Source organism: Heterodontus francisci, chromosome 16 (genome assembly GCF_036365525.1).
Source record: "Heterodontus francisci isolate sHetFra1 chromosome 16, sHetFra1.hap1, whole genome shotgun sequence".
NCBI classification, from domain to species: domain Eukaryota; kingdom Metazoa; phylum Chordata; class Chondrichthyes; order Heterodontiformes; family Heterodontidae; genus Heterodontus; species Heterodontus francisci.
This window is the reverse complement of record NC_090386.1, coordinates 79677770-79740797: the sequence shown is the minus strand read 5'-3', so window position 1 is coordinate 79740797 and position 63028 is coordinate 79677770. Positions and strand designations below refer to the sequence as shown.

General features: G+C 40.3%; 1 protein-coding gene across 3 annotated transcripts; it reads right to left on the bottom strand.

Moving 5' to 3' along the window:
* Nucleotides 1-2436: 2436 nt before the first annotated feature.
* Nucleotides 2437-45285, bottom strand: gata5 (GATA binding protein 5). 3 transcript variants are annotated; one of them, XM_068048835.1, is made up of 8 exons: nt 45168-45285; nt 43676-43795; nt 19025-19744; nt 14228-14394; nt 12943-13068; nt 6526-6613; nt 4638-4762; nt 2437-4257 (listed from the first exon to the last, which is right to left on the bottom strand). In XM_068048835.1, the coding sequence occupies exons 3-8, from the start codon at nt 19551-19553 to the stop codon at nt 4093-4095; spliced, it is 1200 nt and encodes a 399-aa protein (XP_067904936.1). In that variant the 5' UTR covers nt 19554-19744; nt 43676-43795; nt 45168-45285; the 3' UTR covers nt 2437-4092. The 3 variants fall into 3 exon arrangements, with proteins under 3 accessions (XP_067904936.1, XP_067904935.1, XP_067904937.1); XM_068048834.1 differs by lacking the exons at nt 43676-43795; nt 45168-45285 and adding an exon at nt 20611-20788; XM_068048836.1 differs by lacking the exons at nt 43676-43795; nt 45168-45285 and adding an exon at nt 20611-20788 and having other exon boundaries at nt 4638-4756.
* Between the last annotated feature and the right edge of the window lie 17743 nt (nt 45286-63028).

Here is a 63028-nt window from a genome sequence, read left to right as displayed (position 1 = left end):
CCCATCATGATTTTGAATCAACTCGATCAAATCACCTCTCAGCCTTCTCTTCTCCAAGGAAAATAGTCTTTACTTCTCCAATCTATCTTCATAACTGAAGTTCCTCATCCCTGGAACCATTCTCGTGAATCTTTTCTGCACTCTCTCCAGTGCCCTCACGTCTTTCCTAAAGTGCGGCACCCAGAACTGGACCCAATAATTCAGCTGAGGGCGATCTAGTGTTTTATACAAGTTCAACATAACTTCCTTCTCTTGTACTCTTTGCCACTATTAATAAAGCCCAGGATCCTTTATGCTTTATTAACCACTCTGTCAACCTGTCCTGCCACCTTCAATGACACTCTACTTTTATAATATAATTTTCCTATCTCTATAAATCAATGCATCCTCTCCCTTAGAAAAATGGGCCATTTTCTAGTTTTTCATTTTATGCTGAACCTGCGGGTGTCAAAGCTCAAATGTCACACTTCTAAGTGTCAGTATGTTACAAAAGTGAAACAATCTTTTAAAAAGATGCTGGATGACTGCATGGTTGTCTTGTTCGTGGGGTAGGGTAGGTGCTGTGCCAAATGTGCATCTTTGCTTATAATGTGTCTATGCCCCTTTCGAAAAGGGGAAATTAAAAATTTGCAACAGCCAATTTCAAACTCTTGTAGGCCATGATCCTGGCCTTCAGATTCCAGTTAGCCAGATTTCTACCCCTCCAATAGTCCAGATGTCTGTTTCTTCTCTGCATCCAAAATAAAAGATGGTGGAAGCAGTGAAAATTTTGGCACTGGCTCCTGATGCTCTTCTGAGTGGAGAACTGACATTTCCAGATCCAGACAGACTTCTGTCTCCCACTGTTGCACTCCCAGTTGATTTACATGCCAAGTGCATTCCAGGCCCCAAGGAAATTTAGGACCTTAATCTTGAGCACATCTCACAAAGTTATTTTCAAATCCATTCAGCAGCTATCCCTCTTTACCACACCCTTGCACCAAATTATCACCCCACCATACCCCTCACCATGTTTAATACGTGAGACATAGAGCGGAATTTTCTGGACTTAGACCTGACCAGAATGGTGGGACTATTTGCTGGTCGGGGACTTGATTTCTTAATTGCTGAACTTTGCCATGACTCTGGGAAAGAGCCACTTCATTATCATCCCACCTCCAGGTTCCCCAACCAATTAGGGAACAAGGGCGGGATGACAAGCTTAAACAAGCAATGAAGGATTTCTATTTAAAGGGACCTTGGTAGGGCTCACAATGGCAGCACTGAGTGAGGCATTGAAGACACAAGTGGGAAGGAGGAAAATGCTGACTATGAGGAATGGATGCCAGAGGGCAATACAATGTGGGTACGTTTGAGTGTTGGTTGTTGCGATGGAGATTTGAGGCTGGAAGAAGGGAACTCAGTGGTTGCAGCCTCACAGCAGGTTGTAAGAGAAGAGACCAGCGGTTGTGGCCTCAAGACAGAGAGAGAGAGAGAGAAGAGACACTTGAGTTTGTAACACCAATTAATAAAAACCAAGCCATACAAAAGCTCCAATACTGGGTACTGCCTGTGTGGAGTTTGCAAGTTCTCCCTGTGTCTGCGTGGGTTTCTTCCGGGTGCTCCGGTTTCCTCCCACAGCCAAAAGACTTGCAGGTTGATAGGTAAATTGGCCATTATAAATTGCCCCGAGTATAGGTATGTGGTAGGAGAATATAGGGACAGGTGAGGATGTGGTAGGAATATGGGATTAACGTAGGATTAGTATAAATGGGTGGTTAATGGTCGGCACCGACTCGGTGGGCCGAAGGGCCTGTTTCAGTGCTGTATCTCTAAAAAAAAGAAAGGAACCTTAATAAATGAAATCACACTATTATTTCCAGTGCTGACTTCAGCCCCTGCAGTGCCCACCGGTCACGGAAGGCCTCAAGCGTACCAGTGGACACCGCATGCTCCTTCTCCATGGACATCTGGGTGTGGTCAAGACCCTGGAAGAGGGACAGTCAGTCAGAGCAATTACCCCCATGGACTGTGTCCAACCTAGACCTATGGATAGCCACCTTGGCCAGGCCCAGGAGTAGACCAACAAGGACCTGGGCAGGAATGATTCAGATATTTTTATTTTGTCATGTATTTCATTGATAATTATATTCTAACTTTAAAAAAAAAACATTGTTCATATGAATAAGAGTAGGTCTAGGAAAACTGTAGCATTCTCTACGTTTGAATGAGATTTTGGGTAAAATCCTGAATTTAAAAAATTGTTTAAAAATTAATTTAGGTTTTGTTAACTTAAGTACTGTTGCAGAGATATTTGGTAATGAAGAAAATTAGTCGGCCTTTAATTTTAAGATGTATTTATGTCCAGACTATGGAAAAGGTATGCAAAACATGTCAATGTAAAATTAATTGTTCAATATATAACACCCAGTAGATTTCAGTAAATTACCTGTATTTATTGTCAGCCTTACAAGGATGAAATATTAGACAGCAAAAGTACTGAAAGTAATCATTTCCTTGCCATATCAATCATAAACTAATTAGACTTCTGAAATGTGCACAAAACTCTACTTAGATAAAATGTATAAAAATGTGTGATACAGTCAGTAAATTGAAGATCAATAACAGGAGTCAATATTGTGATATTCAAATCACTTCATCAGTTAATGTATATTCTAAAACTAGTCATCTCTTTTTAGTTCTTTGCAGTTACAGTTTATTATACGGTTGAAATTTGTTATGGTAGCAATTAGGCACCATATTTTGCATAATTAAAAAAATACATTTGCCATATCATTCATCACCTGTAACCCAAGAGAACACATATTTAAACTCAATATTTTGCCCTCATGTCATTTTAGATTGATAGAGAGTTCTTCCCACAGTTCAATATTTCTAGCAAATTGCTGGGAAAGCAATTCCTCTGATTTCTACAGCATTTTCTTTTATTAGCACCAGTTACACAAACTGATTATGTAATATTTGACATTGATTTAATGGCAACTTTGGTTTGTACAATTTTCAATTGGCTAATAAGTATTCAGAATAAACCATTAGACATGATGTAAGAATCACGTAATTAAGTGACTTTTTTATACAAATGTTCAATAATGGAGAATAATTATATTAATTTCTCATGAGGTATCTTGTGTACTTATCAAGATATTGGCTACGGTTTCCAGAGCGAGTTCACCATTGCACCTCAAGTGAGCTCAACTTACAGGTTCATGAATCAATAGTAAACACCTGGTGATCTAGTTTGCTTTGTAGTTTAGCTCTTACATAATAATTGCTAAAAACTGTGTCATGGTTGCATTTCTATTCACAACATATTTTAACAGTGTCTCAAAGGTAATTACAGCTCATGTGTATTTTTTTACATATGCAAAACATTAGCACTGTTAAATTAACCTTTCTACAATGTAATATACATGCCAAATGCTGCTCAATCCTTTTTCTCCATTAACAATCTATGTATATTCCTGTGTAGAGATTGGAAGCCTTGATTTTTTTATATATATTTCTAGATTATAGATGAATTGATTCATCTGTTTTTAAAAATGCAAAATATTTTAAAAGTTCTATAACAAAAAAGGAATTGACTGCTTTCTTAGTATAACATTAAAATATTCAAAGCAGAAGTGAAATATTTGTCCATCAAAAGAACCCATATTTCAACATAACATACAATAATTTCTGTTCACACTTTCCCTTTAAATTATTAAGTTATTCAGCCTAACAGGATCAGTCATTATTGCTGATCTACTGAAATTAATTGCACTCACAAATAGTTTACAATAAGTCACTTTGAAAGAATGGTTTTGATTTCATTCACGTTTGAGATGAACAACATAAGTTTCACTTGATTGTTTGTTGTCAGGGATGTCGAAATTTACTGATTCACAAACAAAGCTTGCACCCAGATCCAAAATCAAGAGTTTGCAGAAAATGCTAGGATGGTCAGCTATCTGAGTTTTTATGGCATTTCACCAATTAGAAATATGGAATACAAATATGTGGGTTCAAGTTATTTCTTTCATCTCCTTTGGGTATCTGGGCTGTCCACTCGATGATAAAGTAGAAAAGTTGGACCAAAAGTTGTAAGACCATACTTTATGCCAGTGCCAAGGCACACCAAGAGTCTTGTCTCAGTGGAACGTTAACTCCAGTCTGTGGGATCGCAGTGGCTGAGGTATAAGAATAGTCTTCAGGTAAGTATTTCAACTGTGAAGGACCACGGTTCAAGTCTTCTCGACTTATCATTGCTGTGGGTGGAGCCTACAGAAATAAGAATCATTAAACTTATTCCAATAGTGATGTTATTATTACAATATGTACACTTATCCCTTTCCAACTAATGTGTGTCCTTTGCATTTTGAAATATAAGTGCTGTTTATTATATAACTGTAAAAATGTTATTCTGTAATCATATTTTCATATTTGCTTTTACATATGGATTAAATCCATAAATGAAACACAATTCAGTAATTACATTAAGAATTGTTCAATTATCATGTATAAAGAATCCATAATTGCTTATTTTACTCCAACTTCTAAATAATCAATGTCAACAATCAGAGGCAACTTTATGCCTCTGTATTCTCAGGTTACACACTTGATTACGTTTAATACTAAAGGATGTTACACTTCCTCATTACCTGAGAAACAGACACTACTGTTTGACCTGCATATGGGGATGAAGCCAGATCAGATTCAGTTTTGATAGTTGATGCATTTTCAGAGTTCGACATAGAAGAAGGGGAGTTGGTTCCTGAAGCTGTACCTTGAAGAAAACAGAATATGGTAACTGATTCAGCTTATTAGTAGTATGACCTATTTCAATGATAATTAAGTCTCATTTGATTATTGAAATATTACTTTAATTAATGTAGAATAAACTGGCATTTCTGTAGCAAATTATTGGGTGATCAAATTGGTCAATGCCTGTATAGTGCAAAATGGCCTGATAGCAAATTGGCAGTCCATTTTATGACACGTCTGATTTTCTTATCCATTGTGGAGAAGTTCTTCCCATCCAGTGAGTTATTTTTGAAGTGTACACAGGCAGCCAATTTTGCATATAGCAAGGTGTGACGAACAGCAAGTGAGATAAATGATTAACTTGTTGGTAGCTTCACTTGAAGCAGGAATCTTGGGCAGGACAATCAGCAAAGTCCCCAGTTCTTATTCAAATAGTGCCATAGAAGAGAGTAATTCTAACAACTCAGCACTCCTTTCAGTAATTGCACTGAAGTCTTAGCATAGGTTATGTGCTCAGACTGGGGCTTAAATCCACAACTTTCTGATTGAAGAGGCAAAGGTGCGTGCAATTAAGTCAATCTGGCAATGTAAAAGTTAATGAGTAGGGATGTCTAACTTTGTTTTACCCAGCCAAAAGAGTTAACTGTAAAATGTTCCCTGAAGCAGTCACATGACAGTCTTGGCTCTATCATAAAGTTAGTGAGATTTCTAAACTAATTTTATATAGCGACTATAGTATTAAACAATCCTGTCACCTCAAGCAAGAAAAAATGTTTTACTCATGTCCATCGACAAGGACCAGGGATTCACCTGCCCTCAAATTCATGCTCTCAAAATTTACCCCAGGAACGTTGCAACAATATGTCTATAGCTGGAGGCATGGTAGTAATACTGTTTAGACGACAGGACCTATCAAAAACAAATTTAATTGCAAGTGGCATGCACCGGGTTTTAGAAAAAAACTGTTTCCTCTAAGTTGTTTGGGAGCATCTTTCTTGTAACATCAAAAAAATGAAAATATCCATCCTTGATTTGCTAAGATATAAGATTGGATTTTCTTGAGGCATGTTTGTACCTAGTCCCTTTCTGCATTTCATCTTTCACCTTATAAAGATATTCTATACTGTGCACTTCAACATCTTCTTAAATGCTTGACATAAAAATACAAGTACTTTCTTTCTTTGGTCATCAAAAGTTCTCATTCTCAACTCTCTTTTAAACACATTAACAAATGTCTGACTACATATTATTTCCACTATATCTCAGACTCTTTGTATGATCTAGGCAGGTGATGGGAGGCTTAGGGGAAGCATGGCTACTTTGCATTAAGGTTAGAGGCAGCACTAATGTGGAAGCATGAGACTCTTTTACTACATGTCTATTATTACTTACTTAACAAAATAGAAAGCAGACTGATAACACAAAAGGAATGGTAAATTTGAAACCATTAAGAACAATTATTTTTGGAGAGGGGTAAGTAGGCAGAACACTTGGGGAGATGCAATTCTGAAAAAATGTTGTGGCACAATTTTATTCTATCAGGAGAGAACCATTCACCAGTTTGGTGACACAGCGCATGCTTCCTTAACACTGTTACTAGGCATTGGGAAGACCCAGCTTGTCTGGCTACAATCCCTTATATGTCTACAGGAAGCATGGCAATTCCTCATTACACAATTCCTACTGGCCAGCACCATTGGCCTTCTGACATTACTCTTGGTGATAGACTTGATGCGGTAGCGCTGGGAAAATCAATATAAATAGGAGCATGAGTAATCCTTGTACCTGAGGAACCTTTGGATTTCGGAACATTCTTAGGTTTTCTTTTTCTTGTCTGGATACTTTCCTTCTTCATGGCCAGTGGGCGTGGTACCTGAAAGATACAAACACAATACAACTGTGACTCCAATCCTATATATTACATATTATAGGATATTACTTTGCATGATGCACCAAGTACAACGTTGAAACAAGATTAAAATCAAATAAGTTGTGGTTTTGTTTTAGGTTCAGTGGAATCCGTTCAAAATGGTCGTTCCTTGTTTGCTCCCTTTTGTGCCCAGAAGATGCGAGAATTTTCATGGCTATTAATGCCACTATCAACACAGATGAGCAACAAATATCTCAGTATAGAACTGGTAAATGTAAATGCCATTAAAATTGAAAAGAGTTAAATTTACAATATATGTTTACTCACATTCTGAGGCATATTAGAGTGTTGAAAATATTATATACTGAATATGAACATCTATGGTTAACAGATACAGTAAGGCTCATTTCATCCAGCTATAACTATGCCCAACAGCCCTTCAGATGCATCAAAGCTGATGAGTCAGTACTCCACCATGTTGAACAGCACGGAGGAAGCACTGAGGGTGGCAAGGGCACAAAATGTACTCTGGGTGGGTGACTTCAATGTCCATCACCAAGAGTGGTTCGGTAGCACCACCACTGACCGAGCTGGCTGAGTTCTAAAGGACATATCTGCTAGACTGGGTAGTCGGCGGGTGGTGAGGGAACCAACAAGAAGGGAAAACATACTTGACCTCATCCTCACCAATCTGCCTGCCGCAGATGCATCTGTCCATGACAGTATTGGTCAGAGTGACCACCGCCCAGTCCTTGTGGAGATGAAGTCCCGCCTTCACATTGAGAATACCCTCCTTCATGTTGTGTGGCACTACCACCGTGCTAAATGGGATAGATTTCGAATAGATCTAGCAATGCAAAACTGGGCAACCATGAGGCGCTGTGGGCCATCAGCAACAGCAGAATTGTACTCAACCACAATCTGTAACCTCATGGCCCAGCATATCCCCCACTCTACCATTACCATCAAGCCAGGAGTCCAACCCTGGTTCAATGACGAGTGCAGCAGGGACATGCCAGGAGCAGCACCAGGCATACCTCAAAATGAGGTGTCAACCTGGTGAAGCTACAACACAGGACTATCTGTGTGCCAAACTACATAAGCAGCAAGCGATAGACAGAGCTAAGCGATCCCATAACCAACGGATCAGATCTAAGCCTGCCACATCCAGCCATGAATGGTGGTGGACAATTAAACAACTAACTGGAGGAGGTGGCTCCACAAATATCTCCATCCTCAATGATGGGGGAGCACAGCACATCAGTGCAAAAGATAAGGCTGAAGCATTTGCAACAATCTTCAGCCACAAGAGCCGAGTTGATGATCCATCTCGGCGTCCTCCTGAAGTCCCCAGCATCACAGATGCCAGACTGCAGCCAACTCGATTCACTCCACATGATATCAAGAAACGACTGAAGGCACTGGATACTGCAAAGGCTATGGGCCCTGACAATATTCCGGCAACAGTACTGAAGACCTGTGCTCCAGAACTTGCCGTGCCCCTAGCCAAGCTGTTCCAGTTCAGCGACAACACTGGCATCTACCCTGCAATGTGGAAAATTGCCCAGGTAGGGCCTGTACACAAAAAGCAGGACAAGTCCAACCCAGCCAAATACCGCCCCATCAGCCTACTCTCAATCATCAGCAAACTACTGGAAGGTGTCATCAACAGTGCCATCAAGCGGCACTTGCTTAGCAATAACCTGCTCAGTGACGCTCAGTTTGGGTTCCACCAGGGCCACTCAGCACCTGACCTCATTAAAGCCTTGGTTCAAACATGGACAAAAGAGCTGAACTCAAGAGGTGAGGTGAGAGTGACTGCCCTTGACATCAAGGCACAATTTGACCGAGTATGGCATCAAGGAGCCCGAGCAAAACTGAGGTCAATGCAAATCAGGGGAAAAACCCTCCGATGGTTGGAGTCATACCTAGCGCAAAGGAAGATGGTTGTGGTTGTTGGAGATCAGTCATCTCAGCTCCAGGACATCACTGTAGGAGTTCTTCAGGCTAGTGTCCTAGGCCCAACTATCTTCAGCTGCTTTATCAATGACCTTCCTTCAATAATAAGGTCAGAAGTGGGGATGTTCGCTGATGATTGCACAATGTTCAGCACCATTCGTGACTCCTCAGATACTGAAGCAGTCCGTGTAGAAATGCAGCAAGATTTGAACAATATCCAGGCTTGGGCTGATAAGTGGCAAGTAACATTCGTGCCACTCAAGTGCCAGGCAATGACCATCTCCAACAAGAGAGAATCTAACCATCTCCCCTTGACATTCAATGGCATTACCATCGCTGAATCCCACACGATCAACATCCTAGGGGCTACCATTGACCAGAAATTGAACTGGAGTAGCCATATAAATACCGTGGCTACAAGAGCAGGTCAGAGGCTAGGAATCCTGCGGTGAGTAACTCACCTCCTGACTCCCCAAAGCCTGTCCACCATCTACAAGGCACAAGTCAGGAGTGTGATGGAATACTCTCCACTTACCTGGATGGGTGCAGCTCCAACAACACTCAAGAAGCTCGACACCATCCAGGACAAAGCAGCCTGCTTAATTGGCACCCCATCGACAAACATTCACTCCCTCCACCACTGATGCACAGTGGCAGCAGTGTGTACCATTTACAAGATGCACTGCAGCAATGCACCAAGGCTCCCTGGACAGCACCTTCCAAACCCACGACCTCTACCAACTAGAAGGACAAGGGCAGCAAATGCATGGGAACGCCACCACCTGCAAGTTCCCCTCCAAGTCACACACCATCCTGACTTGGAACTATATGGCCGTTTCTTCACTGTCCCGGAGTCAAAATCCTGGAACTCCCTTCCTAACAGCACTGTGGGTGTACCAACCCCACATGGACTGCAACGGTTCAAGAAGGCAGCTCATCACCACCTTCTCAAGGGCAATTAGGGATGGGCAATAAATGCTGTCCTGGCTAGCCATGCCCACATCCCGTGAATGAATTTTTAAAAATGCACCAACTTTCATAGCGCTCCTTGCACCATGTCAATCTGTGATATTTATAGACAGTTACTCCCACAGTTACTGGACTACTGGAACAAATTCTACTGAATGTGACCATTTAGGGAGCAGAGGTATAGTTGGGTTCAGTGTAGCACTCTCATCTCTGAGTCAGGTGTTTATAGGTTCAAGTCCTGCTTCAAGATGTGAGGGCATTGCTTCTATATGGCATTGTGAATGAGATGTTGAGCCAAGGCCTTGCTCACCTGTTCTGATGGCAATAAAAGATCCCATGGCAATTTTTGAAGAAGAGCAGGCAGTTCTCCTCATGTCCTAGCTAACATTCACCCCTTTGCCATAAATGCTAGCAATTTACTCCATTTGCTTTTTGTGGAAATATTGGGCTACTGTGTTTAACAACCTAACAGGAATGGCTATACTTCAAAGTAATTAATTACATGTAAAGCAATTTGATGCATCATAAGGATATATTAATGCAAGTTTGTTCTTTCTTTCTCTACTGCTGTTGAAGTATTGACACATGTCTGTTATCTTCCTGACACTTTCACAGCATTTTCTGCTTGCTGTAAAATATCAGATCACATTAGACTGTTCCTACCAGCCTGATACCAATATCAAGGTGTGTATCCGATGCCAAATCTACAAGAGGTAAATGTTTTCCTTAGATCTATCACCTGTACTCTTTGAAGTAATACAGTATTACTTTGAGCAGGAGAAGTCCTTCTTTCTAAACCTTCCGATTCCTTACCGTGATTCTGAAACTAATAAGTTTTCTTTCCTTTTTCCTAATAGCAATTCATTTAATCCTTTTTTAAAACCTGCCATGGATTTTTGTTCGACTACTGTCACTGATGATTTGTTCAAACACCCTCTTACAAAAAAAGGCTGCCTAAAATATTCTTTTCTTAGCTAGCCTTAACTTAAAACTGTGCCCCATAATCATTAAATCCTGTGCTTGACAAAGGAGCTCACCTCAATCTAAATTTGTGACAGTAATTAAAATCTGAAAGACATCTACCATTCTTCCTCTTATCCTCCTCCTCTCTGGAGAGTAAAGAAGCTCTATAGACAAAACTTTCCTCATAACTCAGCCATCTGAGTTCAGGAATCAACCTTGTAACTTACATCTCTCTAATATATCTCACTTTTTCTTTTAATATGGAGATCAAAGCTTGACACAGTCCTTTTAGATGTGTCCTCACCAAAGTCAGATTAAGATGACTTCACTGACATTTCCTAAGTCATATAAGCGACATCGCTAAGAATATATTTTGTTTCTAACCTTTGCCAGTTCTGATGAAAGGTCACTGACCTGAAATGCTAACTTGTCTTCTCTCTCCACAGATGCTGCCAGACCTGCTGAGTATTTTCCAGCACTTTTTGTATTTATTTCAGATTTCCAACATCTGCAATATTTTGTTTTCTCCACCTCCTTCAAACACTGAACCAACAGTTTTAATAACCAATCCCCCAGATCTTTTTCCTGCCCTTTTACCAGAAGCACATTTGTTATGTAATCCACATTCTTGCTTCTTCCACCTAACATCCTGACTTCTCGCATATCCATGTTGAACCCCATGTACCACCTCTCTACCTATTAATCTAACTGTCTAGATCCCTTTGGATTATCACACATTGGTTAGTAATTGTATTCAGTTTGGTGTCTTCCACAAATTCAAGACACTTTAGACAAAACTCTGTATTATAAGTCACTTATTGTAATTCCATGAAATTCGTGAAAATTATAAACCACACTGATTCCTATGGGACTTCATGGCAACTAGTTTCCATTCTGACATCTACCATCCTTTGTTGTCTACCTTTCAGCCTCCTGTCACCCCAACCAAATAATTTTGAATCTATGCCATGCCTTATGGATCAATCTGTAATGTGGGACTGTGGATAATGCCTTCTTGAAATTTATATGTAAATCTTTGCAGTGATTTAAATCTAAATTTATAAAAATAATGGTAATCTAAACTCCAGTGAAACTGAATTTATGAAAACCTGCCAAGTAGGATTGAAAATCACTCATTCAAAAATACGGCCAATTTTTAAATATGTTGCCCCTACGAGTAAACCTAGTTCCACACATTGAAATTATTTTGCAATCTGTTTGACACTTGCTAGCTGTAAATGTCACTCCTAACATTTCCCTGAGATCTACAGCTTTGTATATGACGATTGATGAACAACTTCCACATAACCCAACTACTGAAAGATGGGTGAATCCATTGAAAGCTATAGAATAACATTCATGTATCAAGTAGCCACATAACCTAACAAAAGTAATAAACTCAGAGGCAGGTGTGTTATGTTTCATATAATATATCTAGTAATTAGCACGAGGGTTTATTTCTAGATGGATAGAATTGAAAAGTTGGGAAGTTATGCTGAACATTTATGGAGCCTTGGTTAGACCATGCTTGGAGTACCGTGTACAGTGCCGGTCACCATATTATAAAAAGGATATCAAGGCACTGGAGAGGGGGCAAAAAACATTTACAAGGATATTACCAGAAATGTGATGTTGTACCTATCAGGAAAAGATGAACAGGCTAGATCTCTTTTCTCATGAAAAGAGTAGGCTGAGGTGTGGCCTAATAGAGATTTTTTAAATTATGTAAGGTTTTGATAGAGTAGACACACAGAGAGTGTTTTCACTTGTGGGGAAGAGCAATACTAGAGGGTAACAATATAAGATAGTCACCAAGAAATTAAATTGGGAATTCAGAAGGAACTTTCTAACCCAGAAAATGGTGAAAATTTGGAACCCACTACCACAGGGAGTAGGTGAGGCGAATAGTGGAGAGACATTTAAGGGGAGGCTAGATGAACATATGAGGGAGAAGGAAATAGAGGATTATGCTGACAGAGTTAGATGAGAAAGGATGGGACGAGGCACAAGTGGAGCATAAATGCTGGTGTGGACTGGATGGGTCAAGTGCCCTGTTCTGTGCTGTATGCTCTATATAATACTGTTTTGAGGGATCATTTCAACACTAGAATAAAAACAGCACAGGGTGCGGGTAGCCTATTACTTGTAATTGGAAGTAGCTCAATAAACAGGATCTCTGATTTTTCTCTCAATTGTGATTGAGTGGAGAGTAAAAAATGGTTTGATGGACATTACAGTTTCTATTTAACAAAACTTTTTAACTATTCCAATTTAACATAATAGTTAGTGCATTGAAGAACCTTTAATAGCAGTAGTAGTTATGGAGAACTGATACTAACACTGATGCAATGTTTATATTTGGCCTTTAATCAGTTCACAGTATGTTGTTGCATCAGGTCTATTAAGTAATAAATACAATTACAAAGCTAAAATACTATTACCCCATGAAGTTTCATGTAGAGTCCACATGCATTACACACTGGCTCCCCTTCAGCATTCCTTCTCCAAAGGGTCGTTGTAGAGGTGTGGCAGTTAGTGCAGCACAAACCAGCACGTCTGGATGATGACTGTCAAACAAGATATTTGAAGACGCCATCAATAAGGTTACACATAGTCATCGATATTTATTATGATCTATGCATTTGTTATATTTCTTAACAGTACATCATTGCTGCAATGTACTGAACAAACAGCAAAATTATTTTTATGGCTGGTACAAAGACTGCAACTTAACATCTCATATTTTTGATCCCTCCCCTGCTGTCAATTCCATTTAGTGTAACTGTGTGTATGGCTATATATCCACACCGAAATATACATATCGAATGACTATCATAAATTAATAAAATATTTCACACTTTTTTTTCTCATTGTGTCATTGCCTTTTATTCGATTTTGAGAAAGAAACCTCCCAATTTGTAGGAGTGCTAAATTCGAACTTGCATAGTGTAAACTATTGGAATACAACACAAGCTAAAATAGGTTATGCAAAAGGAATGACCCTAGTCACAACTGTGCATATTGTTTTCAAACTGAGATAAAGGATCAAGGTTCCCCTCTTGCTTATTGAAAGGCACAAGGCTAAAATAATTTATATCGTCAAGGCCTAAGTAGTTTATTCAGAATGGGGAATGGGCCTCTGAAGGGCGCCTCTTCACAACTCTGACCTTGTCAAGGAAGTTGTTGACCCCCAACATTGTGATGTAGTGTTATTTAAGACATAAAAATATGAGTGTGTTTTGCAGACCATCCTACACTGAATGGTGCTTGAGGACAGAAAGTTAAATACATTTTTAAAGCATTGCAGTAGACAAGACAAATTGTATTTAATCAAGAAGAGAAATAAATAAAACGGTGTTGAATTTGGTTACTTGGTGATGGAACATTCAGACCCATTCCTACCCTAGCCATCAGTTGGCAAATTCTTGTCAGATCGGACATCCAAAATCAATGAAGCCCTGATTTACAACCCAGACCACCAGTAAATAAATTACTGAAGTAAAATGGAGGGAAAAGTCACACGTTTTTAAATGGAAAGATGATCCGTTGAAATAATCACGGGAATTCAAACGGGAACACAGTACTTTAATTTTTGCTCAAATTCTCCTTCTATTGATGGAGAAGCGGTGATGTGGGAAAAGGCGCCCCGCCTTGTTCAACGTCACAAAACAGTGGGTTTTATGAGAGATGAAGCTTTTAATGGCCAAGAACCACTAGGCCGCTTACCAATCTCCTTTGCGGTTTAATGAGTGGTCGGTTCATCCCGTTCATTTTGTGATACAATCCGCAGGCGTTGCAGAGATAATGGCCCGTCCCATCCCGTCTCCAGAGCGGAGTAGACATGGACCCACAATTCACACACTCCCGGCCCTCGGGGAAATCTTCCAACATCTCTATTTTAAAAAGGGAGGCGAAAGGGAAGATCAGTGACATCTGGTTTGCATAATACAGAGATTTGTGACTGTCAGAAAAATGCATCCTGTTAAATGTGTTCTAAAAAAAAAGTTCTAGGTCTAATAAATTATATAATTTATTACTTTGCTCGGTCCTGGAGTATGTTATCTTACATTCACTTCATAATTGAAAAACAAACTGAGAACAATTGTCGAGCATTAAAAGGAAAACGATTTTATTTTGGCGTAAACCCTAACTTCAATTCTCGGTTACTATTGAATATTCTACCAACAACTTCATCGGTTTCACTGGTTTCAGTTTAACACCACTACAAATACTCAGTGTTAATGAAATACGATTCTCTCTCGCATTTGACGCCATTCTGCTACTATTAGAACGCTGCAAAAATTCCTGCAATTAGACCTTTATTTCTGATTAATATTTTTTATATTTATTTACCCGCTGGACGTCTTTAAATATGTTCATTCACCAAAGTTGCCTTGCGTCGTTTGAAAAAATAGATGATAAAATATTTTGTTTTATCTAAATAATGGGATATTCGTTGCATTCCAGATAGTTTGCAGAGGATTTTCTCGTTCAGCATTTCAATCATAAACCCTCAATAAGGAGGAGTCACTATTTCGGGGAGTGTGGGGAACGGAGGGTGGAGCGAACGGTCGTTGACAAATTTGAGCATACAATCTTATTTCTTAATTCGAAAAAGGAATCGAGTACGTGTTCCTCTATCAGGCTATCTTCCACAGATTGCATGGTCGGACAAGTTGTTTGTGCAAGAGGATGCACATTACAGGATTCTAGAATAAAATCAGGTCACAAGCGATCTGAACATTATTAGAAAATATTAATATGACAGAGAAGGAATAAGTCTTTGCTTTTACTGCCTGTCTGGGAAAAAAAAGACGAACGTTTGGCACAGAGAATCCCATAAACGTCTTGACTTTCCCTTCTAATAAGCAGCAATAACGATAATCATCTCTGAAATATACTTTTCAGTTTTTCCCCCCAAATAAATGATGAAACGACCCTGCAAATATTTTTAAATGACATGCGGGATAATAATAACCATGTAATTCACTGTGACTAGGATAGATATCTGATGTCAACACTATAAATATCTGGGTATATTGTGTGGTTGAAACACGTCGGACAAACCAAGGTAGTGGTTCCTTTGGTTGCGGGGGAACAATTCTGAAAACGATAAAAGTTCTTATGATCAAAATGAAATAGCATCCAAACGTGCCTATTATCTATACACTGTGAAATGACTATTTATAGAAGGCACAAATGATTTCTAAGGAGGAGAGAAAGGATTTAATTGTAGGCATTTTTTTGGACGAGGGTTGGTTATAGAAATGCGAATGCCTTGCCAAACTTTCCAGTTTTTCATCAAAGTGTTTTTGGATGTTGACTGGTGGCGACAAGGAGACTGGCTCACAAGACTGATGGAATGCTCATTTGTGTTACAGAACACTCTGTGATCCAGTACTCGATTTATCAATCACACCTATTGCGCCTGGGTGACAAATGACAGCCTGTGGACGGAAAACAGGTCAACATTCTGGATTTATTCCCGCAGATGTCAAAACGTGCAGTAAACAAGCTGCTTCTTACATATATATATATATATATACGAGATAAAAACGTGTTCTACTGCCCCCTTAACAGTTGCTGTACTTTTTTAAAGAGAGAGAAACGGTTTATAGATCAAATCATACGAAGCAGTTCCAATAATCTCCCATCTTCTTATATTCCTGAAGAACCCCTGCTGCGGAAAGCGAAGTTGGCATCTTCATGGGAATGTGTATATGAATAACATCGTGATCCAAATAATACCAGCATACTTTTATTTTAGAAAAGTGAGGAACACCTCCCGCAGGCTGCAAATTTAAATCTTGATAAGATGGGTGCTGGCGGCAAGTGTTGAGATCCCAATTAGTGTTTAAACTAATCGCTCGGGGTCTGCGTCGGGAATAAGAGCATTTGCAATAAGGGGAATCTTTAAAAGTCTGCAGGCAGATCGAGAAGAATGTGGCAATATATTTGGAAATGTAAATTATGTTTTGAAGCAGCTGATGGCGTAGAACACAATATTCAGGTTATTACATTTAGAACAAACAAATCAAGCCTGTTCTTCAGACTGAAGAGCTGAGCCACTGCACTTAATATAAAATCTAGATAGAGAAATCTTATCACCGTGCCCATTTATCATTTAACTAAGTTAAAATCGAATCACCTAAAGATACTAATTTTAGATATATTGTGATGCATTTTCCCATGGACTGTTAAAATAAAAAAAACTCTCTGGGAAAATACTTCCTTTAATTCTGATCTATGACGCTTTAAAGTTGACGTTAAGTATTAGCAAGTAATGAAGTGCGTTCGATATTTGTAATGGTTGATCAAATTTCACTGTCTCTTTCTATCTTCATCTGTAGTAAATAAGAGGTTTTTTCTATAGATTGGTTTGGAGATGGGGCCAGAGCACTTCTAGACTTTTTAAAGCGTCTGCACTGAACTAATGTGATCCAGTAAAGTGCTTAATAGGCTTACAAACCATAAATTTCGAATGTTACTTTAAACATCCTCAAAATTGTTTAGTGTTAGAAAATGACTCAAAGAGTCCAGGTTCAGCAAATCACCATTGTTCAATGCTATTGGACAATGACATAAATTACAGCCTTATATTTTCTAAACTGAATATTTCTTGAGATGGAGGTCGAGTGAAACAGGTATGGAACCAGCCAATCAAATCGATTTTTATTAGTTCAGAACTCCTTTAGGTTCCTAACTGAAACGCCAAATAAAACGGGCCATTATTATTTTTAATATGCCGATGACAGAGACGTCTCCAGATCTAAATTATAACCTTTATTCTTTTCCAGGCACCGGATAAAAAAACAACTTTTAAGTTCTCTTATAAACACAACTCCAGAAAGATAATGGCAATATGTCATCCTTAAATATGAGCTCTATTTCAGAACAGATGCTGTAGGCTTATTTAATTATGCAGCACAGATATTAAAATCTAGCTGAGTGAAAAGGTAAATGAAATGGAATATGCACTTTTCTATTAAGCTAAGATGTTTCCAATGCTGAATCCAGGAATAGATTTCATCATTTCATATTGTCCTTGCAATCTCTTGATCAATTCGTATCCATGTAATGTATTACAAGCTCTAAACGAATGTTTGATTAAGTATAAAACATAAAGGCCGAAAAGGGCTTTTAGTTAACTACTACAAAGTTAAACTGGAGCCCAATTTTCCCGGGGGACTGCTCAAATGCTAGAAACATAAACACACACCTTTCCCTCTGGAAAGAAGCAAAGGCTTGTTAGTCCCTTTCTTGGAACATAACAGAAAACGGTGCGAAGCAACACTGGACTCAAACGAGATAGAAAAAAAAATAGATTAGGTGTGGAAAGAATTAAGAGAACCCATACATTGCAGAAAGATCAAAGTGAAATCTATAGAAACTGAAAGTACCATCGAGACGACAGACGGTCGGAATTATTCCCTGCAGACTCTTAAAATCCAATAGAATTTAAAGGTTTGCAGTTAATGTCTGGTTAAGTGAATCACATTTTGTCACAAATACCTATTCTCTTTCAAGTATTGGCTTGTCAGAGATTCACAGTTATTTGTAAGGGCTGATTATTCTATACATATAACATGAATGTTAATGTGATTTGGCCGATTTTAGATTACATAACATAGACTACATACGCGACGCCTCTATGCAATTCGAGTTGTCAATATGGTGCTATTATATTTGAGCCAACACCCCCCCCCCCCCCGCGTAATAATCCAATCAATACAATGAGGATGAATATATAATAAACTTGATTTTTTTCCCTTTTTTATCTCTTAACAGAATGTACTGAATATTGACATTTGCCGGTTTTAGTGAAGGCATTGTTAACTTCAATGAGAATCTTTTAAGTTTTGCGAACTATATACACGAAACAAATTAGGGAAACAAATAGATGTATAGAATATGGAATATCCTTTGAAAGACATCCTTAACTGATTATCTGAACTGAGTTTATAAGCTGGAAAGTGTTGCGCTATTACCGAACAACATGGCAGTGGGCAACAGTTCCGGATGAATGATGCAGAGTGGAAGCTATTGCTCACCGGCATCAGAAAACTTGGGCTATAGTCTGCCTAAAAAGGGTGAAAAGGTGGCTCATTTTTAAAAGAAATGACAGTGCAAGGGTATGATAAATCAAATGCTGACTGTAATTTCAAGCTATTACGTACACTGTTGCCCCCGAGGTCACAATTACTGCTGCAGCCCTCCATTGCTGTCCATATTTGTCATAATCATCAGACCCTTTGAGTGAAACACTCATTCTGACCACACGTGCATGACACTGTCAGCGGCCATCAGCTGAAGTCGCAAAATCAAGCCATAACCTGGCTGAGGCAGATGAAAACCCGTCGCTTTTGGTACAAGCAGATACATATTGCTCCCAAATGTTAATCATATTTGCGAGTTTAGAAGCTAACCTGCAGCTCTCCTGCTCAATGCTTCCATTTTTTACCTTACTGGGTATTTAGCAGTTTCTCAGTTTGACCCATTTGAAAACAGATTTCAGTTACCTACCCAGACTGGACCTCCTCCCAGACATAGAGACTTGTCTGGCCTGTAGACTGTGAATCATGCTGCTCTCGAAGGGCCCAGGTGGCCAGGCTGAAGTCATCTCTGGGCCGACGTAGGTAGGATATGGGCTGGAGTAGGATCCATTGACCGACCTGACCAGGGCATTGCCGTATTGTTCCCTGCCACTCGCGCTGATGACCAAGGGGTTGGTATACGCCGCATCTCTCCCAGCACCGTGGCTCATGGGGGGACTGTGAGAATAAGAGAAGGTGGATGAAGGATGAGGGCTGCTGGGGTTGAATCCGGAGCTTTCGGTACCTGCTTGCGGCCAGCCCGTGTGATTGCTCAAATGATGACTTTGATGGGCCGATTCACAGTTTTGGAGGTACGGGATGCTGGACAACATGGAGGGGACCCGGGTTGTGGGCACATACACCGGCGAGGCCGTTGAAGAATGAATGAAATTACCGGAAGCCTCGTGGGGATAGGCTGGCTGTCCATGGTTAGCTGCTAGTGCTAGACTCTGGTACATTTTCTCGCCGAAGGAACGCGTTGCGAAACGAATTGCACGCAGCAAGTTTTTGAGTTCGGAATATACTCAAATTTTCTTCAGTTTGCTATCAGTCCATTGCTGATTTCATGAACAAGGCGACTCAATCAGACTGAGAGCAATGGAAGATAACCTTTAATTCCGCGTTCCTTTTTCTTTAGCAAGAAATTCACCTGAAACAAATAATAGATAATAAGAGTTACAACTCAACCAACAGAAAATCTCCCAATGCAATGCTTATATTCAATTTGACGCAATTCAAAAATGAAGTACCTGGTCTAAGTGACAACTTTCATTTAAATTTGTAAACCTTTGTGCGACTATTTCACTTCATTGCAACACTGCACATTTGGAGCAGTAACATGTGAATTTTCGAATAAATGCAATTGCTTTTGAATCCAAAGTCTAGAGCGTAGAAATGGACCTGAAACTGACTTGCGGAACTGCAGATTGGATACCAACCTGCTTAAAATGGTTATTTTTTGCCGTACATCTTGTGCGATTTCATTTCAAAGTTAAATGATTCCGAACATTAAGAAGAATCTTTCCAATCCTGTTTTGATTAAAATGAAGTTCCGGACAGGCGCAGCATGTTACGGTTTGTAATTTCTATTATACAACCAAAGAAACCCAAGATACAAGTCAGTAGTTGATGTTCCGGCCTGCAATATTCCTCGGGGTACTCGAAGGCACTGAATCTCACTGGGATAACTCGTACAGTTCGCTCCGATCTAAATGTTTACACAAGTGTGCCAGAGAATTAAAATATATAGCCAGGCCGAGTCAGGAACGCTGTACTTTTAACTGAAGGCGCCCAATAAGACTTTCGAGCTGGAGTTTCGTTCTGATTATCTATGATCACACAAATCACAAAACATTGTCGATAACTGCGCTGCCCCAAAGTAATAGCGTTTTAGTTAAGGCTTTACATCCATCCTCTATCTGCGAGATAAGGTAACCTGACAGATAAGGACGAGGGGAAAAACTACAGCCGACGGATTCATTGACCTGAGAAGTAGTTTTGGACGAAAATACTTACAATCGAATCCAGGGCGATCCGCCGCAGGGGAAGAGAAAATACAATACTTCGGAAGAACTTTTTTTTTACAGATTTCCAGAAGGCTTGCCCCGAGGAGATTACAATTTGTCGGTGCGATGCGCACGGTGAAGGAACTGTTGCCCGGGTGGTTCTGATACGGACTGACCTGTCTCCTATCTTGATTGGTGACTTGTTTCAGAAAGCTGCCTGTGTTTTTCTCCGTTTTAACTCTGCCAATTCACTGAACTAATTGTAGCTCAGAGATCACGTGACGCGGGCCCTCCTCCCACTCCTCCTCCACTGTATTTACATAGCAGGACATTGTATTCTTAAAGAGACAGGGAGCCCATTTGTTGGCCTTCATAATCCAATTTGAGGAGTGTTAACAATGTGAAAGCAGGTTACCCCGATTAGTCATGCGCTTTTCACCAAAGAAACTTTTTTTTATAATTGAAAACCACCAAGCATCCTAAAAATTTAAAGTAAAACATAAAGTGAATCGAACTATTCCTGAAATTAGATTATCCACCTACCACGAACACCTCTTGTTCGCTCTCAGCTGTGACACACTGCTTTTAGGCTTACGGCCCATAGATATAAGAATAAACTTTCATCCAAACACAAAGGTAAACATCAGGTAGTTTTAAAAGGTCAATGATTGCAAAAAGAGGTGCGCAGGTTTAACAGTAAAAGAAGCAACGAATGTGGATCAAAATGCTAGTTGTTGATTAAAAGTCTGCTTATGGGGGATCGGTTTTAACAACTAATAGCGTGACATTTATGGACTGTTGTTCACGATTGCATTTTCTCAGGAATGCCAATGCAATTCAGTTAAGGATGTCTTTGAGCAAAATCTGACAAACAGGACAGTCCATCTGCAATTTATTGGTGCCTCTGAAGTTACTATAAAACGGACTTATTTAAAACTCCTCAAATTTAAATCCGTCAGCCTATTTAATGTAGCTTTAATTTTTGGCCCCTTTTAATTTAATCTTAGATTAAGTGAACAGCAAAATTGTGTGTTTACAGAGCCAGGGACCTAGTCAAGCATTCCTTGTAAATACTAATTACAGAATAGTCACACTTAATAGTTCATAGAGCTTATATTCAAAACTTCAGTTACCTATTCAGAGTGTTCTGAATTGTTAAGTTCACTTTCTCATTTGAGTGGAGCGCGTTCATTTTTGCATAGTGTGATCACATTAAAAATAGCGTGCAAAATTTTCAAATCTAAGATGCGTGTGTATATGTATGTATCTGAATATACAGAACTCAAATCTGTGTATTACATGTAACAAATGTGACAAAAGTCATATCGAAGGTCTACATATCTATCGTTTGTAATATTTCAGCATTTAGCTTTGAAAGGTACTGTAGGAGTGTGGAATAAAATGTAATCGCGCATTGGGATATTAAACATTTCCAATGGTTTGCATGCTACTAACCTTTGAATGTATAAGTGCGTTCCAAGTTTCTGATCGGAGGAAAAAAAGAGTAATGTATCATTCCTTTACGTGCAATTAACAAGATTGCGTTGGAATGATTAATCCGCATTTATCATAGGAACGGAATATATATCAGAATGAGCATATTACCACTTTAAAATCAGCATAAATTTCTTTACAACCTGGTGTTTCTAGAATACAAAGAACAGTTTGAAAACTTTGCCTTAAATTCTGCCAAAATATAAGGATTGTCGCTTATGTCTGTTCGGTGGAATAATTATCATACATGTATTGCAAATGTAGGCCAGAAAGTAAAGGCTGATACTTTACAACTGCTCAGTATCAAGTACCTTGTACATTTTGTAATGCAATAATTTATCGAATGCGTGGATATTAATATCTTATTCCGGATAAGGAGGATAATCTGTAAACTACTTAACACGCAGTAACCCATCGACATCGACCTAAAAGGACCATTGTGTTATAACAAAAATGTGTAATAGATGCATTATCAAAATATTGATATACACCGATCAAGTGTCATTCCCCCTGCTACCAAACGCTGCCCTGTAAGGATTGCACATTTTGGAGACTGCTATAAACAGCACAGAAACGATACAACGTATTGCACAAATCATGCTTCGCCCTTTGATTCCTAGTGCTACTTTCTTGAGTATACCCCAAAAGGTCCCCCAGCAATTATAAGAAGAATTTAAGACGTCCTTTCTTTACATTTATCGCCTTTCCCATTTAAAATGTTTCCATTGTAGATAAATACACCTCAGTCAGTGCAAGAGGTTATCTTAAAACGTACGTGTGGAGTGATTTTACTTTACTCAGAGGTTGTCTTCTTGGTCAGACCCTGATAGCAGCAGCGAGATTTTGCCACAGTAAGTTTGAGGCACATCTTGAAATGTCTCCTTCCCATCTACGAACTTGCCAATTTCAGGTTAGTTTCAGGAATTGAATGACGTAGTAACCAATCTTTATCTTAATTTGTTTTACAGCCTTAAATGTTAAATAACTTTTGCTTTAAATGAAATGGCCGAGCTCAAACCAGGAAATCACATAGCTTCATTTTATCTAGTCAAAAAGTTAAACTTTGACTAATTTTAATGCTGGTCTTTTTCGTAAGAAATTCTTACTGCTGATGCTCTGAGGGATCAGGATAGTTTGATTAATAGGCTGGGATATCACGTCAAAATTGTTAAGATAATTGTCTCGGAGATGAGGAGAAAATGAACGCATTGTATTGCGATTGGTTGTTGTGTTTGTTCGTCCCTTTGGTTAATAATAACTGGCTCCTGACAGCAAACGTAAATTCAATTATATCGAAGCAGTAAACAGTAAAATCCCCCTTTACTTGATTATTTTAATATAATTTAGATCAGTTTGATGATTGCATTAGCCTTGTCTGCTCTGTTTCAGGGCAACAATGACTTGTGACGTGAGGAGGAGTCTTGCAAGGAGGGGCAATCAGTAAAAAGAAAATGTCAGCCTATACTGTTTGTCCACGACTGATAATGTAAATAGTTTCTTAATTAAAGGAGACAGAGAAACAGTATGAATGTATGTGCGAAAGGGAGAGAGATAGAGGATGTTGCTGTTTTCAGAGTTCCTCGTTTTTATAAGCAACACGCTGCATTTATTTAAACAATTTAAACCCGAAAGTGTATTCAATGCCCATGCAAAACAGCACAAAGTGGACTACAAAGAAATCATATCAGGATTGTTTTCTAGATTCCGAAATAAAAGAAAAGCATAAATGATTCTAAGTTGAATAAATACAATCGTTTCAAAAAGCGTGTATAAGATCAGTAGCAATTGCAGACAAATGACAAGAATAATTGTATTACTTTTAATACACTGATCACATGATGCAAATTTAAAGATGTGATGTCATTTATCTTAACTAGTGGTTTGCGTATGTTGAAAGTTCTGCGTGTATCTTTTGAAATTGATGTATTTTAGATCATATCTACGAACAGGTTTGAACTAATTTAGCTGACTCAAATAAACAATCACATAGAGGAGGGCTTGCTCTTTCCATTGTGAATGGATAATGCTCTGAGCTTTTCCTACTAGCTCTATTTTATATACGAATGCAATAGTCACCTCCCAAAGTTAATGAATATCCTGATAGCATCAGAAATCTAAACAGTCAAAATATAAATTAGCGTTCTGATAAATCACATTTATATTTAATCAGTATATATAATTGTGTTCAGCTCTGTCATCACTGTTGAACTGACTGACGACTTCCTTAATAGTAAATAATTGTGCATGTTAAATTATTATCTATAAATTTCTTGAAATATAAATACCAGTTGATTTGTTGTAGCATGGCCAATGTTACGTTGAAAACTGTGTTTATGCTTTAAATAAAAAGGAAACTTTTTACAGTGTAGTATGCCATTAATATATTTAATTTGTTATACTTTTACAATGTTTCTGTATATTATTATTGAGCTGATCTTAATGTTTCTTTATTATTCTAACAAAACGGTTGCAGATAACTGATCTGTGTGTTGAGTCTGGTCAATGTGGCATGATACCCACTTTAGAAAAAATTACTGTTAGAATCAAAACACGGGAAGTGTAAATACTTGATGAGAATAATATGAACCATATGGCTAGAATATGTTTAATAGTAAATGTTAAAGCTATGTATTTGCAGCTGAAATAAAAGGTTGGCATGAATTTACTGTTAAAACAAGCAGAATGTCTACACTGCTAATCCCGCAGTGCACTGATCTTTGTAAAATTATTCCTCTCTACGATGACTCGCTAATGGAGTAGTACCTTAATCAGTTCTCTCACTCTCTGGCTGAGCTCTCGGTCCGAGGGTGGCTCTATGTTTAGGATGCTAATTTCTACTAGTAAAACTGTTTTGTTTTGCACTGATCTTTCCCACCCTATATAAACAAGTTACAGATTACGACTTCAGGTCATGCTCTCACAATGTGTTTGCATGTTGAGTCAATGTGAGTGGGTAAGCCTGTAGAGAGGGGCTCTGGGTGTTCAGGTTTCTGTAGAGGAACTCACACTCTTGGTAGTTGCATGGCTTTCACTCCAGTTGTAAGGTTTGTGCATCATGCCTCACCCTCAATCCGTCCTCTCAATTTTTCTATTGGTTTCTCTTTGAGCTCACGTTCTTGGACTCGCACATTCAACCTAACGATCTGCATGTGTTCTCATTATTTATCTAGGGTATCTGTATACAGATTCACTCTCTGTTCTTTGAATGGAGTCACTCCATACCGGGTTACTACTTCAGGTGATTTCATTCTCTGTGTAGTCTGTATGGCGTCTCTCTATTGGAGTCTGTATTGGGCCCCATGTTTTGTTTCTGGTGTCAGTAGGGATCCTATTCTCAGTATTGGTCTCTGTAAGTGGTCCCTCTGTGTTGGTTTCTCTGCGCGCCGGATTCTATCCGAAAGAGGGGGCGCCGATAACATAGTGAACCATTCATCTGGGAATTCGAAATTTTTCCCGTATTCCCAGATGGCCAGTCCGCCGCTAATACTAAGCCCTGAGCTTTCTAAACTGCACCTTCATTTCTACTGGGTCTCTGTTTTGGTGACCATATAGGGGTGGGGGGTTGGGGGGTTCATTCTTTGTTCTGGTGTATATATTGAATCTCAGCCTCTGCATTGGTGATGTTATAGGATCCGACCTTATATTGCAGTCTGTGTAAGGTCTCACTCTCAGTTGATGTGTGAACGGGTTCCGACTGTCACTAGTGCCTGTGTGGGATCTTTGTGCATTGGTGTCTGTATGGGTCTTTATGGGGATTCACTGCCATTAGTGGTGACTCTACGGGCTTTCATTTGGTATTGGTACCTGTAAACTCAATCTTTCTATTGGGTGTCTATCAGGGGTCTCTCCATATAGAGTTTTGCGCCGTGTCTGACTGGATTGGTGTCTGCCCTCTCATAGTCCGTATATATGTATGGGATCTCACTATTATCTGTATGGAGTGCACTTCGCTTTACTGGTGTCTTACGGTACTACTGTCTGGATGGAGGTCTCACTGGTTTGGTGTCTGCATGTGTTATCTCTTTCTGAAGTAATGGTTCGGGTTTATTTATATTGGTGCCTGCATGGGGTCACCCAGTACTAGTGTATGTATGAAGTCTTGAAATGGGTTCTGTCTGGGGTCTTCCTATATTTTGGTGTCTTCACTGCGACTGCACCGGTCAAGGGCTTGCCCTATTACTACAAAAGCAAAATACTGCGGTGCTGGAAATCTGAAACAAAAACAAAAAATGCTGGAAATACTCAGCAGGTCAGGCAGCATCTGTGAAGAGCAAGAAAAAAAAACACGAGTTAACGTTTCAGGTCCGCGTGACCGTTCATCAGAACTCACAACTCTGATTTATTGCTAATTTGCGGGTGCATTTGGGAAAACTTAGGAAGCGAATGAGGTTGTGATGCTTCATGCCTACTCGTGAAGAATACTGCTCCAACATTGCACCAAAATTATCCTCCCCCCCCCTCAAAAAAAAAATTACCCATCCTCTGCAAGAACTGTCGGGCCTCCCACCCATTTTTCCTAATTTCACCCCAAACATTTACTGCCGTTATATAAATAGTGATAGGAGCACCGGTAAGGTGTTCCGAAGGCAGATACCACTGGAGGTGGCTATTTTCTTTGCTGATATTGAAAGTTGGTGTTACTCAGCAACATGTGGAACTGTTTGGTGCTTTGGGGGTTTGGTCAGACTTTTGCTGCTATTTAATTATTGCTGTAAAACGTATAGCTTTGTACTGGGACATAGCAACAGGAGTAGGCCATTCAGCCCGTCGAGCCTGCCCCACCATTCAATAGGATCATGGCTGATCATCCACTTCAATGCCTTTTCCCCACACTATCCTCATATCCCCTTATGTCATTTGTATTTTGAAACCTGTCAACCTCTGCTTTAAACATACTCAATGACTGAGCTTCCACAGCCCTCTGGGGTAGAGAATTACGAAGATTCACAACCCTCTGAGTAAAGAAATTTCTACTCATCTCTGTCCTAAGTGGCTTCCCCCTGATTTTGAAATTGTGTCCCCTGGTTCTAGACTCCCCAACCAGGGGAAACATCTTAGCTGCATCTACCCTGTCTATCCCTTTAAGTATTTTGTAGGTTTCAATAAGATCACCTCTCATGGAATGAAGATCAGGACGACGATAAAATGGAAGAGGCCAAGCTAGTGACTCTCAGAATGAGACATCACAGACGATGTTTGTTTCCTACATGCAGACACACTACAGCTCACAAGTTAAAAAGAGCCTTATATAGACTTCCCTGAAAATCAGTACCTCAGAAAGTTGTGCTCCCCCAAATCCTATTGAGGGCATTTTCCAACTGTTGGCTGAAGTTTGATGCCCATTTCCACCAGAAAAACAGCATTTCCTGTACCTGTCTAGATCACCACCATCTTTACTTGCACAACTGGATCCTCCCAGGAGAATCTGGTGATTTGTGTCATAATAGTCAGGTAACAGGTTACTAGATTTATATTGTTATAGACAGGTGGGAACTGATAGGGGTGGTTTCCCTTTTCACCTCTCAACTAACCAAATACAGTGTGCTTTTATTAGAATTGTGTTTTAACCCTTGAGTATTTTAATGGTTAATATAGGGACAAATGACAGATTTTCTTGTCGGTTTAAAGGAAAATACATGTTTATTCAACAATACCTGAAAATATTTGATACTTCATCCACACACACATGCACACACACAAGAAAAGATAGAGATAGCATGCATTTAGGTCTAATGGTTTTAAACAGAGTTTGTTCCGAAACCTTGTTTGTTTCCCCAGGAGGAAGATTTAAAAATGGAGCAGGCATGTTTTCCCTTTCTCCTAGTTCATTGACATTAAACTTTGGAAAGTTTTAGTTGGATGGATGGTTTGATTGCAAACATTTTTTGGTCAAATCTCAGTCACAGTTCACTGGCAAAGATCTTATTACAATTTCTTGGGTAGGGAGTTTCAAAAGTCATCTTTGTGTCTCTGCTTCTAGGTAGTTTAAAGGTGGCATGCTGGCAGGGTCCATCTTCTTGCTGGAATGGGTCTCTCTCTTCCTTCTGGCTTTCTCGCTTTCTGCCTTTCTGCCTTATTAAAATTCCCTATCAGAGACTTGGTTTCTGTCAGGTGACCAAAGTTTCTTTCCCATTGTGTTTTCAGCAATAGTGTTTGCTGTTGTGGCAATTGTTAGACAACAGGCTTAGATGTTGCTCATCTCTATGCCATCTTGATAAAGTGGTGTTTTTCACACCCTTTATCTTGAGTTTGAGTCTGGAGTCTCCATGTCTGAAAAGTCATGCTTGTTGAAGAGGGGTAGCCATTAACATTGAATGGGCCTTTTACATTTCTAATGCTTTCTTCCACCCTTGACAATACATGATGATTGGTTCTGTTCCAGCAGTTACCATGTGTACTTACAGTACAGGAGAGGTCACCTGACCTCTTATTCCATCTTGTTTTGCAGCATAAGGTGTCCGTTTTGAGTTCAATTCATCAGTTCATTTTATAGTTCATAATTTCTCCTTGCATGAGCATGACAATATAGCTTCCAATAGAGCAGAGAAACAGATCCTATAGACTAGCAGGATCCCACAGATGCAAGGAGCAATTGACAATGCATTCAAAGCCCCGTTTGATAACTCTCTTAACTTTATGCACAGAAAATATATGTAATTCTAATAATATGATGCTGGGAGTGTGAAATGTCAATCACCTTATTCGGTGTGAGTGCCCAGTACTCAGGAAGTTATCATTATGAATTCATCATGTGACAATTTACCATACCCATCATTATGACTTAGAGCCATGTATGAGGATAGTTTCTTCAAAATCAGGGCAAATTGTACCAATAAGGCTTGCACAGACAGAATGAGACATCAGATATAATGAAGTCCATGGAAGTATGAGAAATATCATTGAGCAGACTACAGCCATCTACAAGTCTCATTTTAGGTACTTGGATAAATCTGGCTAAGTCATGCAATAAAACAGAACCCGTAACTCGAAAATAATTGCAGCTTTCTGCATTCCACATAATATCACAATGAAGAAATGTGTGCTGCTCCAAAGGCAGAAGGAGATGATCATGTTGATAAGAGGGTGGAGCACCTCCACCATCCCCACAGCATGAGATGTGTGCGCTGAAAAAGAAGGTAGACTAGGACTGCCTGCAACCAGAGAAAGGAGGACATAACTTCTAGTGCACTACTTTCAATGAATAAAGGTTGACACAGAAAATGAAAGTGCTTCATGTCTGCCCATTTTCCTCTAACATTATTTACTCAGAGTTCAGGCAGTTTTCTTCCTAAGATAGAAATTCAAAGGAACCCATGGCTTCATTCTACTCCAAAACATTGCAATGATACACAGAAATGAACTCAGAATGCAATGTGCTCAAGCCATATTTACTTTCCATAGAACCATAGAACCATAGAAAAGTTACAGCACAGAAAGAGGCCATTCAGCCCATCGTGTCTGCACCGGCTGAAAAAACTAGCCACCCAATCTAATTCCACCTTTCAACATCTGGTCCGTAGCCTTGTAGAATACAGCACTTCAGGTGCAGGTCCAGATACCTTTTAAATTAGTTCAGGGTTTCTGCCGCCACCACCGATCCAGACACCCACCATCTTCTGGGTGAAAAAGTTTTTCCTCATGTCCCTCTAATCCTTCTACCAATCACCTTAAATCTGTGCCCCCTGGTAATTGACCTCTCCGCCAGGAGAAACAGGTCCTTCCTGTCTACTCTATCTAGGTCCCTCAAAATTTTGGACACCTCGATTTAGTTACCCCTCAGCCTCCTCTGTTCTAAGGAAAACAACCCTAGCCAATCCAATCTTTCCTCATAGCTGCAATTTTCAAGCCCTGGCAACATTTTTGCAAATTTCCTCTGTACTGTCTCCAGAGCAATTATGTCCTTCCTGTAATGTGGTGACCAGAACTGTACGCAATACTCCAGATGTGGCCTAACCAGCGTTTATGCAGTTCTAGCATTACATCCCTGCTTTTGAATTCTATACCTTGGCCAATAAAGGAAAGCATTCCAAATCCCTTCTTCACCACTTTATTTACCTGTCCTGCCACCTTCAGGGGCCTGTGGACATGCACTTCAAGGTCTCTCACTTCCTCTACCCCTCTCAATATCCTCCCATTTATTGTGTATTCCCTTGCTTTGTTTGCCCTCCCCAAATGCATTACCTCATACTTCTCATGATTGAATTCCATTTGCCACTTTTCAGCCAACTCAACCAAACCATTGATATCATCCTGGAGTTTACAGCTATCCTCTTCACTATCCACTACATGGCCATTTTTTATGTCATCTACAAATTCCCCAATCATGCCACCCACATTTAAGTCCAAAGCATTAATATGTTCCAAAAACAGCAAGGGATCCAACATTGAGCCCTGTGGCACACCATTGGAAACTGCCTTCCATTTGCAAAAACATCCGTCGACCATTACCCTCTGTTTCCCAACATTGAGCCAATTTTGGATCCAACTCGCCACATTCCCCTGTATCCCATGGGCTTTTACTTTTCTGACGAGTCTACCATGTGGGACCTTGTCAAATTCTTTATGAAAATCCATGTAGACAACATCCACTGCACTTCCCTCATCAATCCTCCTTGTTACTTCCTCAAAAAATTCAATTAAGTTAGTAAGACATGACCTTCCCTTATTAAATCCATGCTGACTGTCCCTAATTAATCTGTGCTTTTCTAAGTGACAGTTTATTCTACCTCTCAGAATTGATTCTAATAATTTGCCCACCATCAAGGTCAGACTGAGTGGCCTGTAATTATTTGGTCTATCCCTTGCACCCTTTTTAAACAATGGTACAACGTTTGCAAATCTCCAACTCTCTGGTACCTCTCCTGTATCTAGTGAGGATTTGAAGACGATCCTCAGAGCATCCGTTATTTCCTCCCAGGCTTCCTTTAACAGCCATATAAAATACAATCCATCCGCCCTGGCGATTTATCCGCTTTCAAGGATGTCAGACCCTCTAGTACTTCCTCTCTCATTATGCTTATCGTATCTAATATTTCACACTCCTCTTTAATTACAATGTCTGCATCTTCCCTCCCCTTTATGAAGACAGAGACAAAGTACTCATGAAGAACCCTGCCCATATCTTCTGCATCCATTCATAAATTATCTTGTATATCTCTGATAGGCCCTACTCTTTCCTTAGTTATCCTCTTGCTCTTAATGTACTGATAAAACATCTTCTGGTTTTCCTTGATTTTACCTAATATTTTTCATGTCCTCTCCCTGCTTTCCTAATTTCCTTTTTTACTTCATCCCTGCACTTCCTATACTCCTTTAGGCTTTCTAAAGTATTAAGTTTTTTGTGACTGTCATAAGATTTATTTTTCTTCTTTATCTTACTCTGTATGCTTCCAAAGACAGGGCTAAATTGTGGCGAGTCGAAGAGACTTAGTAGTTGGCAGGAAAAAAGACAGAGGCGCAAGGGGAGAGCCAACTGTGCAACAGCCCCAACAAACAAATTTCTCTGCAGCACCTGTGGAAGAGCCTGTCACTCCAGAATTGGCCTTTATAGCCACTCCAGGCGCTGCTTCACAAACCACTGACCACCTCCAGGCGCGTATCCATTGTCTCTCGAGATAAGGAGGCCCAAAAGAAGAATGCTTCCAGATAACCAGGGGGCTCTAGATTTGGCAGTATCACCCTTTTTCTTTGTGATGACACTGTGCCTGTAGATTCTTGCTTTTGAATGCCTCCCATTGGTTTGCCACTGATTTTCTTTCAAGTAGCAGTAACCAGTTCACTTTCGCCAGATTGCCTCTCAGCTTCGTAAAATTTACCTTCCCCAATTTAGGACTTTTACTCCTGTTCTATCCTTGTCCTTTTCCATAATAATGCTAAATATAACTGTATGATGGTCACTATATCCAAAATGGTCACCCACTGCTACCTCATCCACTTGCCCAGCTTAATTTCCTGAGTCTAAATCTAGAATTGCACCCCTCTCGTTGGGTTTGTTACATGCTGGTTCAAAAAGTTCTCTTGAATGCCATTCAAGAATTTTGTGCTCTCTGTGCCCTTCACACAGTTTGTATCCCAGTTGATATTAGGGTCGTTGAAATCCCCAACTATTTCTTGCCCTATTGTTTTTGCACTCAGAAATTTGTCTACATATTTGTTCTTCTATCTTCCTCTCACTTTCATTTTTCTTTATCACTGTGTTCATCATTTGTGTGATCTAATTTATTAGATTAAGATCCTAATCCACTAACTTTACAAGGTGCTCCCTGAGTGAGATAAGATTTGAATGGTAGCTGGCTGGGCTGGCTTCACTGGAGTCTTAGAGGCCCAAGCACCTTGGGATGTTTTACTATGTTAGAGGTGCTATATGAATGCAAATTATTGTTGTGCAAGGAATCAGGCTGAATGCCACTCTTTGCAGAGACAGCAACATCTGCAACTAATCCTCACAACTCGCTGCAGCTGGGCATAGGCTCAGCTTTGCTACTGACCTACATAGATGTCATTACAGACAAAATTGTCTCCATCAGGTTTTAGAAGCCCTGTGCAAATGTAGCACTTAAGGATGACCCTCAAAGCAGCTATTGAAACAGTGGAAGTTGCACTCTAGAAGCCAATAATGTCATTACTACCTCTTCGTGATGCCTTTTTGCTGAGAAATTTCCTCTATTGTTACACTCTTCAGTTACTACAAGTCATGAGAAATTTCCTGTAATGTATTGCTGATGTGGATGGTGAACTCTTCCCACTTGCCCCTTTTCTATCATATGTGTCCAAACCATCTCTGCTGCCTTCACATGAGATTGATGCTCCCTAATTTCAGCTCTTCTGAAGATTGCACCTTTGAAGTTTGGATCCTCATCTAAGGAAGGTTGTATCTCAACCTTCTATGGAGAAATGACACTATCCCTTTCTTCCAAATCCAGCTCTTCATTCTCATTCATGCTCATTGCTTCATTCAGTGAACACCTTCTGGCTCCCTAGCTACTTTCTCCAAGAGTGGTTGTCTCTGCACTGATGTTAGAGCAAACAAGATACCATGATGGAAGTGGTAATGAAGTGACAGTAGCTGAAGATCTGACCATGGCAACAGATTCTGCTCTGGACATGCCTAGGGTCATTGGAATGATTGGCCTCTTCCTAAAATTCATCCCCAATGAAAGGCTGTTTCTGCTGAATGGAGAGTCAATAACTGGGGGAACAGGCTCAGGATAAGGGGAAAGACATTTTGGATTAAGATGAGGAGCAAATTCTTCACTCAGAGGGTTGTGAATCTTTGGAATTCTCTAAACCAGAGTGCCATGGATGCTCATTGTGTATATTCAAGGCTGAGATCATATGATTCTTGGACTCTCGGGGAATTAAGGGATATGGAGATTGGACAGGAAAGTGGTGTTGAGGTCAAGGATCAACCATGATCTTATTAAATGACAGAGCAGGCACCAGTGATTGTATGGCCTACCCCTGCTTCTATAATGTGAATCACAGAAGAGTGTATTTGGCTACGCTTACACTAGCGTTTCCCCTTGAAGAAATAGTGCTTAAGTGTTAAGGCAATGCAAAACCTTGAGTAAACACAGATACTAACTATGATGAGCATTTCCCAACTTTTACCAACTTTCCGTTATCACCTCATGTCCAACCTCATCATCTTCAACAGTCTCTCCTGACTCCCTGCCTGATTTCCCATAGTCTCTGCTCGTGCAAACCCAAAGCTTTTAGTAATGTGCTCTTCCCCTGCTTTTATTTCTCTGATACTGGCTATGGGCCAGCAATTCCTTTGGATGGAGAGAAGGCAATGCTCAAGGCATGTGAATGGCATAAACAGCTCCCCATATCGGTATGGGCGCCCATGATGATGAGAGGTGGAGGTGCATTGTCCCTTCAAATGAAGTGTTCTTGAAGGCTTGCAGAAGCCCCTGTGGCATGCACAATGTGTTGCCAGGGTGATTTTGGGTAAAGATGGTTCTGCAGTGTTTTCAGAGATTTCCCTTTGTATAAGTGAGTTTCCTTGACACCCAGTTGTTGACAGCATAGAGGTGCCTGAAGGCTGTAAGAGTGGGAGAACATGTGAATTTGCAAGAATGCTTTGACTTTCTTTTGGCTACCCTTGAGAGGTCACCGAACCTCTTCCTCTGCTGTATAGTTCTTGCAGTGGTGGAGAATGCATTGACAGCTTCTGCTACCTCACTCCATACAGCTTGAACAACCCTGGTTTAAAAAATATATATTTTATTCATTCCTAGATGTGAGCACCACTGGCAAGACCAGCCTTTGTTGCCTATCCCTAATTGCCTTTGAGAAGGTGGTGGTGAGCCGCCTTCTTGAACCGCTGCAGTCGATCTGGTGTCAGTACATCCACAGTGCTGTTAGAAAGGGAGATTTTGACCCAGCAACAGTGAAGGAATGGTCATGTAGTTCCGTCAGAAATGGTGTGTGACTTGGAGGGAAACTTGCATTTAGTGGTGTTCCCATGTGTCTGCTGCCCTTGTCCTTCTAGGATTTGGAAGATGCTGTCGAAGGAGGTGTGGTAAGTTGCTGCAGTGCATCTTGTAGATGGTACACACTGCTGCCATTGTGTGCTGGTGGTGGAGGGAATGAATGCTTAACGAATGCTTAAGTTGGTGGATGGGGTGCCAATTAAGTGGGCTGCTTTGTCCTGGATGTTATCAAGCTTCTTGAGTGTTGTTGGAGTTGCACTCATCCAGGCAAGTGAGGAGTATTCCATCACACTCCTGACTTGTGCTTTGTAGATGGTGGACAGATTTTGGAGAAACAGGAAGTGAGTTACTCGCAGCAGAATTTCCAGCCTCTGACCTGCTCTTGTAGTCACAGTATTTATATGGTTGGTCCAGATAAGTTTCTGATCAATGGTAACCCTCAGGATGTTGATGGTAGTGGTGAATTCATCAATGGTAATACCATTGAATGTCAAGGGTAAATGGTTAGATTCTCTCTTGTGAGAGATGGTCATTGCCTGGCACTTGCATGGTGCGAATGCTGCTTGCCACTTATCAGACCAAGACTGAATGGTTTTGCTATATGCAGACAAACTGCTTCAGTATCTGAGGAGTTGCGAACAGTACTGAACACTGTGCAGTTATCAGCAAACATCCCCACTTCTGATCTTATGAAGGGAAGGTCATTGATGAAGCAGATGAAGATGCTTGGGCCCAGGACAATACCCTGAAGAACTCCAGAAATTATGCCCTGGGGCTGATTTGTCTCCAACAAGCACAATCATCTTCCTTGGTGCTTGGGAGAGTTTTCTCCCCGATTCCCATTGACTGCAACTTTTGCTGGGGCTCCTCGATGCCACATGTGGTCAAATGCTGCCTTGATATCAAGGGCAGTCACTTTCACCTCACCTCTTGAATTCAGCTCTTTTGTCCATCTTTGGACCAAGGCTGTAATGAGGTTGGGAGCTGAGTGGTCCTGAAGGATCCCAAGCTAAGCATTGGTGAGCAGGTTATTGCTGTGTCAGTGCTGCTCGCTAACACTGTCAATGAACCTTCCATCACTTTGCTGATGATTGAGAGTAGACTGATGGGGCGGTGATTGGTTGGATTGGATTTGTCCTGCTTTTAGTGGACAGGACATACCTGAGCAACTTTTGACATTGTCAGGTAGATGCCAATGTTGTAGCTGTACTGAAACAGCCTCGCTAGAGGCATGGCTAGTTCTGGAGCACAAGTCGTTGGTACTACAGCCGGAATGTTGTCAGAGCCTGTAGCCTTTTCTGTATCCAGTGCCTTCAGCTGTTTACTGATATCACGTTGAGTGAATTGATTTGGCTGAAGACTGGCATCTGTGATGCTGGGGACCTCAGGAGGAGGCCGAGATGGATCATCCACTTGGCATTCTAGCTGAATGTGGTTGCAAATGCTTCAGCCTTGTCTTTTGCACTCACGTGCTGGGCTCACTCAACATTGATGATGGGGATGTTTGTGGTGCCTCCTCCTCTGGTTAGTTGTTTAATTGTCTATAACCATTCATGACTGGATGTGGCAGGACTGCAGAGCTTTGATCTGATCCATTTATTGAGGGCTCACTTTATTCTATCACATGCTGCTTCCGCTACTTAGCGTGCATGTAGTCCTGTGTTGTAGCTTCCTCAGGTTGGCACATCATTTTTATTTTTGCCTGTGTCGCACCTGGCATACTCTCCTGCAATTCTCATTGAACAAGTGTTGATATCCTGGCTTGATGGTAATGGTAGAGTGAGGGATATGCCGGGCCATGAGATTGCAGATTGTGATCGGATGCAATTCTGCTGCCTTACAAATACCCATTTTGAGCTGCTAGATCTGTTCTGAATCTAACCCATTTAGCACGGTGGTAGTGCCACACAACACTGTTAGGTGTTTTCCTGCCCATCACATCCTAGAGTCCAAATCTTCTAGCCCATCTTTAATTAGCAACACATAGAGTCATAGTCATAGAGTCATTAGGGCACAGAAGGGGCCATTCGTCCAATTAAGTCCATGCCAGCTCTCTGTAGAGCAATATAATCAGTTCCATTCCCCTGCTCAATCCCTGTAACCCTACAAGTTTATTTTCATCAAGTGCCTATCCAATTTCGTTTTGAAATCATTCATCTTCTCTGCTTCCACCACCCTCGCAGACAGCGAGTTCCAGGCCATGACCACTCACTGCATAAAAAAGTTCTTCCTCACATCCACCCCTGCATCTCTTGCCCAAAACTTTAATTCAGTGTCCCCTAGTCCTTGTACTATCAACTAATAGGAATAACTTTTCTTTGTTTACCTTATCCAAACCTATCATAATCCTGTACACCTCTATCAAATCTCCCTCAATGTCCTTTGCTCCAAGGCAAACAATCCCAGCTTCTCCAACCTAACCTTGTAGCTAAAATCCCTCATCCCTGGAACCATTTTGGTAAATCCCCTCTGTATCCTCTCAAGGACCCTCACATCCTTCCTAATGTGCTGTGACCAGAATTGGATGCAATACTTTAGTTATGGCCTAACTAGAGCTTTAAATAGGTTCAGTATAACTTCCCTGCTTATGTACTTAATACCTCGATTTATGAAGCCCAAGATCCCATATGCTTTGCAAATTACTCTCTCAATATGCCCTGTCACCTTCAAAGTTCTATCCACATGAACCCCCAGGTCCCTCTGTCCCTTTACACTCCTTAGATGGGTGCCATTTAGTCTATATTGCCTCTCCCTATCCCTTCTGCCAAAATGCATCACCTCACACTTCTCGGTATTATTCCATTTGCCACTTGTCTGCTTATTCTACTTGCCCATCTATGTCCTGTTGCAGTCAATTGGTTTCATCTTCACTGTCTGCCACACCTCCAAGTTTGGTATCATCAGCAAATTTTACTCTATATTTCAATATCCAAGTCATTTATATATAAGAAAAAAACAGTGGTCCTAGTACTGAACCTTGGGGAACATGGATGTATCTGATAATCTGCTACTCATTCCCAAACCATTCCCTCCTCCAAAGCTGCTGCTTCTTGAAACACCTGGTGCTCTCCACTGCTGGAAAACTGATGATACCTTTAACTGGCTGGTTACCATATTAAGAACAGTATTACCACTCCAAACCCACTCTGCATAGCAAATGACGAGCCTCGGAGGAAAGTACGGTGTGTGAGCGATGCGGACTTAGTTTTGCTCAGCTGCTAAACTGCCAATGGGAGGAGAATCCAGCCACCAGTGTCTAGATGGAGTCTCACTTTCAGCACTCTTGCTGTATAGGCTTTTACAATCTGTTTTGGTAGCTGCATAGAGCATTTCTCTCCTTCTTTCTCTGTCTAATGGTGTTTTATGAAGTCTCACTCTCTCTCCTTGTGTCAAAATGGGGTCTCCATCTCTTTAATGGAGATGTATGAGGTCTTTTTGCATAGGTTGTTACTTTCCATATTGCAGTCATTATGGTGTCAATCTCCTTCTACTGATGTCTGAATCTCAATGTCTGTACTAGTATGTTCGTGGGATCTTTCTATGTATCGCCATTTCTACGAGTTTTCTCCCTATATACTGATGCCATAGGAACATAGGAGCAGGAGTAGGCCATTCAGCCCATCCTGCTCCACCATTAAATATGATCATGGCTGATCTTCCACTTCAATGCCTTTTTCCCACTCTATCCTCATATCTCCTTATGTCATTTGTATTTAGAAATCTGTCAATCTCTGCTTTAAACATACTCAATGACTGAGCTTCCATAGCCCCCTGGGGTAGAGAATTCCAAACATTCACAACCCTCCGAGTAAAGAAATTTCTCCTCATCTCTATCCTAAGTGGCTTCCCCCTTATTTTGAAATTGTGTCCCCTGGTTCTAGATTCCCCTATCAGGGGAAACATCTTAGTTGCTTCTGCCCTGTCTATCCCTTTAAGTATTTTGTAGGTTTCAATGAGATCACCTCTCATTCTTCGAAACTTGGGAGAATACAGGCTCAGTTTCCCCTAGCTCTCTTCATAGGACAGTCCCGCCATCCCGGGAATAAGTCTGGTGAACCTTCGTTGCATTCCCTCTATTAAAGCCTGGCTCGGATATAAAATTAAAACACGACCCGGGCCCGACCCGACCACAGCCAACCGAAACCTGACCTTGGCCTGAGTCCTTCAATTTTTTTTCATGCCCGACCCAACCCGAAAATATCAAACATGTTATTAGTACAGAAAAAATATCACGTCAAAACACAGATTAAAAAGAAAACAATACAAAACAAAACCCGACCACAGCCAACCCAATCACAATCCGACCCGAGCCCGAATGTTGGGTATAGAATATTGACCCGACCCAACCTGAACCCAACTCATGTAGTCAGGTTTGGTCGGGTTCAGGTTGGGTAGCCTGGCTTTACCCTCTATGGCAATAATATCCTTCCTAAGATTAGGGGACCAAAACTGCACACAGTACTCCAACTGCGGTCAAACAAATGTTCTATACAATTGAAGCAAGACTTCACTACTCCTGTACTCAAATCCTCTTGCGATAAAGGCTAACATACCATTAGCCTTCCTAATTGCTTGCTGCACCTGCATGTTAGCTTTCAGTGACTTATTGACAAGGACAACCAGGTCCTTTTGTACATTTACACTTTCTAATCTTTTACCATTTAAGAAATACTCTGCACATCTATTCCTCCTATCAAAGTGGATAACCTCACATTTTTCCACATTATATTCCATCTACCATATTTTTCCCAATCACTAAGTCTTCCCAATCCCCTTGAAGCTGCTTTGCATCTTCCTCACAGCACACATTCCCACCTAGTTTTGTGTCATCCGCGAACTTGGAAATACTACATTTGGTCACCACATCCAAATCTTTGATTTATATTGTGAACAGCTGGGGCCCAAGCACAGATCCCTGCGGTACCCCACTAGTCACAGCCTGCCAATGTGAGAATGACCCATTTATTCCTACTCTCTGCTTTCTGCCTGTTAATCAGTCCTTAATCCATGCCAGTATATTGCCTCCTATCCCATGTGCTTTAATTTTGCTAACCAACCTCCTGTGGGGACATTATCAAAAGTGTCAAAATGGAGTATCCTTGTACTTCTGTCTATATGGAGTCTCATTGCCCATCAGTGTTTGTATGAAGTCACTACTCATCTGCAAACGTGGGGCCAGCTTCTCTATGTGAGTTTGTGACTGCATGATATCTCTTTCTATACTAATGTATGTTTGGCACCTCATTGTATTGATATTTCTATGGAGTGTTACTGCCTGCATTGAATTATATTTGTGATCTATGTGCATTAGAGTCTGTATGGGATTTCTTTCTGCGCTAGTATCCATGGGTCACTCACTCTGTTCTACTGTCTGCAAGGAGCCCTCTCACTCTGTTAGCGTCTTTGTGAAGTTTCACTCATATTAAGATCAAGCCTTTGGCTTAGTGGTCTCATCTTGGAGTTTAGGAAGTGTAGGGTTCACCCCTGCTCAGACAATCTTGCAAAGTGGAGACTGGATCTTCAACTCTGAATTCTGCATTGGCAGCTCAAACAGTATACTCACCATATGAATATACTCTTATTCATGAGGGTTCCCCACCTTCAATGTATGAGTTGTGGGAGTCCATAAAATCCTCCCGCCATATAGGACTAGCTACTACAATGGTTGCAACTATGGAAGGAGCATTTACATTATGGTCTGTCAGACTGTTAAGCAATCTACAAAATCCTTCCTTTATGTCAAGCTATTGTTAATGGAAGAGTGAGAAGATACAACAACGACTCTCGATATTGATGTCTGTCTGGAGTCTCCTTCTCTGTACTGATCTATATATGGAGTTTCTGCATTGCTCTTTATTTGTACCCAGTCTCAGTACTGATATCTGTGTTGTTCCATTCTCTGTGCTACATGTGTAAGATATCCTACTCTCTGTATAACCTGTTTATGAGATCGCCATATGCTGTACAGATTGAATAACATCCCCCCACCTCCCATCTTTGCAGTGATACAAACTAATCAAATAAATAGGGGCAGTTTTTATCAAATGCCATAGAAACAAACGCTTTGGATAAATCAAGCAAATTTCAAAAATGAAAGGCTTCTTTGTTAGTTTCAATCTGTTTGGTTTCAAAGCTGTAAACTAACATCTTTGAAGCAATTTAGATTCCAAAGACTGTTACATGTTTGTTATATCGCTCTGCTGGTATTACGATTTAAAGAAGTCAATTATCTTTGAAAAGGAAGAGATTTTACTATGTTACTATCTGTCTAGTGTTGAGTGGACGATGAAGAGCTGAATGTATCCTTATTGGAGCAACCCTGTTGAATTTTATAGGCCATGTTTGGAAGCTCTTCAACCTCCCTGCATTCACTGCCCGATAACAGATCCCTCCCAATCCCCAGAAGATTTCCATTTGAATTTTGGAGAGTTCCTTTTCCTTGTTCTTACGAAGAGGATTGTCTATGGAAGAATATTATCTCCGTAAAACTCATCACTTTCGCTTTTCAACTCAAACTTTTAACGTGACTTAAAAAAAAAGACTCGCAAATCTTCAGCTGTATATTTAGGTTTGCTGTTCCGACCAAGAACAAATACAATTCTTTGACTGTGTTTTATTTTCGGATAAAGAAGTGACTTATTGACCAATCCCCGATGTTAGCGAATTCAAACTGTTAGCTCTATTGATATATACAGCACTGTCACAGTATTTCTAGAAAGCCACAGGAAAAGTTTGAATATTTAAATAAAGTGACAGCTGTTGAAATAGCCAACTTAACTCAAAGGAACTCTGCAATATAACCTCTGTGGTAACACATTTCGTGCGTTATGCAGAATCCATAGTTAAAGTGCGCGAGCGTTTTTAATTGGAAGTGTTAAATTATAAACTGGTTGGTAGCTAGGCGCCGGTTCGTTTAAACGGACACATTTAGTGATAGTTTTGTTACTGGTAAAGTTTAAGACAAACAGCATTGAGCTAAATATGGTCCAAATACTGGGAAAAGCCACAAAATGAGTGCCTAAAATTGAGCGTTAGACAACAAAATACTCCAAGCACGAATATCTGTGTACAAGCATGTATTTGAGGAAAAAGTTACCTGTGATCCTTTGCAATGGCGTTTCACAGGTGACCGTGTGGGTGAGAGGCAGGAACAAGAAAAGTGTTTGAAACCAGATTAAGAAAGACTAACGATAAATATGCCACTTTAAAAATGATCCGATCGTCTCATTTTAGGGTGTACAAGTGACTGCCAATTTCATTTGAAATTTTATACGTACGTTTTATATAGTCATACATGGGACGTTTCACTACATTAAAAGCGCTATATAAATGCAAGTTGCTGTTGTACACACACAAGCACAAATATCCCGTTCTGCGCAAATATATTTAACCCAGCAGCAACTTTCTGAAACTATCCCTTTTTGTTTTGGTGTGCTTGTAGTTTTCAGATTTTTTTTTGTGTCACACACACACCCTTTGTTGGTTTGCAAAGAAATTGCACCCATTTAATTTGAACTATCTCTAAATATCTAAACATTTCTGAAAACTTCATCGACATCTTATGAAGCCAACGTTGATAAACAAATGAATACGACTTCGTTATTTGTCTAAATCTTTCCCACTATGTTTTGTCAGCAGTTGAAGGCGTAGAAAGGGAGCGTGTAGCTGATTTATGAGTGTTGTCTGTGGATTACTATCAATGTGTTATATTGAAGTGGAAGGAAAAAGCACATTTGAGCATAAACAAGCGTTAATCAGTCGACCCAGCATTCTCGAGGCCTCATAGAAAGAAAACCAGATTCAATAAATAATCCAAGATTCCCTCCTCCACCGATAGCAAGAAAGGTTCGATTTGGTGGGTGTTTGAGGAACAGTGCAGGAAAACAATTGGCAAAATAGTTGAGTCTAATCTAACCGATGGCAACATTTTACAGAAAACAAGGGTTCTGAAGCAATGGCAAACCCAATCTCCCTCCGTTAACAACACAATTTTGGTATAGTATCTGAAAGTAAACTTTCCCCACCAGCCTCTCATTCAGCAAAATTTCTATCGCTTCAAAATATCACCCCCCCACCCCCCCCCCCCGCCCCCAGAAAATTTACGAGGTTCGACTGACTCCATTTTATTCGATTGTAAAAACGCCGCCGGGTTACCATATAAAGAGACATGGGCTGATTATTCTCTTTTTAAAAAAATATACTCCCCAGCGTTTTTTTTTTGCACTGCTTACAGACTTGGTGGCGCCCCCAGGACCTGGTCTTGTATCATTCTCCCCCACCTCCTGTGATTTGTCCAGATATTGACTAATAAAAGCTATAGACGTGTGGGAGCTCAGACATTTGAGGGTTTGATATAGCAACTGGCCACTGAAAGCATAGCTGACAGCTACTTTTAAAAAAGGGATGCGCCAATCACTGACAATTCAATACTCCAGAGAATGCATTTATAATAAAGTCGTTTAAATCCTATTATAATAAATATTACATATAAAAGTAGATGCAGTGCAGCAACGACATTCCGATCACATTGCACTCGAGTATTTCAGAAAATAAAGTGCACAATCTCGGATAAAAAAATACTTTCAAAATTCCTGTTAAAAGAAATCCGCAATCAAATTCGAGCAAAACATGCCACATCTCCCCCGCTCTCGTTTAAACACAGCTTTGAGACGCTCTGGATATAAAATGATTTTTTCATTAAAAAGTTAGGCGTTTCTGGTAAAATGGGAATAAATAATTGGGAATGCGGAATTTGGAAAATTGTCTTGGGCGGAAAAGCCGCAGATTTCCCCGTTTCCCAAGTGATGTAAGAGCAACAGTGACGGTCTGGACTAAAAAGGGTTTACTTTTGGAGGAGGAATTTATTTTTCCACTTGTCTTCTTCACTGGAGGTTGCCTATCACTGTTACCGAAACTTCCGGCGTTAATACGAGAACTTCGTTACAAAAATGAGACGACAAAGCCGAACCGTTTGAACAAAGTATTTTGCTATTAATTTGCAAACGAATACATTGCATAAATGCGAAAGATTCAGTACATTGTTCTCATATAGATCCCGTCTCAACCTGAAAGATAACTCGTTTGAATGATCAACACATCTGTTACATTTCGCAACGAGTGCTCCAATACACTGCTCATACTCACTTCATTACACCGGTATGCACACTTTGGGGGTCAGTTTGATAAGGGTTGCCGTGTGTTGTTCTCCCATTGCTGCAGCAACGTGACTCCCACAGGGATGTCAGTGAAACACCTTTCTAGACCCTTTATTAAGAAGGCAGCATAAATTTACATAAATGTAACGAGATTCCCGCTCAACAATCAATCCTGGGGTTATTAATATCGAAAATTAAGCATAACATATAGCCCAATTCGGGTACAAGGGTCAGTCTTGAATTTCGGGGTTGTGTTCCTTTAATTTAGAATGAGTAACATATATTAATGTTTATATAAGGTACACGTTTTAAACCCCATTCTTATTTTGATTTCGGGGTTTGAGTTTATTTATGAAACTGACATGAAATTGCTGAAATGAATAATACCAAAAAGTACAGACTACATTCTTGATCCAATATATTACGTGGGCATGCCCATTTATGAAATCGTAATACATTTCGTACACAAATTAATATTTTAATGGTAACAAAAACGCACAGTTATTTAAATACTTCTTGACAGTCTAGAGATGGACGCGCGCGTTCGTATTAAAATAGAACGAGGCAACAGCCTCAGTGTCACCTGTAAGCGGGTTATATCGGAATTATCATCAATTTCGAAAAGCTGGTTAAAATTGCATGCACATTTCCTTTATTTCGTCTTTGGGTAATTCCCATCAGCCTGTTTATAGCAAATAACGATGCAACAATGTGATTTAAATCATCTAGCTCGCTGTTGGGGACAGTGCATATGCGTTGCATAGTTGACTTTTTGAAATCAAAAATTGAGGCCCTACAAATGCATCTGTTCCATAGTTACCGCAATCCTAATAATCAGCTAAACGGCAGCAAATCAGCGCAAAGTAAACGATTGCCGAATGATCCCCACTCTCCAGTCTAAAAGCTGAGTCCTTGCAATAAGACCAAAGCGAAGGGAACTTTTACAATTACTGTATTTAACGCCAAGAAACATATTTAACGTTTTACTATCAAATACCAACAGAATTTGCAGTCAGTAATTCAGATGTGCGGTCTTGGAAGAAGAATATTCTGAGAACAGTTTAGTGAATCTACTTGCCACTATCAGGGACATAGTTCGCTGCTGATCAATAGCCTGGATTTGTTTTTACTGTTGAGGAATATGATCAATCACCCGATAACATTTTATTAAAGTTTGACACAAATGCGACCGATATCCCACACAATTCAACTTTCTTCAAAACGGCTGATTTACCACAAATTCGTTTTTTTTAAATTCGAGCTAATTCATTGTTATAATAAATTTAATGATTTTGCCAACAAAATTATAAAGTTTCAAAAAATGGTACATTAATAAATACTGAGGTAGACGATAGTCTTATGGCCTATGGTTCATATTTGATAACTTTTCCCCACAGTCTCTTCACCGAATATCGCATCTAAACAACATGTTCAGTTTCAGACGGAAATATGCCATTTTCAATAGGGGTCAGTAAGTTCACCTGAATACAGCAGGCTTCCGAGGCTGCAGTTAGATTTTGCATCCATGCGAAGTGGTTTTAGGTGCTCCTAAAGGATGAACATAGTCGCATAGCTCGGGAGTTAAATCGCAATCTGACTCCAGAATCCACTTAAAGCATGCATGCACATTTCTTGTTTGCCTTGGAGCTCAGTTTGAGGCAAACCTCCTCCGGTATAACTCAGATCTACCTACTTGAGCATCATGCCACCGGAAGCTGTAGTATCACTTGAACCTAAGGGTGCACTGACATTGCAAACGGTGAACTAAGAGCAATTCGCTCTCAAGTTTGCTGCAGTTTATGGAAAGCTAATTCATATCGGCCTTTCCAAGCCACAATCCCTCATTATGAAGCCAGTGTCAATCCCCAGTTATGTTCTGCTGCCATGATGTTGGAAGCCACACTGCAAAAGGAAACTTATGTTTGAAACCTGAATTGTTCAAGACCAAGTTAAGGGATTTTGCAAGGTTTCATTTATCCCAATGCAACTGATTCGACCCCATGTTTACACATCTCTACTGCAATGCTAAAACTGGCGTGTAAACACCCTCAAAATTCACTCGCAATCCCTTTAGTTAAATAAAACAGAAGGTTCTGTGCCACATCAATAACTTTGACATTTACAACAACAACTTATATTTATATAGCGCCTTTAGGACTTAATTTATCTTATTCTGTTGTCAGACAGAATTATATCAACTGATTTTAGCTGGTTCAAAAACAAATAAAAGAAAGCCTGAGGAGAAATCGAAAATATCTGATTCTGATTAGAGACTGATTTTGAGCTTCTTTATGTAAGGCTGTTTGCTGCTAATACAATACCAGTGAGTAAAGTATTAGGAAGACCCCAATATTCAAGATAACATTGTGTTCACGTGACTTAAATAATACTTTGACTCCAGTCAGTGTTAGGACCATTTTAAGTTTAATTTCTCACAGTTAAAATATTTTTCAATGGGATTCCAAATTGGTAGTGTACCGATACTACCACATTCACATCAATATAAAATTGTTTACGTTAAGCATTTGCACAAAAATGACAGTATAAATTGGTTGGCTAATTAATCCCAAAGATAGTAATTTGCTTGCCAAAAAATTATCTAAATTGGTCCAATTTCTTTTAAATGATACGAAGGTACGTGGTGCTAAACCCATTATAAGAGACTATCTCATACCAGTTGGAGTTTACACCAATTACAGTATGACTCAAGTGTGCTAACAAGACACAAATGAAAAGTGCCATGGGTCCATTGGACTCCCTGTAAACTTATGTAACTTTATATGGATTAAGAAAGTGTCAGCATCATCCATCCTGCCCTAATACAAACATTAAAACCTGACATTGCTTGGAGAGCAATGTCAAAGCATGCATGTGCTGCATCACTGTTACTGCTGGTCAGATAGTATTACGTGGCTCTGATGACTGCATTGCATAGCACACAAGCCTCAGATCATTAGTTGTATTGTTAGAAAATTTGATGATGATGCAAATTTCAGTTTTCTGAACTGTTCTGTATAAGTTTGCTTTATCGTCCCAAATAGGTAGGAGGCTATTTAGGAATGAATCAGGAAGCACTTCTTCACACAAAGGGTAGTAGATATCTGGAACTCTCTTCCCCAAAAGGCTTTGGATGCTGGGTCAATTAAAACTTTCAAAACTGAGATGGATAGATTTGTGTTAGATAATGATATCAAGCGATATGGAGCAAAGGTGAGTAAATGGGTTTGAGGTACATATCAACCATGATCTAACTGGCTTAAGGGGCTGAATAGCCTACTCCTGTTCCTATAAGATATGATTTATAAAATTATGTTCCCAGTTTGCAGAGAGCTGCAAGTGTTATTGGTACTGTGAAAGTTTTAAAAATAGATTTCAGTGCTTGGCTAAATATTTTTAGGCTGAATTATTCTGTACAGTTGGAACTTAAACCGAATTCTAATCAACCTCCTGAAGGGGATCTCAAACCTCAGGACTTTATTGCACTTAGATATTTTCCATCTTGTGCTATCAGTTTTGTGTTGATGCATGGCCAAAACTAGTTTGTATCAATGCAAAAGCTGTTGCATAAATGTAGGCTGAATGTGTTGTGAAAGGATGGTGTTTAATTCTTGCTATGCTTTATGATACTATTTTAATAATTATTAAATATGTGATTCAATAAAATGTGAACATTCCAGCAGACTACATGCCATGGGCTGAGTTTTGTTTTCACACCGCCAGGGGAAAACATGGTAGCCCGCATGCACGGGCTATGTGTCGCCACGCCACCGCAATCTTCAACCCGGCGGCTCATTATAATACTCAATCACATGTCGGGGGTGGCCTCAGCCATGCTGTCAATGATGTCGTCTGCTTCTGCACAGGCGCTGGCGCCATTTTTAAAGGGGTGCCAAGCCTCTGTTCACAAAAAATAAACTTTGACCCACCCCCCCCCCCCCCCACCAACTACAGCAGAAAAGCCCAGATTACCCCTTTTCCATCCCAACAACACTAAGTGCAGAGTTGACCCCTTTCACCCCCCCCCGCCAAACAGACTTAAGTGCAGAGTTCAACCCTTCCCCCAATCCTACACTGACAATGCACAGTTGCCCCCTTCCCACCAGCCCCTCACTTCACTACTAATGCAGAGATCCCCCCCTTCCCTACTTCAGTGGCGCCAGCTTTCCCTGAACGGGAAAGTGAAGGTGCTGGAGTGCCTCACATCACCTGGAAGATCTGGAACTGCTGGTAAGATCGCTCCAGTTTCAATTTAAATATATTTAAATAGCTGATTTGAATATTGAAATCCGGGTCTCGCTGCGGAGTGGTGGATATGCCGCCACAGAGCTTCCCCGCCACTGGGAAGATCGGACCCAGCATTCCTGGCATCGGGCTCCATGGCTGGCCGCTGCCGATGCGATCTAGCAGCCCCCGCCCCAACCATGGAGCCTGACATTGGGAGCTCAACAAAATCCAGCCCTATGTGTTGCATATCATATTACAGCACAAACAACAGACCCTCAGTTAAATTTACTAACCATTTGCATTCTTGGTAGCATATTGAATTGTACAAAATAATTCAATCTATTCTGTTACACTTAATCGCTGCAAAAATAACAGTGATTCTGAGTCCAACCGATAAAAGAGATAAAAGGCTTTTTCCCGTGTCACAGAGATCAGCATGTATCTAGATGAATATATTGTAAGGGAAGTTCAATACAGACAGAATTCAAATCAACAAATAAAATTTGCCATGTTTGGCAATGGTCTATATGATTTATAGAATTTGGTTCTCAATAACTTTCCTATTCATGCTATCTGTCCATGTATGTATGTTTGTTTAGAGATACAGCACTGAAACAGGCCCTTCGGCCCACCGAGTCTGTGCCGACCATCAACCACCCATTTATACTAATCCTACACTAATCCCATATTCCTATCACATCCCCACCTGTCCCTATATATTTCCCTACCACCTACCTATACTAGGGGGCAATTTATAATGGCCAATTAACCTATCAACCTGCAAATCTTTGGCATGTGGGAGGAAACCGGAGCACCCGGAGGAAACCCACGCAGACACAGTGAGAACTTGCAAACTCCGCACAGGCAGTACCCAGAATCGAACCCGGGTCCCTGGAGCTGTGAGGCTGCGTGGCTAACCACTGCGCCACCGTGCCGCCCACAGCTTTTCAGTAACATAAATAAAAGCAAAATACTGCAGATGCTGGAAATCTGAAAAAAAACAGAAAGTGCTGGAAATACTCAACAGGTCAGGCAGCATCTGTGGAGAGAGAAGCAGAGTTAACAGACTGGATTTTAAAAGCTCTCTGACACCAGGAGCGGTGGCAGAGTGGGGTGAGGTGGGGGAATGAAGATAGCAATGGATGAGGGCCGCCACTGACCCCGACATCAGTAGGCCCCGCCCCGATCTCAGCGGCGAGGCTTTGTGGCAGCCGGCGCACCGCTTGGTGATGGGACCCGCGTTATAATGTGCAAATAGGTACTTACCTTTAATTAATATGCTGGCTGCCGTGATTCTACCAGCAGGTTGGGACCTTCATTCCGGTGGTCAGCAATACTTGCCAAAGACTTGCAGGTTGGTAGGTAAATTGGCCATTATAAATTGCCCATAGTGTAGGTAGGTGGTCGGGGAATATAGGTGGGGATGTGGTAGGAATATGGGATTAGTGTAGGATTAGTAAAAATGGGTGGTTGATGGTCGGCACAGACTCGGTGGGCCAAAGGGCCTGTTTCAGTGCTGTATCTCTAAATAAAAAGATAAATAAAAATAAATAAATAAATAAATACTGCGCCTTCGCATTCCCATTCGGGGAAACGAGGCGCGACACCTGTGGGGAGGGGGGAGGAGGTGATTTTCTCTGTGCAGGGGCGGGAGGCAGGGAGTGGGATTAAAATGCTTTGGATTGGTTGGGGGGTGATGGGAAGGGGTTGAGGGTTACAGTTCATGAACTTTGGGTGGGTTAAGGTCACGTTGTCAAGGTAAGTATTTTGGTGGGGGTGAGCGGGCAATGAATTTAATGTAAGTGTGAGAGGGAGTGGGAAAAACTTTTCACTTACTTTTATTAAGTTAAAATGTAATGCTCCTTTAAAATTTCAAATGCTCATTTATGGCTCTAAGCTCTTTAAAAATGGCATTTGCACCTGTGCATTGGCACCAGATGGCTTGCCTGTCCCCTTCACATCATCATGGGTGGGCGGAGGGGCAGTCACCCCGGCCATGCTAATGAGCCGCCGCGTTTGGAATTGTGGCAGCTCTGCGACATGGGCCCCGTGTATGTGGGCCTCAAATTTTTCCACCTGCCGCCTATTTCAGCGTCAGGCTTTTAAAATGATGAAAGGTCACAGACCTGAAACGTTAACTCTGCTTCTCTCTTCACAGATACTGCCTGACCTACTGAATGTTTCCAGCACATTCTGTTTTTATAACAGCTTTTCAGTACCTGGTTTGAGTCAACTGAGACAATAAATTTGACCAGGCTGTTTGACCATCAGTACCCAACTGAGCTTTACAGTGGAGAACAGCTCACTCAGCATAAAGCAAGAATCTTGGGATATTAGTACTGTCTGGGCAAGCTCCCTGTGTGCTTCTCGCATTAACTGATGGTTTTTGTATGCACAGACTTTAAATGCATCTATCTATTTTCTGAAGTTGTGCCAAAAGTTAATTTGTATATATTTTTGTTCTTTAAATATAAATTGACAATTTTGTTGCCTAAATTATTTACTGAATTAATAGTTTCAAAGTTGCTTCATAGGATTCTTTTTATTATACTTTAAGTACAAAGGCAAAATTAAAATCCTAAGAAAATAACCTGTTTTACAATATCCAACCAGGAGTATTATCCCAGAGCTGGTTCATTTCTTGCAGTTTAAAAATATAACTAACATGCTATTTTAATTATTCTGAACATCATGACACTAGAAATGAAACACAAGACAAAAACTGTGCTGAGGAGTTTAATATTGAGAGCATATTATACTACGAGCACTTTTGGAACTTGCAAATTAGTTAACTGCCAAAAATGATTTTTCAAGAGCTGATATCCACGTATTTATCAGAGTTTGATATCCAAATATCGTGCCATTGATTGATTAGCTACATCAATAGATTGCACAATGAAGGGCAGTTTAATGCAGCAATAGCACTCTACCATGCTATTGATTTGTTTTATATTTCAGCAGCTTTGCACAGTGCTGAGGAGTCTGGTAGTATCTCCTATACTTGCCCTATGTTAAGGAGATGAATGCCCAATTTTAAATTTAAAAGAACATATTATTCACCCCACGATTATAAAAATTAGCAATCATATGCTGAATATCTTCTTAACTTTTGTTTTAGAATTTGTTTTTAAAAGATAGTGCAAATTGTAATTGAATTCAAACAAGTCTTTTAAATCTGAAATGCCATTCCTATTTGAAGTCAGTCTACCCATAGCTATTTATTCATAACACACCCTCAAGATCAAATAAATATTTTCAGAACATGTGGGTCGTACACACCTCTGTAAAATGAAAAACAGCTTAAAATTTTGGGTATTAACCCTTTGTCAGAATAATTCTGAGGAAGGATCAATGCCAAAATGTTAACCTGCCTTTCTCTTTAACAGAATACTAATGACCCTGTATATTTTCAGCATTTTCTATTTATTTTAGATTCCAAGCATCTGCATTTTTTCTTTCCGCAAATATATGCATGCTTTATTTGTGTTTAATATTTTTTGAGCCTCAATTTTTTCATTGTTTCACTGGTCATGACAGTGAAAAACAAACCTCTAAGTTTCCAGTGTGTTGACTTTCTGTGAGGTGTGCATTCTGTCAGTCTGTGGGCAGTCGCTAGACAACTCCCTCTGATAAACTTGACAATTACTTAGTAACGCAACTGAATAGTGAGACAAATTGAAAGGAGATTGGGTTTGCAAACAGAACACATGAAAAGTTAACAGTGTGATGTGTGTGCATTGAGCTAACCCAGCACTGCCAGCAGTAGAGCCAGCACTGAGAATGTAGGGATCAGTTTAGGAGTCCCTGTTTAACTAATTGACTGCTATGTAGAATCAGTATTAGAATAAACTTCAGTGTTCTGTAACAATGCAACTGGATAAGTTGTGTAGTAAAGGACATAAGAAATTTTCCAAAATGTAATGTTCAAGCTGTATCACTCAAATCAAAACACAGTGTTCTAATTTAAAATTAACTAATCATTAAGTTGGTGTAATTGAATAATTGTACATGTCAATTTTTCATAATATTGTTGTTTATATTGGAGGGTATAATAATCATTATTGGTCATGACTGCCTGTGACAGTATTGCAACTGGGGCAGTGCATTAATGTTATTTATAGTGATATGTAAAAAAATTTAAAGAATGTTTAAAGTGCAATTTGGTGCAAGCTGTCGTCTGCATATACTGACAAGTTATGAATCATCATATTTTTGTGGTTGCAGAAATCCTTCAAGTTTCTCTGAAATAATGTTTTAAAGCAGTATTGCATATTTCATTTTGAAATGCTACTAAAATTAGATTCATTTATCTGGATTTCTAACTTGACCAGCCTGCGTATAGCTACTGGAAAGAGTGAACCCTTCACAATTCATTTCCTTCTTTAAAACATTCCTAGTTGGAGTCTCGAGATGGTAACTAATCTGAAGGTCAGTGAATCACACTTTGACATTTTTTAAATCATTATTTAATAGAATAATGGCCACAGGGACTAATATATCACAGCAATGAGCCTGCATTGCAAAATATATATAACATTCCTAAATGAGTAAGCTTCATTTAAGTACCAATTAAATCTTCTTTCCATGCAGCTGATTCTAGGCTTGCAAGATAGAATGACCATTTTTCATTCCATGCCTTCTTATGTTTTCTCTTTCTTAAACCTGACCTGACAGTATTTGTTTGCTGAAATTGGATCTTAAAAGTGAAAAATAATTAATGCTGAAACAATCACTTTGCTTAATATGAACACTTAAAACCATAAAAAGGAAAACAAAAATGCTTTAATATTGGAAGTTCATTTTATTCAGAGAAAAGGTTGGTAGTTTAGTAGCTCAGGTATTCATTCCCCTTTGCTAAATACCTGTTTTTGTGCAGAGAATAGGTCAACATTGCTTCAAAGTTGATGTATTGCTGTGAACTATAGTCCACTTCATGCTTCCACTTCAAGTCAGTTGACAAAAATGGCAGGAAGACACATGTGCAAGTGAAAGTGCAGTGGTAATTAGCTGCTAACATACATTACAGAGATTGCAACAAAATGTCAGGAAGCAGGTAAGCATGTAAGCAGATCACATTACCAGCTGTACAAATAAAATCTGAGTAAGGTACAAATATGCTAGACACATTTATTCACCCGATGAACTGTAACAGGCTTTTAAAATGTTTCTAATTCACTCATGTTTCATCTGTAACTTTCAATTCCATCTGACTCACCGAGTGGTGGTATTGAATTGTAACTCCCTCTTACCTGTGTTCTATTTTCCACAAGATTTATTAGTTCTCAACTACGATGCCAGCAGCAGCTTCTTACCATAAGCAAAAACAAAGGGCATTCCAACTGTACCCCAACAGAAACACACTCTTTCTTAGCCAAACCATGAAAGAAACATTGGCATTGTAAGCAATGGAGGAGTTTACATCCAAACTGTCTGCTGACCTGGCCGAAGTGGAATTAAATGGAATTGGAGAGTTGTGAAAGGAAAAAAGATAATAAAATGTTTTGGTAGAAAGGTAATGTTTAAAAAGGTAACTCTTCAAAATATTAAATCTATTTACTGTGTAATTTTAATGATTGATGAAAGATAACCTTACAACAATATAGAATCAATCAGTGGAGCCTGCACTTTCAGTAACATGTGTATAAAGGGTTAATTTAGTTCATTTACACAAGATTGCTAGGCTACTGGTTTGCCGCCAGGATTTCAGAGAATGTGGAGGTTTCCAGAGAAGGAGTCTGAATAATCTTTAACAGGGAGAGTTAGGCTCCTGTCTGCCCAGAACATGTTTTTAATCTCTGTGCTTTGTTTTACCTTGTCAGACGCCTATCTCTGAATTTGGGCTGAGCTTCTGTATCCCAGTAGACCTCGCTTCAGCAAATGAGAAAAATTGGCTGAAGAAGTAAGAACAAATACACACCAATCCCTGTGAAAAATATCCTTTGTAAATGACCTGTTCCAAAAGTGAATTGCGTGTAATATTTGTTTAAGTGAAATGGAAAGTTTTGCCTTTGACTCACCCTGCATCTCAGTGGCATAAAGCTTTGAAAAGGGTTATGGGATTTCTGGGCAAAAATACAGGCCAACTGCAGTTTAGTAGGCGTGTCATTATTTTATGGATTATAAACTTGCCTGATAAAATCACAAATATCTTGAAACTCAGTATAAAGCTGCAATGTTACCTGGTGCACTTTGTACAATCTTGTGCACATGGACTCATTGTGCAACATTATCTTTTGTCAAAACATGTATGCATAATCAACATTCCTCTTCCAAAAAACATTTTGCTCTATTTCTCCAATGGGTTTTTATTTTCTATCTCTTTTAGCCTCTTGTATCATGCACCACTCCTTGGTCAAAAGGGCAGGCTAGCTATTCGCTGCCAATTTTCTGTCAATACAGCTCTTGAGCCAGTCACAATGAAGTGTCCTTGCACTCCTATTGGGAAGTGACTTGCTTCAAGCTTGAACAAAAGCAAAATACTACAGATGCTGGAAATCTGAAATTAAAAGCAGAAAATGCTGGAAAACACTCAGCAGGTCAGGCAACATCTGTGGAGAGAGAAGAGCAGAGTTAACGTTTCAGGTCGATAACCTTTCATCAGAGTTTCAGAGCTCCCAGCTTGATGCCTTTTTCGAACGATATAACTAAGAGCAGGAACCCCCTTCTAAGTATTGAGGATAAACTGCACCACATGATACAATTCTGGGCATACACTTCTCTCAAATTTAAAAAAATACATCCTGCATAACTTGCACAAACCATGTAACCAATTTATGTTTGATTTTATATGTCATGACCCCTAATTTACATAATTTATGCAAAAATATTTTTATTACATAATATGTTGCATTAACAGAACACAATGGAATTTAGTATTTTGTTGTTAATGGCATTTATTCCACTCAAAAACATGTTTGACTTTGTAACTCACGCTTTATCAGATATTCCTTATTGACATAAGAAGTTCTAAATTCTATAGTTACGCACTGAAAATCTTTGTTTTAATGCAAAAAAAGGCTCCTCTATAGCTCAGTAAGTATGTAATTCAGTTGGCATGCTCTGAGATTGGATCCCTGGTTTCTGTGAGTTAGTTGTGGATCACAACAAAAGCAGTTTTACGCAACAGATTATTAGAATATGGGATGTGTTACCACAGGTAGCTATTGAAACCAACCCATCACACTATTTAAGAAGAAATTGAAGGAATTATTAAAGGATATGGAGCGAGGGCAGCAACACTTAATCTGAAGAGACAGTTGAAGTATAGAGTTAGCAACGACATGGACGGGTTGAAGGTTCTATGATTTTATTAGATCAGTCACACTTGATTGCTATCCAGTGGCCACTGCTTTGAAGTGTACATTTGTGGACTTTGGATCAAACCAGGACTGGCCTCCTTTATGATGCTTCCCATAGCTGAACACCTAATATTTGGAGTCATATAGAAAAATCATAGAATGCCACAGCGTAGAAATAGGCTGTGCAACACATCAAATTTGTGTTGGCATTTTTCTCCACATGAGCCACCTAGTCTAATGCCACTTTGCTGCCATTTCTCAGTTCCATTTTTTTCAAATTACCTTTTAAAATAATTTATGGGGTCTTTCAACAAAAGTGCTTGGCAGAGAATTCCACACTCTAACCACCCTTTGTGTAATTAATTTCCTTACTAACCTTCCTTAATTATTTTGATTATCTTAAATGCACGCTCCATCATTACTAACTTGCTGACCAGTGAAAATAATCTATCACTATTTACCCTATGGTAATCCTTCATAATCTTGAAGTTCTTCAATCAGGTCACCCATCAATATTCTCAGCTCCAGTGAAAAAACTTCAGTTTCTTAAGACTTTCCTCATTGCTCAATAGTTACTTGAGTGATGGCCTGAAGGGGGGTTGGCATCCATGGAACCAGACAGACTAATCAGCACTTCAGGAGGGGAGAAAAAAATGAACACATTAAGTCTTGCTGCCAGGACTACTTGCACTCATTGTGCATTTATACTACAAATCTGCCATTGTCTTAACTGTGAAACTAGTGGTAGATTCATGCTCTTAGGGAGGTCACCATTAGTTCCTGAAACCCTTCCATATCACATTGTACAGGAAAGGAAATAGCTTTGCTCCATCTACATGTCGGGAGCTTCCCCAGTAACTGGATAATTTTTGGAACAACTTTTTAAAACTTTTTAAAACAATTGTTCGTTTGGAAGTGCACACTGTTCAAATTTTTTTCAAACTGTATTTATTTTATTTTGCACAAAAATCTAGGTTGACAAGCCAGTGTAATACTGAGGGAGTGCTGCACTGCTGCAGGTGTCTTCTTTCAGATGAGACATTAAACCGAGGATGCATCTGACCTCTCAGGTGGATGTAAAAGATCCCATGGCACTATTTCAAAGAAGAACAGGGCGTTATCCCCAGTGAAGTGGCCAATATTTATCTCTCAATCAACATCACAAAAGCAGATTATCTTGTTATTATCACATTGCTGTCTTTGGGAGTTTGCTGTGCACAAATTGGCTGCCGCGTTTCCTACATTACAACAATGGCTACACTTCAAAAAAGTACTTCATTGACTGTAAAGTACTTTGGGATGTCCTATGTCTGTGAAAGGTACTATATAAATGCAAGTCTTTTTTCTCTTTTAACAATGTCACCATTTCTCTGTTTTATTTAGATAAGAGACAAAAAAAAGCTTTACTTTATGTACAGGAAAACTAAAGGGTTTTATACACTCATTCTAGGGTCCTTGTGTTCTCTTCCAGAATTTTACTCCCCAGGTTGCAAAGAAGCCAGTTTTAATGGTAAAAGGGTTAACTTCTGAATTTAAGAAACTACTTCTTGGCGTGGTTCTGTAGCACAAAAGCCTTGTAGCACAAGCTACACTATGACTCAATGGCTCCACAAACTAACCCTAACTGATAGCCGCAGCTGCACAATCTCTCACAGACTCCACACACTGTCCCTAACTGACAAGAACTTCAAATATAATCAAGATCTCACAGTGTCTGTGCGCTACACACAGGCTGGGCCCCACGTACTAAAACTCCTTATAATAAATGCCTAATGGAGCCACACACAAATCTACTACAGTGACAGAAAACGATTAAATTCAAATAAACTCACACGAGCAGCCTATAATTAATTTAGACATGAATTACTAATTTACCATCCAACTAATAGTTGTATTTGCAGGCAAGCCAGAGAAATTTCTTAACTACCCCACTATGTCCCAGTTTCTGACAGCAGTATAGGCTGTATAAACAAGGCGCAAACTTCAAATGAATGAAGAAAAATTAGTCCCTACCCAGTAGTGAAACTAATGTACAAAACACCCGGTTATATCAAAATACTTTTTAAAATGATAAATTGAACTTGAGGCATTAAAGATGGATCGATGCAGAGGCTTAACACATCTGTATCACAAAATAATGCTTTATGTGACATACTTCATTGGCAACAAGATTGTTATCTTTCAGCCTCCACTCCTTGCTATCAGAAAATGCTAGAGACAAATGAACATGATATAAAGTATATAAGAAAACAAATGCTGTTGGCAAACAAAATCATACCATGATGAAAAGACTTTCCTATTCCAGCAACCTCAAGTATGTACTTTCACAATCCTCAGGCAACCCAATGGTTTATTAATGATGGACAATTTAGAATGGTGGTAAAGTGAATGAGGAGACAGGGTTACAACTATAATATTGGTAAATCTGCATCAACTTTTTGAACCTGATGGCACAGAGCACTTACACCATGAAGAGAATAATTGAACCAAACTGAGAACTGGCAGCAACCCAAGGGATAGCTGAATGTGAAAACTCAACAGCGAGAAGGTACAGATTTAAGGTGATTGGCAAAAGAACCAGAGGCGACACGCGACAAAATATATTTTACCCTGGTTAGGATTTGGAAGGCACTGCCTGAAAGGGTGGTGGGAACAGATTCAAAAGTAACATTCAAAAGGGAATTGAGAAAACCTGAAGGAGAAAAAGTTGCAGGGATATGAGGAAATAGCAGGGGAGTGACACTAACTGGATGGCTCATCAAAAGAGCTGGCACAATGGGCGAAATTGTCTCCTTCTGTACTGTACTATTTTATGATTTTATGATTCTCCCTCAGTTTCTGGTAATGTGGAAAATAATGACAGAATGAACAAGCTACATGCTTTTCCTAAATTTTCCACCCTGTGTTCTCCAGGTATTCCTGACCTTTTAGGTATCAATACCTGTGGACCCAATGAGACCAAATCTGGAATTGGTTCCAGGCAATGGAATTAAATGAAAATAAAAGTAGAACAAAAAGATTCAGAACATCAATATCAAAATTAGGAAAAATGTTGAAAAGAAAGAGTTATGACAACGTAAAATAACTAATCATTCAAAGCATTTTGCAAATCATATCATTTAAATAACAGTTCAAAGTGTAAATTTCCACTTGCAGACAAATGATGCACAAGAGGAGAAAATATCACAAATATTCTAAGAAAACTATCAAACAGCCACCGATAATAGCTCATCAGTCAACAAAAACATAAAAAATAAATTTGTTTTGTTACTATAAGCATATGTACTCGTTACAAGGAAAAATCTAGAAATAGACTGCAAATGCAATAAAAGATATACTCAAGACAAGCAAAATAAACAGAGATAAGATTGCTATGATAATATTTCATCCACATGGCCTATTGAGATGCCTTATTCATCATTTTATTATTTGTAAGTTATGAAGCCAGATTCATGAATGGAATAAAGATACAGAAGTCAAATATGTTGATGCAGTATATAAATATTACAAGAAGCTACATCATAAAGTGGTTGAACGAGGTTTATCCTGTGATTCTCTGCTTATGATTTCGGCATTGCTTTCAGAATGTGGTCATGAATGGATGCAATTCTTCACAGCAACAGAGTGAGGGAAATGAACAGGTGAATTCCTTTTATCCAATCTTGCTCACCTTGGGCTAAAAATTCGATAAGTCCCGATGGTAGATGTGGGGATCGGGGATGCATGATGAACCCATGCCCACTGAAAGCAATGCAAACTTTGTGCTGTCTGCTCATTTCCATGATTGGAGTATGCTATCCTAAGCTAAACGCCCTGCCGAGCGGCTGCATGTTCAGCAAGAGTCCCACGCTTGTGTGAGGCTAGCACCAATTAAGCTAGCCTGCAATTCTTAAAGCCAACTTGCACCTCTTGAAGGGGAGGTGCATTTTTGCTGCAGTGGCTCATTTAACTGGCTGGGAAGCACATGTGGAGCAAGCAGAAACATGAGTAATGACACAACAGGCCAGAGAGGGGGCTTCTGCGTTCTTGAATGCCTAGAAGGGTGAAAGGAGGAGAGAGGCGATCTATCCGCAGGGCGCCAGGTAACCCTCAAGACAGACACTACAAAGGCAATGGGAGCAGTTAGGCACGGAGGTCAATGCCAGGTGTGTGACCTCGAGGACCTGAATACTGTGCCCAAAGAAGTTCCTTGACCTCGCAAGGCCAAGGTCAGTGAATGTATCTTCAAATGCCATATTCCAATCACTGCTCAATGCACCACACCCCTATCACCCACCTATTAACAATCTCTAGCCATCAGGACTCATGTTGAACATTTATATGCTCCACCTCACTCTCAAATACTTACTGTTGCTGCAATCCTTACACTCACACCTCAGATCGTCCACATACTGCCATCTATTCAACTATTACAGGTACATCACCCAAACACATTGCAATACACTCACTGACACTCTGCCCTCTCTCCTGCAGGATAAGATGACCCATAACAGGAGACAGCAGTGACAAACCGGCTGGGACGGGCATGGCTGTATGTCCTCACCCCCTTGGAGGAGATGGTGCTTGGCATCATTGACACTGCAGCCCATGACAAACAGTGATGCTGAAGTCATCCAGGATGATGTATGTTCCTACCTAATGGACCTTCTGAAATCCCACTTCACCGTCATCCCACAATCTGGTATGATGAATAAACTGCAGGTGGTGTAACCATACTGGTACTGCGCATACTTTATAGGGTAGCATTGAGGTAGAATCTGCACGTGGGCTGCAGCCAGGGCCGGAGGAAAGGATCATGAGCGTGTCAACACCGTGGAGGATGAGGTCTGCTGCAGAGGACTCAGATGAGGGCTTTGATGAGGTGGCGCATAGAAAAAGGCTGATGGGCATGCTTGGTGCATTTGCAGGCCTGCCGGAGAGCTTCTTGCCACTGGTTAGGAGCATGGAGGAGTCTGTCTCCAACTTGGCAGAGGGCTTCATGCAGAGCTTGGTGCCCATCCTTTCCAGTGTGGAAGTCAACTTCACCACTTGCAGACCTAGCTGTGATGTGGCGCCTGATGTCCGATGTCTTGGCTTCCATTGTAGCACAAGCAGAAGTCATCCAATATCTGAGTGCTGCAGTGGAAGCTCAGAATGAGGCCATAAGATCTCTGCTTGTTGCCATGCAAGCCCAACTTGGTGCTATGCAAGCTCAAGCTGCTGCTATCTTAGCTGAGGATACCAATGCTCAAAAGGTCTTATGGGATTTCACAGCAGTCCAGCAATAATCCTCCAGAAGATTACTAGGATCGCTGAGTTGCCACCTGGGGGATTGACAGTTGTTCCATGGTGCATGAACCTGCTGTCCTCTCTCAGGATGACAGTGTTCATGCTCCCATCACTGGCACTCCGTCAGTAACATTGCTGTTGCCTATCAGTCAGCCAGCCCAGACTGCTGCCTCCCATGCTGAGGTGGTGCAATCCAAAGCTGGGCTCCCAAGGCCTGGGGTTGCTCCAGGGCATCCTGCAGTCTACCCCATTGAAAGTCAGCAGTCTTCCTCCAGCCATGCTTGCAGCATGAGGTGAGGCAAGGGTACCTGTAAGGCAGGCATTAGGGAATGCACAAGGGTGAATTGTTGAACATTGTATGTGTCACTGAAAGTGTTGAAGGGTAAGGTTAGTATGGAATGGTTGCTTTATGGTGTCTTTTATTTCAGGATTGTAGCCAAGTGAAAACTGTGATGACCTGCAGCAGAGGGATGGTAAGGTGGGGAAGAGTTGATCACTGGGGATCTGTGGATTTATTCAGGTAAATCAGTCTGATGAGATGATCGCAGACAGCTTATTTGGACATCTAATGGTGCCAGCTGGCTCCTCCCTTCCTCCTCTTCCTCCTCCTCCTCCACCTCAGTGTTAACTCTGGCTCAGTTGGTAGCATTCTGAGTCATAGGGTTTTGGGTTCAAGCCCCATTCTAGGGCTTGAGTGCAAAAAGCAAGCTGACACTCTGGTGCAGCACCAAAGGAGTGCTGCACTGTTGGAGGTGCTGTCTCTTGGTTGAAACATTAGACCAAGGCCCAATCTGCTTGCTTGGGCAGATGTAAAAGATTCTGTGGCACTATTTCAAAGAACAGCGGGGAGTTATCCCGGGTGACCTGGGCAAAATTTATCCCTCAATTAACATCACAAAAATAACAGGTTATCTGGTCATTATCATATTGCTGTTTGTGGGAGCTTGCTGTGCACCTACTGCCTGCCGCATTTCTTGTATTGTAACAGTGATGACACTTCAAAAATGTATTGGCTGTAAAGCACTGTGAGGCATCTGGTGGTCATGAAAGGCGCTATATAAATGTAAGTCTTTTTTTCTTTCTTCTTCCTCCTTCTTCTCCCTTTCTCCTCCTCCTGAGGTACTTGTTGAAGCGCTGCTGGCAGGGACTGTGGCCTCATTATGGCTAAGTTATGGATGATGCAGAAGACCACAACAAATTGGGGGACACACTCTGGCAAGTCCACTAGTGGGCCAGGCAGCAGAACCATTGCTTCAGGATGTTGATGGTCTGTTGCATGACATTCCGAGTTGCAGCATGGCACCCATTGTAAGAATTCTGGCAACATGTAGTTGGGTGGCAGAAGGGAGTCCTGTACAGTGGGTAACCCGGTAATTGACCAGGTTGGATATATCCTGCTTTTTGTGTACAGGACATACTTGGGCAATTTTCCACATTGCGGGTAGATGTCAGTTTTGTAGCTATACTGGAACAGCTTGGCTAGGGGTGCAGCTAGTTCTGGAGCACAAGTCTTCAGCACTATCACTGGAATGTTGTCAGGGCCCATAGCCTTTGCAGTACCCAGTGCCTGCAGCTGTTTTTTGATATCACGTAGAGTGAATCAGATTGGCTGAAGACTGGCATCTGTGATGCTGGGTACCTCAGGAGGAGGCAGAGATGAATCATTCACTTGGCACTTCTGGCTGAAGATGAATGCACATGCTTCAGCCTTGTCTTTCGCACTGATGTGCTGGGCTCCCCCATCGATGAGGATGGGGATATTTGTGGAGCCTCCTCCTCCTGTTAGTTGTTTAATTTTCCACCACCATTGGGAGCTGACCCCTGCCATTTTTTTTCCCAAACCAGCTCCCAGAGCACTGGAAATACTGATGCTACAGAGCCCAATTTTGTGGCTCTTGTATCTCGATCTGGATCAAAGAGGCCCTTGGCAAAGACCTACAGAAGTATAAGAGGCTCTGCCTGCCCTGTGATTAATACCAGTAATGTTTTTCCTCTTGGCTAATTATCTCTATTTGCCACCCATTCTGAAAGTCTTGACTTGTCTGCTGGGCTACTGATCCACAGTGTCCTGCTGTCACGCACTGTGTAGACTTGCACTTGAACAACTGCCAGTTTTTGTACATATTACAATTATTCAGGCATGAGTCTGAGTCTGCAGAGTGAGGGGTAATTTAACTTGCAAGGGAGGTGGATGTCGGTGTGTGTGGGGTGTGCAAGAAGCAAAAAATGCCAGCATGTCGGAAACCCAGTAGGAACGCAACGACTTCCACATTTAACTGTAGCATGCTTCTAAGTGCATGTGAAAACCCCATGAAACCAATGGGTCTGAAGTTTAAATATGCAAAAATATGCAAAAAAGACAAAAATTGACTGCAGCTTTAACCCTGGGTTCTGGCTTTAATTGCCAGCATACAGGTTTCCCAGGCTGTCTGAAACTCACCAGGTTCAACAAGGCGAGAACATAGTGAGGATTGATAGGCTGAGTAACTCTTGGAAATCACCTCTAAAGTAGTGAAAGCACTCTCAGAACAAATTTTGTGAGCAAAAGCCTT

What these genes read in the sequence shown, in the direction of transcription:
- gata5 (XM_068048835.1), bottom strand. Translation starts at nt 19,553, where the DNA reads ATGTACCAGAGTCTAGCACTAGCAGCTAACCATGGACAGCCAGCCTAT. An exon ending in TCTACATGAAACTTCATGGG is followed by an intron (nt 6,614 to 12,942) that starts GTAATAGTATTT and finishes TGTATCTTTCAG; the next exon opens with GTACCACGCCCACTGGCCAT. An exon ending in GAAATCCAAAGGTTCCTCAG is followed by an intron (nt 4,763 to 6,525) that starts GTACAAGGATTA and finishes GTTTTCTTCAAG; the next exon opens with GTACAGCTTCAGGAACCAAC.